This window comes from Aethalodelphis obliquidens, unplaced genomic scaffold, assembly GCF_003676395.1.
Source record: "Aethalodelphis obliquidens isolate GAN/ISIS:26980383/991018 unplaced genomic scaffold, ASM367639v1 scaffold7, whole genome shotgun sequence".
Lineage (NCBI taxonomy): Eukaryota > Metazoa > Chordata > Mammalia > Artiodactyla > Delphinidae > Aethalodelphis > Aethalodelphis obliquidens.
This window is the reverse complement of record NW_020837951.1, coordinates 12,204,045-12,274,958: the sequence shown is the minus strand read 5'-3', so window position 1 is coordinate 12,274,958 and position 70,914 is coordinate 12,204,045. Positions and strand designations below refer to the sequence as shown.

General features: G+C 46.8%; 1 protein-coding gene and 1 long non-coding RNA gene across 5 annotated transcripts; one reads left to right on the top strand and one right to left on the bottom strand.

The window, feature by feature from the left end:
* Positions 1 to 6,722: 6,722 nt before the first annotated feature.
* On the bottom strand, positions 6,723 to 9,012 carry LOC113619732 (uncharacterized). The gene is made up of 2 exons (XR_003432511.1): positions 7,663 to 9,012; positions 6,723 to 7,099 (listed from the first exon to the last, which is right to left on the bottom strand). It is a non-coding gene; the product is annotated as an uncharacterized LOC113619732 (long non-coding RNA).
* Positions 9,013 to 14,190: 5,178 nt separating this feature from the next.
* Positions 14,191 to 36,067, top strand: PTGS1 (prostaglandin-endoperoxide synthase 1). Of its 4 annotated transcripts, XM_027104943.1 has the most exons (11): positions 14,410 to 14,808; positions 14,901 to 14,990; positions 21,464 to 21,580; positions 22,013 to 22,153; positions 22,482 to 22,625; positions 23,986 to 24,167; positions 24,279 to 24,362; positions 26,100 to 26,346; positions 28,427 to 28,713; positions 33,303 to 33,450; positions 34,934 to 36,067. In XM_027104943.1, exons 1-11 carry the CDS (start codon positions 14,802 to 14,804, stop codon positions 35,287 to 35,289), a joined length of 1,803 nt encoding a protein of 600 aa, XP_026960744.1. In that variant the 5' UTR covers positions 14,410 to 14,801; the 3' UTR covers positions 35,290 to 36,067. The 4 variants fall into 4 exon arrangements, with proteins under 4 accessions (XP_026960746.1, XP_026960744.1, XP_026960745.1 ...); XM_027104945.1 differs by lacking the exon at positions 22,013 to 22,153 and having other exon boundaries at positions 14,191 to 14,808; XM_027104944.1 differs by lacking the exon at positions 21,464 to 21,580.
* The last annotated feature ends 34,847 nt before the right edge of the window (positions 36,068 to 70,914 follow it).

Genomic DNA, 70,914 nt, shown 5'->3' with positions numbered 1-70,914 from the left:
CCTTCCTGGGGATACGGTTACAGGGGGCCAGACTTCCTGCCCAGCCGGCCCAACTTGCAAGTGTGGATCTGCAGGCTCTCCAGGCCAGCAACTCCACAACTCCACCCCCTCACCCCAAGCAGGGGCACCGACAGGCCCCATCTCATTCAGAGCTCAGCTCAAATGTCACCTCCTCAAGGAGGCCCTCCCTGACCACCCTATATGAACTAGCCCACTTACTGGAAGTCTCCCCCTGTCACTCCGTTGAATTTTCTTCATATCACTTATCTCTAGCTGGTGGGGTCATATGTTTTCTTATAATAATGTTTGTTTCCTCCCCCGCCTCCCCCCCACCAGAATGTGAGCCCGGTGAAGGCAGGGACTTTCTCTGGTTCACTGTGGCATCCTGGGGCCGAGAACTCTGCCTGGGACATAGCAGGCGCTCAGTAAATAAAAGCAATGAATTGAACCCCTGCCGTTGGCCTCTGAGCTTGGAACTTGACCTTGAATCTCTGCTCTGAGCTGGTTTGTCTGTGTCTTAATCTCACTTCTCTGGTACAAAACTCCAGCTTCTGATGCTCACTCTCCTGCCTGCACTGACTGCCTCTACCTCCCATCTGGGAGCTCCCAGCTGACCTCTGACCTCACATCTCTGATCCCTCTTCTTTGCTCTCCCCTCCCCAGCCTCTGCTGTGTGACATGGGGCAAGTCTCTTGCCTTTCCTGAGCCAGCAGGATTCTTCTTCAAACAAAAGCTTACATAGGAGCCCAGAATGTGAGACATAAAAGGGTGAAAGGCAGGAAGGGGACCTGATCCCTGTGTTCCTGGCTTTTGTCATGTGCCCTCCTGTTGTCCCCAACACAACTTTGCAGTTCCCTACAGCTTTGAAGAACCCTGTAGTTTGAAAACCCCAGATCCAATGATCTCTCAGTCTCTTTTAGCTTCATAATTCCACAATGCTGTTACTTAGATGTCTGTCCAGTCTTCAGCGTTCACTTAGTCATTTATTTATCCATTCATCAGACATGAATGGGCCACAGTGGGTGCCCGGATTTGTACTCACCTCTGCTCTCCAGTGTCTTGTGTCCAACTTCTGGTCCCCTTCCCTCATTCAACAAGCAGTCTGGGAGCCCATTTCACGTGCCAGGGCCGTGACACCTTAGAGGATTTGGGCAGGGTGTCTGCCGACCAATACGATACCTTCATGTGACCTTGGAAAAGACACGCCCTCCTGGGCGCACGCAGCCTTGCTGGACCCCAGCTGGACAACAGAAAGTGCCCTTGAGTGAAGGAAAAGGTGACTGTCTTCTTGGCAGACAGAGCCCCGCATTTGGGCACAGGCTGGCTGGAGTTCAGACCCCTCTCATCACACACAAACTTCACAAGTGGCTCCATGGATGTGTGACCTGTGCCTGGTTTAATGCTCTACTCTAAGTGTTGTGAAATTTTAGAAAATTTTTGAACAAAGGGCCCACTATTTCATTTTGCACTGGGCCCTGCAAATTACATAGCTAACCTTGATCCTCCACACAGTAGGATCACACAGAATGGGGGAGGGGAGGGGAGGGGAGTGAAAGAAGGCACTGGAGAGAGAGGGAGTGAAGGGCCTCGAATGCCAGGTTGGGGGGCCTGGACTATCCTCTGTGTGGCTTGGGAGGGTCCCCAACCTCTACTCCAACTAGAGTAGGTCTGTATAAATCTGTTCTCTGTTTTGTACATGGGGTGGATGAGGAACGCTTAGGATTTTGTGTGTAAAGAGAAGATGTTGCCTCTACAGATATGTTTGGAAGCCATAGCTATTAGGGTTAGAAGCCAGAGGAGGAGTTAGAAGTCCCTCTGCCAGCTTCTGGATCCCTTGAAGGGCTTGCGCTCTTTACAGGCAAGAAACCTGAGCCTTAGAGAGGGGCAGGTGTGGGTCACAGGCAATATTAGAACCCAGGATTCCTGCCTCCTAGATCAGGGCTCTATTGATGCTGTACCTGCAGGAACTTGGGTTCAGAACCCCCTGGATGAGGCCCCTGGCCCATTTTGCCAGGTCTTGCCAGTGGGTCTGCATCCCCAGCAGAGAAGTTCCCTTTTTCCTCTGCTACACAGCCTTCCCGGAAAAAGGCGGCCTCTGCTACCACCTGGTGGCAACTCTGGGGTAGGGGCGGGTGTCCCTTTGGCTCTGGAGCTAGCCGCAGTCCTGGTCCAGACAAGGGACCCTGTGTTATGGGGAAGGGACGGCCCTGTTCTGGGTCATCAACCCCTTCAGGACTCTAGGACCATTAGTAGTGGTATGGCCCACCCCAGATCTGTTCTTCCTCTGTTCTCCCCTGTCTCGGGGACTTAGCACCCTAATTGTCTAATCCAGAAGCCTGGGAGTTACCCTCAGCTCTCCCTGCTCTATTACGCCCTAAATTCAGTCTGTCCCCAAATCCTGTCAAGTCTACCTTCTAGGTAGATCCGGAACATGTCCATTGCTCTCCATTCCCAGGCCCACGGCTCAGGTCCAGCCACCATCTTCCTCACCTGGTCTGTTGCAGTGGCCTCACGTATGTTTTCTTCTCTCACTCGGACCTGTCTGCATCCACTCTCCACGCTGCGTCCAGAGGGACCCTGCCAAAACCCACAGCTACACACGTCGCTCCCTGCTTAAAGCCAGCAATGGTTCCCCGTTGACCCCAGGACAAAGTTCAGCCTCTTTACCGGGGAACCCTCTCAGGGAACTGTCTCCTGTCAGCCCCCCTCTGATGCCCCTCTGGCTCTCCCAGTTGGGCCTGGCTGCCCGCTCTCAAATCTCACCTGCCTCTCATTTTCCAATGGTGCAACCTTTGTCAGGTGACTTAGTTTCCCAATCTGTAAAACAGCCTTGATGGTGACGGTCCCTACCTCAGAGGGTTATCGTGAGGAGTCAGTGAATGAAGCTGCAGTAAGTTGGGGCCAACTACAAGGTCAGAGGTCACAGTCTGCACACAAACTGCCTCACTTCTGACACCAACGCAAGTTCAGGAGGTGCCCGAGCTCGGGGTTCTGAGCACCAGGGCACTCCTGGGGTTGGGGCAATTCACGTGGGGACTGACCTGCCTGAATTTGGCCTCTTGTGCGGATGGGGTGAGCTAGGAGCCCATAACGAACTCCACCCCGAGAGCCTGCTGGGGAAGGAGCTGGGTCTCAGGACCAGGAGCCCCGGGTTCTGGCCGCTTCTCTGCCACGTGTCTTCGGGCAAACTGCTTCCCCCTCTGGGCCGCAGTCTCCTGATCTGTTCAGTGGAGGGTTGGGCCCTTTCTACAGAGAGGCAGGAAGTGGAGGCTTCAGGGAGGAGGGTGGAGGGTACCAGAGGTCAGGTCAGAGCCAGTCCTGGTGGTGTCTGTCCATGTGCCTAGAAACTCATTCCTCCCCCACGCCTCTCCTTCTCAGCTTCTCTCTGCCCACACAGACCACAGACTTCTCTTCTCCTTTCTATTTTCAGACAACCTAGAATTCTGAGGAAGACTGGCCAGTGCCTGCCCAGGAACTCTGAGCTGCTAAGGGAGCATCTCAGAGCAGTTAGAGGTACAGCCAGCCATGGCTGAGGAGGAGAGAACTGGGGCCTCGCTTCTGGGCTGGAGCAGGGCCGTCTGCCTGGCTGGGCCTCGCTTGCTTCCTGCTGGAGCCTGGACTGACCAGGAGGCTGATGGGGGGCGCGGCCAGAGAGGAATGCAGTCCTGGCGCTGGGCCTGTAGGCTCACCCTGACGGAGACCAGGACGGTCTTGGGGGGCTGTGCCTGGCTGGGCTGGGAGCCTGTGGCCAAGGGCCTAATGGCTGGATTCTGGATTCAGTCTGGCTAAAACCCCAGCCCTGACCCTCACAGGCTGTGGCTGTCTTGCAGGAGGCCAAAGCCTGGCTTCCTCCTCTCCCCTGGGCCCATGAAGCCTTCCCCGTTGTGCTCTCAGAATTGTGCTTTTGTGCCATGTTGGGTCCCGACCTCAAGAGGTGGGAAAGGTCGGGGTCAGTGGTGAATGACCCTCACTAGAGGGGCAACCCGGTTGCCTCTTGTCTCCTTTCTAGCCCTCCCTACCCCCCCAGGGAATACACTTTACTAAGAGAGAGACAGACAGACTGACAGACAGGGAGACACTGCTCTGAGATGCTGTGGGAAGGCACGTAATTCTCTTGGTCTTGGAGATGGCTTCTGGGGTAGGTGGTACTGTCCTCCCACCCACCTCCCAGCCAGTCTGGTCCCCCACCTTCCTCCTCTAGGTTCAGAGTCTGGGGTCTCCAGCTCAGGAGGGCCTCACTCTCACTCTGCTAACTCTGAATGATCTTGAGCAAGCCCCCTGCAGCCTCTGGGGCTCAGTTTCCCCATCCATAAAATGGGACGATTGGCCTAAATTCCCTTCTAACTCTAGGGTGTGTGGTTCTGATTTCTTTCCTTCTGAGGAAAGAAGTTTTACCTCATGCATGGGAAGCTTCAGGCCCGACTCAGCAGCCTGAGTGGTTCCCAGGCAGCCTGGGGTGACTATGGTTCGGGAAGAGGCAGAGGGGATGGAGGGAGAAACAACTCCCCAGCTACAGCTTAGTACATGAAGCAGCTTGTACCAGAAATACAAACAGAGACAGGAGAGTCAGCAAGAGGAAGGCTAGCAACACAAGATGGTAAAAGAGGAAGAGAGCGTCCAAGATAGAGATGATGAGACAGGGCCACCCACACAGAGAGATAATGACAGAGAGAGACAGAGATACAGAGACGAAGACTGAGCGATAAGGCAGGAAAAGGAAGGCAGGGCCATAAAGGAGTGGAAAGAGGGCTCGGTGGATGGGGCAGAAAGCCAGTGACAGAGCCTCTGCTCCCTGGGGGTCAAGCCAGATCCTACTTTTGCCTGCAAGGTGCCCAGGTCTGGTGGTCCCTCTTCTGCCCATCAAATTTCTTCTGGGGCCGGGACCCTCCCTGCTGCCCAATCTAAATGTCCTCACCTCCCTGGGGGCAGGGTGTGCAGGGCTGAGAGCCCACACAGGCTTGAGGTCTCTGAGGATTCATGGCCTCGGGGTTTCATGAAAGGGGAGGGGTAAGTGGTGGGGAGTCAGAAATGAAGGTTATTATCTGTAGGGGGATGTGGTTAGCACAGGGAGAAAAGCAAGGAGGTAGATAGTCCAAAGGAAACTTTTCCCATCTTCTTTTAGATCAGGTATTAATTCAGTGTCTCACTATTTAGGGAAGGATAGGGAATCTGCCAATGGGGGAGGATTGGGAAGCAAGTATTTAGTGTCAGACAGAAAGAGGAGATGCAAAAGGAGAAGAATCGAGCTGGGTAGGGAAGTTGAGTTGAGTTGTGTTGAGTTGGGTTGAGTGTGTTGAGTTTGGTTTGGGTGGAGTAGAGTTGTGTTATGTCACGCTGGGGTGGGTTGGGTTGAATAAAATTTAGTTTGGTTGGATTGAATAGAGCTGGATTTGGGTTTGGCTGAGTGGACCTGAGCTGAGCTGATGTTCCTTGAATTGAATTTAGTAGAGTTAAACCGAGTTGGGTTGTGTTGAGATGGGTTGGTTTGGGCTGAGTGGAGTGGAGCGGAGTTTGGTTGAATTGGGTTGGGTTGGATTTGGGTGGATTGGGTGGAAATAAGTTGAGCTGTGTTGAGTTGAATTTAGGAGAGTTGAGGTGGGTCGAGCTGAATTAGGTTGGGTTGGTCTGGATAAGAAAGTTAAAGGTTCCAAGTGGACAGGAGTAAGGAGGATTCCAGATCCAGCATAATGTAAGTTTTGCTGCCAGGGAAGAAAGGTGAAGTGAGAGACCAACAAGGAGAGGCCTGGTGAAGGGAAGTAACTGAGATGTGGTCCATCCCAGTGTTTCTCCAGCTTTCTACCGCTCTACGCTTCCACCGCTATGGAGGTTCACTAAAGTTGTGACTTGAATCTTGGCATGGAAAGAACGGAATCTCATTGCATATATGTATGTGCCCAAGTGTGTGTGTGTATCCCCAGCAGTACCCCATTCTCTGTCTTTTGTTCCTCTGAGGCTCACCCCATTATCTGAGACCTCCTTGAGAGCAGAAGTCTCCAGCAGCCCATCTGGAGGTTGGCCAAGATGCCATCTCATGAGTGTCTGTAGGATGGATGGAGTGAATTTGAAAGGAATCACAGAGCAGTGAGGTCACTCCTGTGTGCTGGGTGCTAGATACCCTGGGAGACACCCAGTTCCTGTCCTGAGGGTTTAGATTTGGGGCTTCTGGGGTGTCCTCAGAGCCAGTGTTCCTCTCCTCAGAGAGTGGGAGGCTGTGGGCAGGCAGTTGGCCAGTCCTCACTCACCACCTAATTCTTTCTTGTGGTCCTGCAGTCCTGGCTGCATGGCTGGGCCTCCTCGCTCCCCAACCCCTTGGTGAGTCACACACACACACCCCCACACACACACAGAGCATGGGCAGCCCCATGAGAGAGCCCCAGGTTGGATAGACGAGAAAGTGGTTCTTCACAGCTTCCGGGGCAGGTCGGCCCCTGCCTGTCCAGGCCCTCTGAGAGCCTTCACGTGTTCACTCATGGCTTAAAAGTGTGTATTTGCAGGGGGTGGAAAATACAGAGAAGCCAGAGTGTGAAATTCTGGAGCGACAACTGAACAACTGGAAGACCCTAGCCAAGTTGCCTCACCTCTTAAGTGAGTTTCCGCATCTGTAAAATGTGCATAACCTTCCTTTATAGAGTAAGGGAGACAGTCAAATGAGATAACAAGTATGAAAGTATTTGTAGACTGTATACTCCTGATTGGGTGTGTGTGTGTATAAGAGATAGTCATTCATTTATTAGCTCATTTATTTAAGAAACAGTGATATAGAGCTCATTAAGCCTCGGGCAATGTCCTAAGCATTTTATAAGAATTCACTTGTTGAATCCTTATAACAATCCTCTGAAGATGGTGCTGGTGTTCTCCCCATCTTACAGATGTGGAAACTGAGCACAGAAGGGTTAAGTGACTTGCTCGACACCATACAGCTAGTAAGTGGTAGAGCTGGGATTCGTACCTAGTCCTCTTTGACTCCAGAATGTTTCATTTGTTCATTCATCAAACACTTATTAAGTGCTTTCTCTGTGTCAGGCCCTGAGTCCACAGAAGAGCGCCAGGCTCGGTCAGCACGGTGTTCTGGTTCTCATCCAGAGGCAGATGTAGCCTCCTAGAGGGAGCGCAGGAGGTTAGAAATGCATGGAGCAATTTTTGGTTGATGCCGTGACTGAGCTTACCATTAGCCGGCTAAACTTCCTGCCCTGTGTGGGGAAATCTTACACAAAATGTCAATAGTGCCCTGTTGAGAAACACTCAAGAAAGCAGTACTGGCTGTGGAGTCATTCCAGACCTGGACTGAGTCCCAGCCCTGACATTCCAAGACTTTGTGACTTGGACAAGTCGCTTCACCTCTGCGAGCCTCAACTCTGAAAAACGTGGTCTGCGAAGTGCCCAGAGGTATCTGGCAAGCCTTGGTCGTTCAACAGACATGAACATCCTTTCCTGCTTAAGCAAACACCAGGAAGTAGGGGGAGAAGCAGCTTTGGATTCCAGCATCCCTCCAAACCCTTCTCCCTCCCTCTCCGGGCGGCTCTGAAGCCTGCCAGGCTCCGGAAAGGCAGGGGACCTCTCACCCCCATAGCCCTTTCCTCTTCTCTCCATCCAGGCTCACGGCCAAAGGCAAGAGAGCCTCCCTTCCTACCAGCCCTGAGGTTTCAGGCAAAAGTCATTTACCTCTCTGAGCCTTGGCTTCCTCGTTTGTCACATGGGGAAGCGGAATGCTGGTGGACGTCAGTTGCCTCTGCCTGGCCTGCATCCCTTCCCTCTTCCTTTGTATCCAGTTTGCTTTTGGGGGAACATCCCTCTCTCATTCTCAGTTCATGTGGGCGCATGGTCTAGGACTGGCCGGTTAGAATCAGGATGTTCCGTCCTCCTGCTCACAGCCTTTGGTTCAGGGATGGGCACGTGAGCTAAGCCAAAGCAATCAGAAGTGTCCAGGAAAGAGATCCTCTTCATATGGGATCAGAATGTTAGGACCGTGTAAGTTTGGAGCTGCCCGAGTGCGTGGGGAGCACCTGCCTGAGAGTGAAGCCAATAAGAAGGGAAAAAAAGATCAAAGAGAGAGAGACAGAGAGTCACACAGACAGAGACAGACGGAGACAGAGGGGGGGGGGGGAGCCTGACACCTGGATGCAGCCATACCTGTCCCCACTTTTTCAGCTTGGGAGCCAACTCTTCTCCTTCTTTTGCCAAAAGCAGTTGGAATCGATTTTGTTGTCAGGTTGTCATAGAGCCAACCCTGGCTTATTCAGGGGCTAAAACACCTACGTCAGAAGGTTTCTGTGTGGATCAAAAGAGAAGGTGATGTAAGTGAGAATGTTTTTCTAAGCTGTGTACGGCTGAATGATGGTAAGTTATTCCTGAGGTGCTAAAGCAGGAGCACACATGCCATGTGAGTGATGAGTCAGTCCAGTTCTATCCGAAAGGCTCCAGAAAATGGACTTCTAAGGCTCTTGCCTGGGAACTGAAGAGTTGGTTGGAAGTGGGAATTCTTGCCCCCTGCGTTTTCAGTTCATTGGGTGCAGAGCTTCAGAGGATGAGATGTCCTTGCGTTGGGGCACCACTGTTTCATGGGTGAATTGTTCCAAGGTTGGTCACGAGAGGCCATAGGACACAGAGGAAAGAGCCTGGCCGGTTTGGGCAAGCCCCTGCCCTGCTCTGACCCTCCGAGTCTGACACTGAGTGGTGCTGGGTTGGACCTTGTCTCAGGGAGTGCCTGTCTCTGACCTGCTGTGGTTCTGCAATTCTCAGACCCTCTTCTGGGCCAAGCAAGGTCTGCTCACCTCTGGAGTCAGCAGCACATACATGTTCTTGGGTTCTCTGGAGAAGCCACACATCAGAAACCACAGCCCACACCAGAAAGAGACTCTTCTGAGTCCGGCAGACACAGCTGGCCCCATCTCCATTCCCAAATCCCTATCCCTCCCTGCTTAATCTCCAAAACTCAATTTCCCAATCTCCTTTGCGGGCAGGCGAGGTCACATGACACAGTTCTGGTGAAAGAGATGCGGTTGGAACTCAGCTGGGGCTGCCTCTGCCCTTTCTATCCTTTCCTGCCTGGAACACAGGCTGGCGGACACAACGCATTCTGAGAGTGAACAGAAAGATGGAAAGAGCCTGGCCTCCTGACGGCATTCTCCAGCAGCCAAAGGGCCTGGGCGGTTTACCTCTGGCCTGTCATTCCAGAACAAGAATCCTCTTCCTTTTTTTTTTTTTTTGTTTAAGCTGCCATATTTGGGACTTTGCTATGGGCAGGCAAATGCATTCCTAGTACGCTAAGCTAGCACCTGCCTGCAACCATTCTCTCTTAACTTCTTTTTGGTGTCCAGAACAAGTTTTTTTCACATCTAGGACCACACTGACTGAATCAAATTAATTATTAATTAATATTAATTATTTAATACTACTACTAATAATAATTCCACCAGTAAGCATCATTTACCAAGTATCTCCCGAGTGCCAGAGATTGAGTTGAGTGGTTTTATCTTCATAATGGTCCCAGGGAATAGATATTATTATGGTCCTCATTTCCAGATGAGGAAACTTAACCTCAGAGATGACTATGACTGGCCGCAATATTGAATATGGAAGCTGGGCTCCAAATCCAGTGCCTCCTGACTCCGAGACCCCTGTTCCCCTCCTTCAGCACCCCTAATTCAACAGGCTTATTTAGTAAGTTGGGAAACTGAGGTCCAGGAGGGAGAAGAGTGACTTGCCCAAGGACCACACCTTCGGGGCCTCCATTCCAGGGCTCTTTCTATGACGTCCTGCTGCTCAGGGAAAGAGGAGACTTGAAGGCCAGGCTAAGGGCTGGGGACCGTGGGAGCTATTGATGGTTCTCAGCAGAGTTAGGAGAGTATTCCACTACCAAAGGAGGACCATAGAAACAGCTCCCCTTCAACTGTGGTGGAGGAGGAGGGGGACGCAGGGACTGATATTTTCTCGCCCCAGCAACCCCCGGAGCATTTATCTTCCCTTCACAAGACAGTGGTTCTTCCCCAGCTCCTCCAGCTCTTCAGTCACAGGCGTCTGGGCCCCCAGATCCCAGGAGCTGATGTCTGATCCTCAAAGATTACTCAGATGGCTTGGGATCCAAGAGAGCCAGGGATGGAGTGCAGCAGGGAGTTACGCTGTAGACTTGACATCAAACAGACCAGAGCTCTGATTCCAGCTCTGCCATCTGCTAGCCCGTGGCCTTTAGCGGTCAGTTTTCCTGTTTACAAAAACGGAGACAAGAAGAGAATCTATCTCATGGAGCTGTTATAAAGTATAAAGGAGACGTTGCACCAAAACCCCTTAGCATGTGCTCTTCACCGCACAGTCTAGGGAAATCTTTGTGTCTCAGTTTCCTCTTTTGCGTAATGGGGATAATGCTTAATACTTTCCTTTTGGAGCTGTTGTGAGGATTTCAATGTGAGATGTGAAAACATTTTGTGATTCTAGGTGCTTAGCTTCTCAGCTGAACTATGCTGCTTAAATTGGACCCCCTAGCCTCCCCCATCTCTGTCCCATCCAACGCCCCACACCGCCACCCCCAACAGTGCATTTCTGTTTCCTCCTTTTTTAAAAAAAAAAATTATTTATTTTGGCTGCATTGGGTCTTCATTGCTGCGCACGGGCTTTCTCTAGTTGCGGCGAGTGGGGGCTACTCTTCGTTGGGGTGCGCAGGCTTCTCACTGCGGTGGCTTCTCTTGTGGCTGAACACCGGCTCTAGGCGTGCGGGCTCGGTAGTTGTGGCTCGCGGGCTCTAGAGTGCAGGCTCAGTAGTTGTGGTGCACGGGCTTAGTTTGCTCCGCGGCATGTGGGATCTTCCCGGACCAGGGCTGAAACCCGTGTCCCCTGCATTAGCAGGCGGATTCTTAACCACCGCGCCACCAGGGAAGTCCCATTTCTTCTTAACTAACTCCAAACACTGGCTAGCTCTGTTGGGGCTTAGGTTATGTGGTACCTGGTATTTCAGAATAAAGGGACTGGGCCTTGAAACCTATCCCTTACTAGTTGTGCAACCTTGGATAAGTCATGTCAGCTCTCTGGGCCTCAGTTTCTTTCTCTGTAAAATGGAGGTGATAATACTGTGTAGGGCTGTTGAGAAAATTACATGTGATAGTGCATGTGAAATACACAGCACGCTGCCTGGCCCGCAGTAGGTACTCGAAATATTAACCATCATTATTATTACCACCAATGCCCAACCTCAGCCTGGCACTGAGGAGGTAAAGAAGAGGACGTGAACTTTGCATGAAACCCTCCTGCTCAGATAGGGAATGTTAGGGAGAGCAGATAAAGAATTAACATTGAGTTCCTACTGGAGGTTGGTCATGCCTATAATCTTGCTCAGAGTCATGCACGTAATCTTATTTTGTCCTCACAGTAACTCTTACGAGAATGGAATTATGAACTCCATTTTACAGATGGGGAAACTGAGACCCAAGAAGGGCAGTTGGCTACCTAAGGTCACACTGAAAACTGGTCAGAAATGGGGAGGGGAATTTGAAGAGATGTTGGGCTGATTCCAGAGCTTTCCTGTCTGGCTGTGAAGCTGCCTCCAGAGGTGGGGCTGGGTGGGGCTGGGCCCCCGAGTGATTCAGGTAAGAGTCATCTCCGGATTTCCAAATAGTGGGTGGGACACAGCAGGGGTGAGAGCATTCCAGGAGCTTTAAAATCCAACTCCCCGAGTAGAGTTGCCAGGAGAGCATGTGATTGGGGTGGAGCCCAGGGTGGGGGGGTGTGCAGAGGGAAACCCCACCCCATGTCAGGGGGATTGGGTGGGGGGAGCAGGGTGTAGGGAAGGGGGTCCTGGCCACCTTAGCTGGGAGGGGCTCAGGGCCTGGGGTGGAGCTGGGCCTGTGAGGGTGTTGAGGGTGCTGGCCAAGGGCCCAGCTGGGAAGGTCAGGGAAACTGAGGCAGAGTACTGACACTTTTTGTAGTTGTCACAGCAGATGGATGGGGGTGGCAGTCACCTTGATGAGGCTGGCCCTGGACCCTTACTCACTCATAGAAGGTCTATATTTTTTCACGAATTCAGTCACTCATACAGGTACTCATTCACTTCTTTATTCAATGAACCAACATTTGCTGGGTGCCTTCTATATGCCAGAGCTTGCACTCTGCCCTGGGGATATGTGACTGACCAAGATGCTTGCAGCCTAATTAAGGGAGAGAGGGACCACACAATCCAGCATGCTGCCCACTGTGACCAGGGGTGACATAGGAGTTTCCTCAGAGGACAGAAAGAGGAAGAGGTGTGCCAGAGGATGCTTCCCTGGGGACACAGAGCCGGGCCTTGAGCAATGAATGGACGTTCACCATTCTGAGGGTTAGGAAAACTCCCTGGATATGGAAGCTATAGGCTTTGGAGTAAACGGACAGGGAAAGTGACCCTATGCTATGGCCTTTCCCAGGGCTGGGGCAAGGGCTGGCCTGGACCCCTCTCTGTGTATCTAGCTGCATACAGACCCTGCCACTGAGAGAGACCAAACACAGTGAGTCCAAATTTTTTTTTTTTTTTTGCGGTACACAGGCCTGTCACTGTTGTGGCCTCTCCTGTTGCGAAGCACAGGCTCCGGACGCGCAGGCTCAGCGGCCATGGCTCGCGGGCCCAGCCGCTCCGCGGCATGTGGGATCTTCCCGAACCGGGGCACGAACCCATGTCCCCTGCATCGGCAGGCGGACTCTCAACCACTGCGCCACGAGGGAAGCTCGTGAGTCCAAATTCGAGTGCCGCCTACCCCAGCCTGCGCCCCATCCCTCGTTCCCTCCCTGCGTATTATTGCCAGCGTCAAGCCAGGAACCTAGGTGCCCTCCTGAACACCTCTTTTTCCCTGAAGCTCTAGTGCCAATCGGTCACCAGGCTCTTGCCACCATTTCTCTTGTCTTCCCCTCCCCCATGCCCCCTCTTGGTGCAGTCCTGTCCCTGGGGGGCTGCACAGGCACCCTGTCTACCATCTTGCCTCTGGCCTCTCCTTCACTGCATCCTTTGCGAGATCTCCAGCAGTGGTCACAGAGCCTGGCCACAGTGAGGGCTCAATCCCTCCATGCCTGTTCTCAGAAACCATCTGATTTGATCTTTACATTGTTCAAATGGGAAAGCAGAAGTCCAGAGAGGTGCAGACACTTGTCTGAGGTCAAACCGCGGGAGAGACTTGAACTTGGTCCTTCTGACTTGCAGGCTCTTTTTCTCAGTGCCAGGGCCACACAGGTGCTGTTCCTTTGAGTTCAGGAGAGTGGCTTGGGAGTGAGCAGTCAGCAGGAGGTACAGGCCTGGGAAATGCCTGGGCTCAGGGTCTGAAGGGAGGGAGGACCTGGGAGTGAAGATGGGGCCTCATCCAAACTCTTCTTTTTTCATCACCAGAAATCCCCCTTTAGTCTGGGTAACTGGACCCCCGAATCTCACCCTGCCCCCACCCCTCTGGCTGATATCCATGCCTTATGTCTCCTCGCCCTGCCTGGGTAGTCACCGGGGGCTCTGGATCTGGGTGGTGGGTCAGACTTCCCCAGCACCCCAGGGCCCCAGGCCCTCCACTTGCTCCACTCCCGCCCGCATCTGCCCTGGCTTGCTCTGTCTCCTTGGGGCAGCTGGCTTTTGTCCCAGTGGAGCATGTGAACAGCTAGGGTGGGGACATAGGAGGGGATCCCCTGTAGGCCTCACTTCTCCCAACTCACACGGTTCCCATTCTGTACCCAGGGATGTCTGGGAGCCCACATACGGACCTCTGAGCCCTCCTGCCTGCCCTTCCACTCTCTGGGGCCCACAGGATGGCTGGGTGTTGGGGGGAAACTGAGGGAGAAAATCTGTGGATGTGGGGACCAGGAGACCCTGTGTGACCCAGGGCGCATCCCCCTTCGAAGATCAGTTTCCCCAGCTACAAAAAAAGAGGAGCTGAGTGCTGGGATTCTATAAAGTAGGCAGATAGATGTGAGTCCAGCTGGAGCTTCCACCCTGGCCACCCTGGAACCTGAGTCAGGAGATCTTTGAAAAGAATGCCTCATGATGACAGATCACCTACTCTGTGCTAGGCACCGCCTCAGGGAGTTTGTGGGCATTACCTTACGGGATCTTACAACAGTTCTCTGGCATGGGTCTTATTAGCATCCACGTCTTATAGAAGAGAATACTGAGGACCAGAGAGGTTAAGTACCAGGTCCAAGGAGACACAGCTAGTAAGCTGTAGAGGCTGGATTTGAATTAGGTCTCCTGGACTTGGAGTCTATGCTCTTCATTCTGGCAGTAGAGGCTCAGGCAGAGACGCGGGACCTTAGAGGGCAGAGCCCAGCCCTTGGCGGAAGCCCATCCTCCCTGTTGGATCTGAGGGTAGTGGGTTTCCCATCCCGGAGACTGTGTGCAGGCCCGCCTGGACTGCTCCTTTTCCATCCTCCTTCCGCTTGGGGGTAGCGGTGGGGGTGGGGGGAGGCTATGTGGTTCTGAGCGGACGTTTCTAGGCTGAGATACCAGCCGTTCTGCCCTGAAGCCCTGGGGGCCCTCAGCATGGCACACCATATCCGGGCCTCAGTTTCTTATCAACCAAATGGACACACTTCTGGTGCTACTGGGTTTTAAAGGCTCCAGTGTCTCACGGATCTCGGGTGAAAAACCACCTTAGTGTCCGTCATAGAATAATTAATAAAATATCTTGGCTGGAGCGGGAGCAGAGGAAGTAAGTGGGCGGAGGCCGAGGTGACAGCTGGCTAGAGAGGTGGAGCCAGGGAATGGGTGGGGAGGGGCGGGCCAGGCGGGCCAGAGCTCCGGGGCACAGTTAGAGACGCACCCAAGGAGCAGGCAGTCCGCATCCCGCATCCATCAACCGCCCTGCACCATGAGCCGTAAGTCCGGCCCTGGTGGCCCCAGAATCCCCTTTGCCTCCTGGTGGAGCCTTGAATGCCAGGCTCAGCCCTTCATCTCTCTCCCTCTGCAGGGCGGAGTGTCTCGCTTCGGTTCCCGCTGCTTCTGCTGCTGCTGCCGCCATCCGCCGTCCTGCCTGCGGCCCCCGGGGCACCCGCGCCGGGTAGGCGGCCCCTTTCCTGCCCCCGAAGAGCCCCAGGTCCTGCGTCCCTGGCCTGGCCCCCACCCGCCTCTTCCCTCCGGCCGGCCCAACTTCCCCTTTTCGGCTCGCGGTGCCTGGGAGTGGGGAGGGGGCTGAGTCTGTCGGTGGGATGGGGGCTCTCTGCAGACCCCCGGGGGGTGTGGCTTTGGCTAGGACGCCACTGGGTTCTTTTCGGGGGGAAAGGGCAGACTGGGATCTCGGGCCGGCTTTGGGAAAAGGGACAGCCTCTCTCCAGGCCCTCACCTGTTCTGGGCCCCCAGCGGTCCAAGCTCATCCCCAACAATCCCGCTGTTTCCCCTGCGGGCCACTTTCGGAGGAAGCAGCAGGCTCCAGGGGAAGGCGGGCTGGCGGGTTCTCTTTCTCCAGCCTCTAACTTTCTGGTACCCTTCCGGATTCCCAGCCCCGGTGGAGAAGATCTCCCTCGGTGAGAACCCGGGGTACACCAGCCATTCCGGAGAGAGTGGAGGTGGAAATACACTTACGGGGCTGGGTTGCTTCCCCTGAGGTTTAAATCCTCACCTGTGAGGTCCCCACTGGGCGGATGAGTTAACTGAGGCTCAGGTGGGGGCTATAACCCTCTCAAGCTCACACAGTGCATGGTGGGCTCAGGGCTGGAAGCTGGATCTACCTGACTCCAGGCATTTTTCAGGGTCTTTCCTCAGAGTCCTCCCTGCCCTTCTCACCCCCTGCCAATGGACCCTGGTTTCATCACCCCAAAGAAGATGGGAAAAGTCAGGTCCTGTAAAATTCACACCTTCCTCCCCCTCCACCATGCATGTACCAGGTTCCAGGTGAAGGACTGCAGTTCCTCCTTCAGACGGCCTCCCTCCCCCAGCTTACTGCTTGTGTGTGTGCGTGCGTGTGTGTGCGTGCGTGTGTGTGTGTGTGTGTGTGTGTGTGTGTGTGTGTGTGCAGGGTCTGGACAGAGCTTCCTTCATCACATAGCTGTGTGAGCTCTGTGTCTCCATTTCCCATCTGCAAAATGGGGTCAACAGAGGATGGTGGGGAGGGGATCTGAGCCTTCTGTTGTGATGCTCAGAGGAGAGAGAAAGGGTACCTGTGTGAACTGGTAATCAGACCAGGTTTCCTGGAGGAGAGGGTTTGAGAGGATGGCATTTGGGGAGTCAAGGAAAGGATGGAGGATGCTGGGCACGAGCAAAGGTCTAGTTTGTGGGAAGAAGAGGAGGAAGACCCACGTGGCCAGCACTTTACAGTTTACAAAACCAGGCTGTGGGCACCTCTGTTGTTGGTGCTCACAACAGCCCTGCCAGGGAGATGTTAGTCCCATTCTACAGAAAGGAACTCTGAGGCCCAGAGGGGTGAGCCCATTTGTCTGACACCCCAGTAGCAGAGCCGAGGCTGACTAGGCTGACCCAGTGGCCCCTTTTGTTAGCCCCTGGATCAGCCCAGCACTTCCTCTGAAGCCCCATCCAGGCCCCCAGGGTACCCAGGGCTCACCCTGCCTGTCCTCCTGTGTCTGTTTACCAGTACTTAGTGAGCCATGGTCTGTGCCATTTTGCTTTTAGCCTTTTCTACTTATCTTTATATTGTGTTTAAACAGAATTGTTTTCTTCACTCCACAAACATCCCCAGGGGGTTGCTTTATGCCAGTCTTTGGCTGCAGCCTGGAGACAGAGCTGGGAGGAGCTCGCAGTCTGGTGGAGGAGATAGAAATGCCCACAGACTGTCATCCAAGGGGGTCAGGGCCATGACTGAGGGAAGCACAGGGGTGTGTGGGGCTCGGGGGTGGGGGGCAGTTATCTCTCGTCCCTTACATGTGAAGAATTTCGGGAGGCTTCTTGGAGGTGGTGACGTTTGACCGGGACCCCGAAGGAGGTGGTGAGTTGGTGGAAATCCTGTGAGGTTTTACTATGAAACTCTGGAAGGGGTCTTCCTGGCAGAAGCAAGGGCATGAGCTGAAGCCTAAAGGTCTGAACTGTGGGAGTGGAAGGGCGCACAGGGAGCAGTAGGACAGAGGCAGCTGCTGGTGGACATGGGCCTTTAGATGCAGAATGAGGAGAGGGACTGGGGCCTCAGGGTAACTGGGAACAGAAGAGTGAGATTGGGCGGATGACTTGGAGGTGAAGCTGGAGGCTGGGGAACCGTTAAGGAGGCCGCTGCAAGGGTCAGGGAAAGAGCGGAGGAGCAGTTGGGTTTTGGGGCAGAAGGTTTGGGCTGCCTTCCCATTTCCACGCCTCTGGGTGAACTGAGGTCCAAGATGCCTGGATATTCAGGGGAGGCGTCTGCCCTGGAAAGCCAAAGCCTGTGTTTTGTCCCCAGAGCAGCAGCAAAGGCTGATTCCCCCAGGAGACAAGGGCTGCAAGCTTACATGGGGGCAGGTGGCGGGAGGGAATGTTGCTTCTGCCTCTGTTGTGACGGACGAGGTGGAGTCCGGCTTGGAGGACAGGGATGTGCCAGGGCTTCCTTAATGCTCAAGTTCATCCCCTCCAGTTCCTGGACTGGGCTTAGTGCCCTCTCTTTGGCTAGGGATAGGGCATGACCTGGCAACCGGAGCTCCATGCCAGGCAGAGGGGCCTGAGGCCAGCTAACCCTGGAACGTGGGGCAGGAACCCCGCCTGTGCCAAACCTTCCTGCTGACTGCAGCCTCCTATCTGCAGCACCAGAGGAGTCTGTGGGCTGGGAGAGGACTTCCTCTTCCAGCCTTCGGGGCCCGCTGCGGTGGTGCCTGGCGGCTGGCCGCTGACCTGGTAGGGTGTAGGGCCTGGGGCCCAGGTCTGGCTGGTGAGGGCCCCCTTTTTTTTTTTTTTCTCTTTGGCTGCCAAGCTCCTGGAGCTTCTCTAAATATTATTCTTAGGGAATTTCAGTCCAGCCTCCTTCTTTAACGGGCCCTCTTGCTGCCTGGTGCTTCCAAGTCCTGACGACTTGGTGTTCCCTCACTGTGCCTGGAGCCCTGACTCCTGGGCTGGGGGACATTTCCTTGCCAGGTCCTCAGAAAGTTCTGGAGCCGGGAAATCCTAAACAGTTCCTCATCGGTGGGAATGTGTGCAGTGTGGGCTTGCTGGTCAACCCCACCTCTGGGCTGGCTTGAAGACGCAGTGAGAGCAAGCTGCAGGGTTCTCTGCTGATGGGGCTAGGGATTCCTATTGATGCAAATAACCCAGATATTTGGAGATAGATTGGCTCCGCCCAGAGTTGAGAAGAGAAGGGGAGGCAGAGAGGCAGGTTTTTCCTTAGAGCCTGTCTGTTCCCTCCCCTTCCTGGAAAACGCTGAAAAATAAGGCCCAGAGGGTACAGGGTACTTGCCCAAGGACACACAGCCAATAAAGAGTAGTCACTCTCCCATAAAGCTTCACCCAGCACCGACTTGGTGCCTCGCCCTGTGCTGGGTGTGGGAACTCCAGGCACTTTAGACTCTGTGTCTGCATCTCCCTAGTTCTCTTTCTTGATGTTTTATTATACAGGGTGTCCTCCGCTGGGCACATGAAAGCATGTGGGATTTAAGTTAGACTGAAGGAAGGCCTTCCTTTGTGAATAGTTCCCAGAGCTCTGGTCGAGGTAGGGGATGGCGCTCCCTCTGGGGTCCTGGTTTCAGGTCCACCTTGAAGGAAAGGTGACAAACCTATCTCACCTGGGGTCATCCCCAGCCTGTGGGACAAAGTGACTCTCCCTCTGCATCCCTTCCCCAAATCCAGGCCTGGGCACCTCCAGGAGGAGGAAGGGCAGGGAAGAGAAGGGAGTTCATCTTGGCTCTGCAGCTTTGAAGCAGTGGGGCCTGGGCACGCCTCCTCATCTGTGGCAGGGTTGGGGCGGGGGTGGGGGTGGCAGGGGTAGGGGGAGTCTCACCCACCCACCAGGGAGTGCTGAGCAGATAAACGAGGTAGATATGCAAGGTTGGAGGGTCAGCCAGAGCCCTGGCTTCCCGGCACATCGTGACCGTCCAGCTGTGGTTAGGCTCCCCTCCCCGGGGAAGCGGGGGAAGCAGCGCCTAGTCTCCTCTCTGCCCATCCTGACATCATGGGGCCGCCAGCGGCAGCTGCTATCCTTGCTGGGAAGAACTTTCCCTGCCGTGGGGCCGCCGGTGTTTATGGAAAGATCGCGGAAGAGGAGGGAGGGAAAGTTGGGCAGCAGGTCTGGGAGGGAGGGACCTCTGCCCGCGCCCGGCACACAGACTCTCCTGACAGGAGACGGAGAGGGATGCGGGCAGGAACTTCTGCGTCTGGGGACACAGTTCTGCTGCCTGCTGAAGCCCTCAAGCCAGACTTCAGAGCCAGCTGTGGGGGTGCTGGGGAGATCAGGGAGTCTCTCTGGCCAAGCCTGGGCTGGCTGGTCTCCTCGCTGCAGTTTAAATTCCGCAAACATTGAAGCTCTGGCCACCGCATCTGGATTCCCTGGGTGGCTGGATCTCTCCAGGACATGGGTTGAGCCCCAGCTGTGTGCATGGCCTCTGTGAGGGAGGAGAAAGTCAGGGAAAGCCCTTTTCCTTGGAGGCTCGTGGTGGAGCAGAGCAGGTCGAGCTGGAACGTGGAGCAGGGGCGAGAGAGCGCGGTGGAGTGTGGACACTTAGGGGGCAGCTTTCTGGTGCATGCGCAGTGGGCAGTGTCAGGTAGATCCGGAGGAAATTTACTAGGGCAGAGCCGCAGCCTGGGTCAAGGAGGGAGCAGAGCAGAGCTTTCGGCTTTGGGGTCGCGGGATCTGCTGCCGCAGAACAAACTGAGTTCCTTTTGGGATCCCTACTGGGGGAGGGATGGGGAGACAGCCCAGAGAAGGGCCGCGCCTCAGCCCCTGTGCCCGCTGAGTGGTAGGGCGACCCGTTTGTGACAGAGGGCCTGGTGCGCCAGGGTGGGGAGCTGGGCAGTGTGGCACCGCGGGAGCTCCTGGGCAGAACAGCAGAGTGTCCTGAGCAGGAGGGATCGATGAGATCCCAGGTCCCTGAACCCGCTGCACGGCTGAGCCTGAGCTCCCTGGCGTTTCTGGGCCTGTGGCCCCTGCCAGGCCCCTGCCCTGGGCCCCACCTGCCGGTCCGCCTGCGTTGGTCTGATAAGGCCTTTTTGTTCAGACTTCTTCCTGTGGGTTCCTTCTTTTTATACCCTGCAAGGGTCCCAGAGGTGTTATTGTGGGGCTGTTGGGAGTTGCCAGGGCCTAAGCAAGACTGTTTGCATGATTCTGCGATGTGAGGGGCCCTAAACCAGAGGGTCCTGCCCTGTAACCATGGCAGGTGGTCAGCCTGCGGCGGCGTCTCAGCCTCCCACCTCCTGTTGCTATCCTCTCGACCTCCTATAATCAGATGCACAAAGAATCAGAGTTCCCTGTAACATTGGCTCTGAGCCCAGTTAAGGAAGTGTGTTTGCAGGAGGGACCTGGTGTTTCTGTGGAAGGCCAGGGAAGGAGCTGCTGCCAGGAGCCAGGCGCCCTGGGTCTGCAGGAGGCCTGGCTCTGTTCCTTGGTCTTGGCCAAGTCGCCACCTCTTCCCAAGCCTCGGTGTCCCTCGCTGAGCTGTGAACGAGCAGAGGGAGCTCCAAGGAGACTCTGACCTTGCTGTTGGAGAATCATTGAAGCTGTGTTTGGGGAGATCTGGGTTAGACACAAGGAGGGACTTCCTGCGGGGGGGGTTCTCCAGGGGGTTGGTGGGGGTGATGCTAGAGCTCCACTCACCCTCTGCAGGGAGTTTTCCGGCCACATCTCTCCTGTTCTCGTGGTGCCTGACCTCCCTCAAGATCCTAGAGCCCATACTCCACCCTGATGTGAGCTGGGGCTGGGTCTGTCAGGACGGGAGCTGAGACTCCCCTCAAACCCATTCTCTGTCTTCTGGGTTCTGGGAAACGTCTTTCCTTGGACTTGACGGCTGAGTGTCTGGGGGTGGGGTGGAAGTGAAGGGATGAGCAGTTGGTCTGGTGCCACTTGCTGGGTGACCCATCTGGGTTTCCCCTTATTTGGCCTCAGTCACCTCACCCCATCTGCCTATAACTGGACGTTGTGATACCTGCTCTTCCTTCCCTTCTGCAAAAATAAAGGAATGGAAGGTCCTGATGCCCAGAGGTTGGGGGTTGGTCTGAGAACCCCTATCCTTTTCCCTTTACTGAACCCCACAAACTCTGCCCTTGGTGCTGAGCTCTGACTTGGCAGAAAGTGAATGCTCTAGAAAAGCCGGTGGCTGCAGTGTCTTATCAGCTGTTTCCTAGCCTTTGATGTCACAGCCTGGGGCCTGGACTCTTCTCCTGCCCCACTTTGGTGACAGCAGGGAGGGAGGGGGGGACTTCCCCTGGTGGCCTGATGTGGGGAAGACTGGAAACCCAGAGCAAGGTCTGGAAACGGAAGGGCCAGGGGCTTTCTGTTCATAGCTGTGGGGACAGAGAGGACCCTTGGGGAACACAGGAGTCCAGTAAGTTAGGAGAGAGCTGTGACTGGACTCCATGCCTCTGGTCCCAACGAGCGGTCGCCCTGGAGTGGTCTCTGATCTCTGTCTCTCCCCACAGTGAACCCCTGTTGTTACTATCCATGCCAGCACCAGGGTATCTGTGTCCGCTTCGGCTTTGACCGCTACCAGTGCGACTGCACCCGCACGGGCTATTCCGGCCCCAACTGCACCATCCGTGAGCTGGACCTCCAGCCCCAATCCTTCTCCCCTGGGCTCGTCCTCCAAGACCCCCATTTCTTACCCTCGCCTCCGCCCGTGGCCCTGTTCTCTTTTCTTGCCTGCCTTTGACCTCTGACACTGCCCCTGACCTGGCTCCAGCCCAAGCCCTCACTCCTGGCACAACCCACTCCCCGCTTCCGGGCTCTGTAGTGAGTTTTCACTGCCCAGCTCCGGCCTTACTGACCTCAGTCCCTGGTCCTGTCTCCTGTCCTCAGGTCTGGTTCTGGTTCTGTCACGTGCCATCACTCCCAAGGTTCCATCCTTACCCCTGCCCCAGAGGTTCTACCCTGTTCCATCCTGGCCCTCGTCCCCCGTCCCCATCTTCCACTCTGGCTGCTTCTGGTCCTGCCAGGAGGGCCTGACTGAACGGCTCCCACTGCCCTCACAGCTGAGCTATGGACCTGGCTCCGGACTACTTTGCGGCCCAGCCCCTCTTTCCTCCACTTCCTGCTGACGCATGGCCGCTGGTTCTGGGAGTTTGTCAATGCCACCTACATCCGGGACATGCTCATGCGTCTGGTACTCATAGGTGGGTGGGGGCGGGGCCCTCCTAATCTAGGGGAGCAAGAAATCCTGCCACTTCCTGGAATTCTTGGCATATGATAAGGGCAGTGGTTGGGGGTGGGGGGCTTCTAGGGTGCCAAATAAAAAAAGAACAACCCAAGGAATTCCCTGGCCGTCCAGTGGGTAGAACTCTGTGCTTTCACTGCTGAGGTGCGGGTTCAATCCCTGGTCGGGGAAGTAAGATTTTGGCCGCATGGGGGGACCAAAAATAGAACAACCCAAGAAGAGGCGGGGAAGGGGGTGTGTAACTGGGGGCAGGAACACCTTGTCACTATTATTTTTGCCCTCTGCAGTGCGTTCCAACCTCATCCCCAGCCCCCCCACCTACAATGCAGCGCATGACTACATCAGCTGGGAATCCTTCTCCAACGTGAGCTACTATACGCGTGTTCTGCCCTCTGTGCCCCAAGACTGTCCCACGCCCATGGGGACCAAAGGTAATGGCGATGGGGTGAGGGGGCTGGGCCTGGGCTGTGTCACAGGAGATGCTTAGTTCTTCTGTTTGGGAAAAAACAAGCAGAAGAGCAGTTACTGACCCATTTCACAGATGGGTGGACCAAGGCAAGACATATGCATATCCAGAACCAGGGATGAGGACAGGAAGAGGTTGTGGAGGGGTCTTGTCTGAGGTCAGCGGCAGAGTCAGACTAGTGCTTCCATATTTCCAGGGTGCCTCTTTGCCTGAACCTTGTCTACTAGATGGGTGGGATCCTGCTGGGCTGGGGGTGACTTTAAAGTTGAAATGGAGGAAGGCAAGAATAGTGAGCTATTTACTGGGTGCTAACTCTGAGTTCGGGTCTTTACTAATGTAAACAGTCTTAGGTGCTTCATCGGCGCAGTTTACACATAAAGTCAAATTTTTTCTTTAGTTGTTCAAGACGCCCACTTGGTCTCGTTGGCAGGGGTCTTCTTCCCAAGACCTTCTTCCTTATCCGCTCCTGTGATTGTCTTCAGACAGGGGGGTTTACTCAGTGTAGAGCCATCAATTCAGTTTCAAGTACACAAAGGACAATACAGTCACATTCCTTAGGTATCACCTAATAAACTATCTCACTGTGGCTGCTTTCCTGATGTATCAGCCAAGCTGAGCCGATGCGACAGAGACCACCTGTTGGCAGAGCCTAAGATATTGACTATCTGGACTTGTACAGAAAAAGTTTGCTGACCCTTGGTTTAAAAGATTCCATCTCACCAGTTTTCTGCCGGTTACATTGGCACTCCTCGAATCCACTGCATAAAATAGATGTCATTTGCCCTATATTATAGAAGAAGAAATTGAGGGTCAGAAAGATGGGATGACTTCTCCATGTTCACACAGTTAGTAAATGGCGTAACCCATTTCAGACACAGGCTGCCTTGCTCCACGGCTGGGGAGTCCAAGCTCTTCTGTTTGTGTGTTTTCTCTTTCTTTTTTAGGGGGAGGAGGGTTAACTTGTACAAAGTAGCAAACACACACAAAAGTTGAGAGAAAAGTATAAGGAAGTCCTCTGTATCCATCTCTGGGTTTCAAGATTTGTCCACAATTTGCCAATGTTATTTCATCTATCCCCTCTCACCTTACTTTTTATGGAGTTTTTAAAAACAGCTTCCAGATATCATGCCATTTCACCCATAAATACTTTTAGAGTCTTTTGGTAGAGAAGGTGTAAGGGGCCATCATGTGGGAGGGAGGTGGTCCTGCGGAGGCCACTCTGGGCTTCCTGCGTGGACCAGTTCGGTCTGGCGAGCCTGGAGGGCCCTGAGGCAGGAGGATCCAGACCGGAAGCAGCTACTGCTCTTTCCCACCTCCCCAACCAGGGAAGAAGCAGTTGCCCGATGCGGAGCTCCTGAGCCGTCACTTCCTGCTTAGGAGGAAGTTCATCCCTGACCCCCAAGGCAGCAACCTCATGTTTGCCTTCTTTGCGCAACACTTCACACATCAGTTCTTCAAAACTTCTGGCAAGATGGGTCCTGGCTTCACCAAGGCTTTGGGCCATGGGGTGAGTACCTGGGAGGGGCTCGGGACTTCTCTGGGCTGCACTTGGCACATGGAGGCTGTTACAGGTGGGGCAGGACCCAGAGGTCTGAGTGGACCCTCTCTCTGTCTTCAGGTCGACCTTGGCCACATTTATGGAGACAATCTGGAACGTCAGTATCACCTGCGGCTCTTTAAGGATGGGAAACTCAAGTACCAGGTAGCACTGGGTCTTGGGATGGGGCGTTGGGAAGAACCTTCCACAGTCTTCCCTGGCAGAAGCTGTTGGTGGGGGCCTCCAGGGTGTCCTGAGATGGCCAGCTGCAGAAGCTGGAGGTGTGTGGTCGGAGGAGAGACAGCAAACCCTGGGAAAGGGTGCCAGGCAAGAGATGCAGACAAGGAGCAGACGTAGCCTCTCACGGTCTCCTGGGAGGTGGGTTCTGGGGCTCCACAGGAGATGACCATTTCCAGCCTGCATTTATTCATTTAATTATTCTACAATATTCATTGGGCACTATGACGTGCCTGGCACAGGGGAGCAGTGGCCGTGAGAGTTATGGGCCCTACCCTCGAGCTCCTCAGGGACCACAGACACAAACAGTAGGGTGCTAGTTCCATGAGGACTTTCCGTCTGAACTCGCACTGTTCAGTGGTGCTAGGGCCACATAGGTAATTATCTCATGCACTTCTCCTATCCGCTGCATGAAATAGGTATCATGTGCCCTATTTCATGGCTGTGAGCCACATCTAGGTTATCTGGATTTTTCTAGTGGCCACATTAAAAAAAGGTAAAAAGCAACAGGCAACATTGATTTTAATAATATATTTTTAACTTAACCCAATATATCCAGAATCTTATCGTTTCAACATGTAATCAACACAAAAATTGTCAATAAACTATCTCACTGTCTGTGCCAAATCTTCATAAATCTGACCCGTATCTGACACTTACAGCACATCTCAATTTGGTGCCAGATTTTCGTTGGAGATTCTGATCTGCATGTAGATTTCCTAAAATTTACAGTTGAGAAAGTAGATTCACATGCCCAAGTTGTTCTAAGCATAACGACTTCCCAATGGCTGAGGTATCTGTTTTAAAATTTAAATCTAAAGAAAATAAAATTAAAAATCCAGTTCCTCATTCACACCGACCCCGTTTCTAGAGCTTAGTAGCTGCACGTAGCTAGTGGACCATGCAAATCTAAACAAACAAAAACCAAGACAGAAAGTTCATTGCTGAATCTTTGGGGCTAAGAACAGTATCTGGCATATGGTAGGTCCTCGGTGGACATTTATTGAGTGAATGACGACACTGCCATATAATTAATTACACTTGTGATAGCCGCCACCAGGGAGAAGCCACGAGAGTGTGCGGAGGTTGGGGAAGGCTTCCTTAGGAAGTACGAATAAACCAAGAGTTGCATGAATGATGATGAGAAGTTAGGGAGGCCAAGAAGGGCACAGGACAGGCCAGGGTATCAGGCATCAAGGCTGGAGAGGGCAAGTCAGCTTGAGTGAATTCAAGGGAGGAAAATGAGGGAGATGCTGCTGGACACCTGAGTGATTCCCAATGAGCGAGGGTTGCGTTAAGGATTTCTGATTTCTGCCAAGAGCAGAGAGAGGACTTGGAAGGGTTTTAAGCCAGGGTGTGATGCTCGATTTGGGTGTTTTAAAGGATTGCTCTGGCTGCAGAGCCGAGAACGGACTGTCTGGGGGGATGGAGTTACTTACGAGGGGAGTCAGGGTGGAAGATGAGGGTGGGTTGGAAGAGGGTGGCGGCAGAGGGGAGAGAGAAAGGGACTCACTTTAGGAGGTAGAATCCACAGGCCTTGGTCAGGGAGGCCGGGCGGCCACCCTGCGTGTTACGGGCAGCTGTCAGTAGGAGTGGAAGGCTGTCAGCTGCGCAGGTGCAGGCACCCGGCCCCTCCCCAGGTTACCAGGTGGCCCCATCCTGCAGGTGCTGGACGGAGAGATGTACCCGCCATCGGTGGAAGAGGCGCCCGTGCTGATGCACTACCCCCGGGGCATCCCGCCCCAGAGCCAGATGGCAGTGGGCCAGGAGGTGTTTGGGCTGCTTCCGGGGCTCATGCTCTACGCCACGCTCTGGTTGCGTGAGCACAACCGAGTGTGTGACCTGCTGAAGGCTGAGCACCCCACCTGGGGCGATGAGCAGCTCTTCCAGACGGCCCGCCTCATCCTCATCGGTGAGGACTCCAAGCCAGCCTTGTCCTGGAAGGTCACGCCCTCTGTCCTGAGAAGCGGAGTGGAGGGTTTGGGGACAGAGAGATTCGAATTCTGAACAGGGTCCTTCCCCTGTGTGAGCCTCACTTTCCAAATCTATACATTGGGAATAATGATGGTGGTAAGGATTTGTTGAGATGATGAATGGGAAAGCACTTCGCACACAGTAGGCCTTCAGAAAACGGAGGGCTGCGGTAGCTGATTAGTAGCTGGGTGACTAGCAGCAAATCTGATTAGCCACCTCAAATCTCAGTTTCCCCATCATCCCAGGAGCACTCAGGGACATCCTCAGCAAATACCCCAGCTTGCCTGGGCTTCGGGAATCCTTACGTTTCCTGCCCTGCATGCATCTGCCTTCCTGGAGGTTGGTAGCTTCTGGGTGCCTCAGGGACAAGCTATTTTTGTGTCCCCTACAGGGCTGAGCCTGCAGCCTAAAATGTCAGATGGTTTTTGGCCTGGGAGCTTGGCCCCCGACACCCCTGTCCAGACCATATTCACTCTGTGTCACCAGTGAGCCTCTGCCCCGTCTCAGCATCACTGGGCGTGACTGTTCCCACTTACAGTGCCTGATTCATTGGTGCCTGGAAGAGCCATGCACTGGGGTTAGGAACGGCCTAAAGAACGAGAAGGGGCTGGTTCAGAAGTCCCAGTATTTTTTTTTTTTTTCTTAACATCTTTATTGGAGTATAATTGCTTTACAGTGGAGAAGTCCCAGTATTATAGAGACTTTGATCAGAGAGGGCAAGTCTGTGTCTGCAGGCTGCCCAGCATACTGACTGGTGATGAAGCTGTGGCCAGAAGTGGGACTCCTAGGGCCCTGCACCTCCAGTGCTTCATTCAACCCTCCCCGACAGCCTTATGACCCAGATAGGATTACCCTTTGTTGTGAAGATTAAGAGGCAGAGAGGGTAAGTGAATTCTCCAAGGCCATTCAGTGCAGAGAGACTTGAACCAGGTCTGGCTGCCACCAGAGTTTATGCTGCTTCCACCACATCCTGGGGGAGTGCTTTCCTGAGTGGGGACGGGGTGTGAGCCTTAATCTACTCTCTTGTGACGTGTGCGTATGGGGAGGGGATTCTCCCCTCACACCTCCACGTAGTGTTCCCACTTCTGCACGTATTGACCCTCCGTGTTATGCCAGGCCCTGTATCAAGCGGTTCAGAGGCATTCCTTGTCTACTCCTCTCAGGAACCCTGTGAATATTGTTATACTGGTATGATTCTCGTACACATTTTACAGGTAAGGAGAGTGAGCTTCAGAGAGAGTAAGTAGCACAGCCCCAGCTCGGGTGGCTAGAAAGGGTGAAGCCGAGATTTAAACCCAGGTCTGCTGATTGCAGTTCCAGTGGCTCCAGGTCAATTTGCTACAAGTCAATTTGTCTAGTGGTTAGTTGGCCAAAATACCGGTTTCTTCTGATATCTCGCTGACCAGTTTTCATTGTGTTATGGAATGTTCCTTTTGTGTCTTCCCTGGCTCTTTGCTCTGTAGCTTGTTCCTGAGGGGGCAGAGGAATTTGACACATAGGAAGACAGGAGGGTTATATTTGGGACAAGATTCACTTATGTCTCCAGTGTCCCTTGTTGGCTGCTGCAGCTCTTAGAATGGTCTCTTGGGAGCTCCCCTCACCCCCGTCATCTTAGGCACGCTGAGATTCCCTCACTAAGTTCATCGCTACGTGCCCACCTTTTGTGGTGTCTCCAGCCTCTTTTAATGGGCTGTGGGAAGGTGGCCACCAGAGGGTCAGAAAACCCATCCTCAGATATTTCCTTTGCGTGTCCTGCTCAGCCCGGCCTGTGACCTCCCCAGGGAACATGGGACTAGCAGGTGGCTCCTGTCTTGGGACATCAGTGCGGCCTGAGACAGAAAGTTCCATTTTCACGCCCCGTGACAAAAAGGCAAAGTGAAAGCGGCCAAATAAAATCAAACAACCATTACAATGATAAAGAGACCAGACCAAGCCCTTCGCATGAACTGGCCCACTTCCCAAGCCTGGTGGCTAAGTCCCTGTGCTCTGTTGACCCCATTCCCCATCCTTCGTCCCAGGGGAGACCATCAAGATTGTGATCGAGGAGTACGTGCAGCAGCTGAGTGGCTACTTCCTGCAGCTCAAGTTTGACCCAGAGCTGCTGTTAGGCACCCAGTTCCAGTACCGTAACCGAATTGCCATGGAATTCAATCACCTCTACCACTGGCACCCGCTCATGCCCGACTCCTTCCGGGTGGGCCCCCAGAACTACAGCTATGAGCAGTTCCTGTTCAACACCTCCATGCTGGTGGACTACGGGGTCGAGGCCCTGGTGGACGCCTTCTCTCGCCAGCCCGCGGGCCAGGTGAGCCTCAGAGGAGCGCTGGGGAGGGCCGCTGGGCTCTGGGATCCAAACCCCAGTTTTCTGTGAAAGGGGGAGAGTGTCACCCCTACCGAGAGGTCGTGATCATTCCTTCATTCATTCTGTCGTTCTTTCATTCATTCAATGATACCAGGCGTTACTGCAGATGCTGGGGATACAGAGGTGAACCGGGTCAATGTGATTCTTGGGTCCTTGTATTTTTGGTGCGTACACCCTAGAAAGGAACGACAGTCGTGTGACAGCTAACATCGTTTGAGCACTTACTACATGTTAGGCACTGTACCAAGGGCTTTTCTGATGTTTTCAGAATTATAAGAGCATGTTAAGAACCACAATATAGAAAGCCCACCATGCTCTGGGAACTCAGAGAAGGGCTTCTGGCCCAGAGTTGCGGATTGTGGATAAGGAAGTGATGTTTGAGCAGAGATCCCAACAATGGATAGGGGTCTCCCAGGGCAAGAGGTAGCGTCCGTGGCCCGGGGTCTCTGTGTTCCAGATGGAGGGGACAGCATGGCAAGGGCCCAGAGGTCAGAGGGCATGGCAATTTGAGGACCAGGAAGACATTCAGGGTATGGCAATATATGCAAAAGTGCCTGCACATAGTAGGTCTTTATTACATTAGAGGCCTCTGTTATGGGCTGAATTGCCCCCTGCCCCAAATTCCCATGTTGAAGTCCTAACCTCCAATACCTCAGAATGTGACTGTATTTGGAGCTAGGGTCTTTAAAGAGTTCATTAAGGTAAATGGGGTCATTGGGTGAGCCCTACTATGACTGGCGTCCTTATAAGAAGAGGAGATTAGGATATAGATGTGCATAGAGGGAAAACCTAGGGGAAAGTTGGCCATCTCTAAGCCAGGGAGAGAGGCCTCAGAATGAAACCGACCCTGCCCACACCTTGATCTTGGACTTCCAGCCTTCAGAACTGTGAGGAAATAAATTTCTGCTGTTTAAGCCACCTAGGCACTTTGGTACGGCAGCCCTAGCAAAATAATACAGCCTTTCCCTCTGGAATTTCTAACTAATTTCCTCCGAAATCTTCCCTTCCCCATGTTTGGAGGCTCCCATCTCCTTCCCTAGCTCCCCTCAGCCCCACCATGAAGTTGTGGCACCATATGGATTTAGGTTTCCCCCTGGTAATTGACTGCACTTAGCATATGCTGCCGCCAACGGGCAGCTGCTGGCTGGTTTACGGCCTCTGTTCTTCGTGGGGACACAGACATGAACAGAGACAATAACTCGTGTGCGGGGCTTCATGGTTTCCAAAGAATTTTCAAGCAATGTCCCTGGTGACGTGTGTGAAAAGCCCTGGTGTTTCCCGGTACCAGGCAGAAGGGTCACAGAAGTGTGTGGATTCTCAGGATATCAAAGAGAGTGTGAGAAGTGATAAAACAGGGCCTCCCCCGATAACCCCACCCTGGTTCCATCTCGGGGTTACCGTGTGACCAGTGATAACTGCTTTGTGTTCTTTATCTCGATTATTTTACCACAGGCTTATTTTACAAGCATATCAGACTGATGCTTCTACCTTCCTCATTGCTGCTATGAAGAAACAGAGGATTAGCATAAGTTGTTTGCCTACAGTCCCTGTATTTGTTTCCTAGGGCTGCAAAAGGAACACAAACCAGGGGGTTTTCAGCAGCAGACATTTATTCTTTTTCTTTTTTCTTTTTTTGGAAGTTCAAAATATCACCTCTATTACTGATAAAGCTGATTCTAGAAAACCTAAAGCAGGCTTTTTAATAATAAACCCCCAAATCAACAAACTCGGCTACCAAGACGTGGAAGCATGGAAACAAGGAAGGTCTCTCCCAACATCCTCCTGTCCCCCCAGAACAAGGAGTATGAGAGAAAACATACTCCCTGGTGTCAACTGAATTCAAGAGCGGTAGAGAGGACAGCTTGAACACGCATGCCTAGTTACTGTGCTCAAACTCACCAATGATACTAAGTTACTCCTCGTCTTCTAATAAGGAGGGAGGGGGAGAGGTTGGCAAAAGGTGCTAGGAGTGTTAGGCTACTGGGGTTTCCTCCATAGACAAAGAAACATCCAGAAAAGGAAAGAAATATTCCCACCTTACACCTGAGAAGTATCACCTTTTATTCATTTATTCATTGATCCGTCCAAGCACCCATTAAACGTTTACTACACATTACTAACATCTAGGCCGTGAAAAAGATCGATCCTCAAACATTTCTCTAGAAAGCCCTTGTAGTTAACTCCCCCAGATGGTATTAATACCAATCAGAAATGTATTGTTGCACAGTTCTGGAGGCTAGAAGTCCAAAATCAAGGTGTCGGCAGGGCCGTACTCTTGCTGAAGCCTCCAGGGGAGAATCTGTTCCCTCCCTTTCTCTCATCTCTGGTGATGGCTGACAGTCCCTGGGGTACCTTGGCTTGTAGAAGCATCACTCCCACATGGTGCTCTCCCTGTGTCTCTCTTTCCTCTTTTTATCAGGACGCCAGTCATTGGATCTGGGGCCACCCTAGTGGAGTGTGACCTTGATTACATGTATTTGCAAATAAGGTCACATTCACAGGTGCTGGGGGTTAGGACTCCAACACGGATACAGGCAAGTCAATCCGCAATGGCCCCACAGCTTGTAAATGGTTCAGCTGAGATTGGCACCAGCATCCTCTGGCTTTGCCCCAGGGTGTACAACTTCACCCAACTATGCTTTTCCTCTTTCTCACCCAATTGTCCTTGTTCTGCCCAAACAGAACTCTTTCTTCAGCATTAGCATTAGCAGTTCACCCTGAGCAATAGATCTTTCTTTAGATGTATGCTCCTTTTTTTTTTTGACAATTCTTTTGCATTAAGAATATCTTTTTAAACTTTTTATTTTATATTGGAGTAGAGACGATTAACAATGTTGTGATAGTTTCAGGGGTACAGCACAGTGATTCAGTTATACATATACATGTATCTATTCTTTTTCAAATGCTTTTCCCATTCAGGTTGTTACATACTATTGAGCAGAGTTCCCTGTGCTGTACAGTAGTAGACCTGTGCTCCTTAACAGTTATGAATCCGATTTTTCTTTTTCTGGAGCCTTATTTTTTTTTTGGCTGTGCTGTGCGGCTTGTGAGATCTTAGTTCCCCGACCAGGGATTGAACCCGCGCCCTTGGCAGTGAAGGCTCAGAGTCCTAACCACTGGGCTACCAGGGAATTCCCTCTGGAGCCTTCGTCTCACCAGGTTACTTGGGCTTTGAACCCTATTTCCCTCCCTTCACAGGATATATTACGCCACCGCCTTGGTCTTAAAGTAAAACTACAAGTTTAGTTAAACTAAATGTGTTTATATATTACACTTTTCATGGCAAGATTTTAGTTCCCTCCCTGCTAGCTCACAACAATTCCTCTCCCAGGAGGCTTGGCAGAAAGAAAGAGAAACAGATATAATCACCTGTCTCTGTGTGTAGCTTTATCTGGTCTGAATGGAGTGACTTGATACTCTGTGTTCCTACCTTCTAGCTCAGTTTCTCTTTTCTAGTGGTGGCCGGTTACTAGGGGTTCACTTTTTTTTTTTAATTTGTTTATTTACTTACTTTTGGCTGTGTTGGGTCTTTGTTGCTGCGCGCGGGCTTTATCTAGTTGAGACGAGTGGGGGCTACTCTTCGTTGTGGTGCACAGGCTTCTTTTTGCGGTGGTTTCTCTTGTTGTGCAGCACGGGCTCTAGGCACACGGGCTTCAGTAGCTGTGGCACGTGGGCTCAGTAGTTGTGGCTTGCGGGCTCTAAAGCGCAGGCTCAGTAGTTGTGGCGCAAGGGTTTAGCTGCTCCGCGGCATGTGGGATCTTCCCGGACCAGGGCTCGAACCCACGTCCCCTGCATTGGCAGGCGGATTCTTAACCACTGTGCCACCAGGGAAGTCCCTGGGGTTCACTTTTTCATACTAGATGCTCAGTAAATTTTATTTAATCTCAATTCTGTGATATAGAGAATGGAAAGCAATAGAAATAGGTTCCTTAGCAGAATCCATTAAAAGATTAAACGTCTTTGTTCTATGATAAAAACTGATTTGGAGAGTGACAGACACATGTCAGTTCTGCCAGGTAGAGTTTAAAAAATATCCTAGGAAAGCCATAAAGTTTTGGCCCCTCAAACTAACATTTGTCCATCCGTCTGTCTCCATCACTTGAAAACTCAGAAACCTTTCTGCCTTTTATTTCCAGATCTGAAATGCCAGTCCCCTCTGCTTGAGTTCTGGACTGTGGCTGTGCTGGCCATCTCCTCTGCAGAGTCCTAGTTGCTGAACCTAATAGTTCCAGAACCTTCCTTAACAGAATGTTGTGGGTTCTCACCTAAATTCAAAGGGCTGGGGAACAGTGTGTCTGGTGAGTGACTAGAGAAGTCCTCCTGGCCCACTCCACACTCTAAAGATGAGGAAGCTGAGCCTCAGAGGGGGTCCCTGAGAAAGCATGGCAGCGCAGACCTAGGGCCGGGTTGCCAGCCTGGTGGCCGCTAGGCTGAGCCATCCTTTCTGCTCAGAAAGGACTCCTGACCTGAATTCCTTCTCCAGGACAATGTGGCCTGGCTCTCAGACCACAGCTGCGTTTATCTCTTGGCAGATCGGCGGGGGTAGGAACACAGACCACCATGTCCTATACGTGGCTGTGGAAGTCATCAAGGAATCGAGAGAGTTGCGGCTGCAGCCCTTCAATGAGTACCGCAAGAGGTTTGGCATGAAGCCCTACACCTCTTTCCAGGAGCTCACAGGTGAGCAGCTGTTTCCCGGCCACGGCTCCTGCCCTCGAGGGGCTTGAGCTGAAGTGAAGGAGACATTGAGGAAACAGAACGGGGTGATCCGTATGGCCAGCACTGTGACTGTGGGATTTGAGGGGTGTGGGAGCACGGTGCCAGGGGTGGCGAGGGATGACAGATGACTCTGCTTGGGGAGGGAAGGTGGCTTCTCAGCTGGGTTTGAAGGATAAAAAGGGATTTTCCATGACTTCCCTGGCAGTCCAGTGGTTAAGACTCTGCACTTCCACTGCAGGAGGCACAGACGTGGCACAGCCAGAAAAGAAAAAAAAAGGGATTTTCCAGGTGAAGGATAGAGGGAAGAACATTCTAGGTGGAGGAACAGAAAGTACAAAGGCACAGGGGTTAAAAAGAATGAGCCTAAAAAAAAAAGAAAAAAAAAAGTGAGCCTATTCAGGAGAACAGTCCTAGGTGTGGCTGGGTGGAGGTTAGTGATAGGAGGCTGGCTCAGATTGTGTGGAATCTTGGATTCTACGCTAAGATTTTGGGTTTTATTCTGTCTAGTGGTTCCTAAGTCCCATTTATGGGCCAGCTACCTGAGAATCACTTAGAAAACTAATTAAAAATACCAAATCTGAGATGGCTCTTCCAGAGATTCTGATTCAGTAGACCTAGGAGGTACCCAAGAATCTGTATGTATGTATGTATATATATATATGTATGTATATATATATCTCCATACATATATGTATGTGTATGTATATACATATGTATGTATATGTAAGTGTATATATATATATATATATATATAAAACACAAATTGTATGATATATATAATAAATATATGTAACATACATATATTTGTTGTTCAAGATCCCCAGTTGTTGGGCAGCCAAGTTTGGGGACCCCTGTCCCAGACAACGGGGGTGCCACTGAAAGGTTTTGACCAGGGTGTGACATGACACCTGACTGTGTACTGGTACCCTGTGGAGGGTGGACTTGAGGAGACAGGTAGGGACACTCCATGTCTGTCTCCCATGACAGGGCAGAGAGACAGAAAGAACATTGTCGCTAAGTCTCTATGTGATCTTGGACAAATGACATTGCATCTCTGAGCTCCGGTAGAGCGCAGGGTCTTGGGCCAGGATAAGGCCCCTTGAAACCTGCCTGTGAAGGAAACAAGATAGGTAGCTTCTGCCTGGTGTAATGATCAGGTAATTAGGGCACAGAGAAGTGGGGTGAGCTGCCCAAGGTCACACGCTGTGTGGTGGCAGATCCAGGCCCTTGACTCCATCTGCAGTAGCAAATTCCTTCCCTAGATGCAGCCCTGGAGCAGGGTCGGTGAGCCGGGCCAGATCTTAGGGCATGTGCTCATCTGCTCAAGGTGCTCTTCTGAAGTCCATTCTCCTCCCCAGAAAAAGGTGGGCCTAGAAGGTTCCCTGCCCAGATGAACCGTAATGGGTGGCATCATGATTCTGACTTTGGCTTCTCCCCCTTGTAGGAGAGAAGGAGATGGCAGCTGACTTGGAGGAGCTGTATGGGGACATCGATGCCTTGGAGTTCTACCCAGGGCTGCTTCTTGAGAAGTGCTCTCCAAACTCCATCTTTGGGGAGAGTATGATAGAAATTGGGGCTCCTTTTTCCCTTAAGGGCCTCTTAGGGAATCCTATCTGTTCTCCGGAGTACTGGAAGTCGAGCACATTTGGCGGTGAGATGGGTTTCAACCTTGTCAAGACGGCCACGCTGAGGAAGCTGGTTTGCCTCAACACCAAGACTTGTCCCTACGTCTCCTTCCACGTGCCGGACCCCCGCCAGGAGGACGGGCCTGGAGTGGGGCGGCCATCCACAGAGCTCTGAGGGGCCAGGGCGGCAGCATTCTGGAGGGTAGAGCTTACTGCTCATCATTCCAGAATGCTGAGGCCAGGGTTGATAATCTTCAATGTTGGGTTTCTGATTTGGTGTTGAGAGCATCAGGGTGGACGTTTAGAACTCTGGGTCTCTCACCACGATCTGGAACACTGTGGTCTTGTTTGTCGATCTAGAATGCTGAATTCCTGGTGAGCCATCTAGAAAGTGAGGAGTGGTTCTCCTTCGGAATGCCAGAACACTGGTTTCCGGTTGATCACCTAGAATGTGAGATTTCTGGCTGATCCAGAATACAGGCATTCTAAAATATGGGACTCCTGACGGAATCATCTAGAAAGTTAAGGGGTTCTTATTTTGCATTCTAGAATTCTGGGTGGTCCTCCGGAGTGTTGACTTTCTGATTGGTTATTCAGAATGTGGTGTTCCTGGTTGCTGATCCAGAACAGTAGCTGGTGTGCTATAGATCTGTCCTGTCCTGAATGTCTGGAGCATTGATGATTCATTTTCCTGTTCAGTGAGACATCCACAGAGCAGGGGAATCTAATGTCTAATGAGAATGCATTGCCTGAATCTGTGCCTGCACAGAGGAGGCAAGGAGGTGGGTTGTTCTGCTTGGGACCCCAACTGAGACCCTGGTCTGAGGCTATAGAGAGAACAGGTGGCTTTTTCCAGGCCATTGACTGGAAGCCACCAGAGCTCTGTCTTTGTCCAGATCTTGACTCACGGCAGCTGTTTTTCATGAAGTTAATAAAGTTCTTTTTCCAAATTGCCTGCTATGCTTTTGATACCATCCCCAGAAGCAGAGGTAACACGGAAGTGACCTTTCTCCTAGCCACAGGCTAGATGTGCTGGAGGTTTGCAGCAGGAGACTTTCCACTGGGATCCCTGGGCCTGTCATGGTCTAGATCTTTCACCGCTGATGTTTCATTCCCCCCTCCCCACCGCCGATCCTGTGGGTTAGGAATTGCTTTTTCCAGGCTGCTCTCCTAAAATGCACAACTCCCCAGCCCCAGGAAATGTAGTGTTCAGTTCCCACCATCTGATTAAAACAACTTCCTCCCTTACTGAGCATACAACAGAGATGAAAGGCATCTGGGGCGGAGAGCATTTACTCTGTGCCAATTTTACACATTTCATTCTCATTTATTTTCAACCCAACAGTGTGAAATAGGTGGTAAATCCACGTTTCAAAACCAAGGATACCGAGACTTGGGGCGGTTAAGTGACGTGCTCCACACGTGCCAGAGCCAGGTTAGGACCCAGGTCTGGCTGAATCTAGAGCTGTGCTCTTTCCTCCATCCAGCATCCTCTTGCTTCCTGGTTTCACTCACTTCCAGGCCTAATCTTGCTTGTCCGGCTCAGGGTCAAAGGCGGAGGTGGGCTGTAGCCTCTGCCTTCCTTGCAGGCTATTTGTTCAGTCACAAATATTTATATTCCTAGCTGCCTACTACATGCCAGTTACTGTCATATGCTTGGGGCTACAGCAGGGAGCGATCAAGACCGATAAGGCTGCACAACAGATCGTTGTAGTTTATTTCATACACTGTACAGCATGGGGAATGTAGCCAATATTTTATAATAACTTCAAATATAGTATAATCTATAAAATTATGAATCAGTATGTTGTACACCCGAAACGAATATTGTAAATCAACTATACCTCAATAAAAAAAAAATCTTCAATAGAGTTCAAACTCAAAAAAGACAGATGGGCTTCTGCTCACATGGAGCTCACATTCCAGTAGGGGTAGAGCAGACAATAAAGAAGAAAACAATGAAAGGAGAGAAACTCAGGTAAGTGTGATCTCCCTTCTAATTCATGCTGCTCTGTCCTCCCCTGCTTGACTGCAGAGCCCTGAAACACTTTGCTCAGCCACACAGATCCCAATAGCCAGCTACGAAAGAGGAGAGGACAGAGGGATAAGGTAAGAGATTGGGAAAGGTTCTTTATGCTCCCATAAAGAGTTCCTTAAGTGACTCTAGGCTTAGAGTTCCTTGTGAAGAACCATGGCACAGAAACAGCGGGGGAACTTGGGGTCCAGGCTGAGGGTCCCTGGCTGTGTCTACTGTCTTATGGTCCAGAAAGCCCTTGTTTCTCCTTAGTTGGCTGGAGACTACTTCCATCATTCCTTCCTGGCCCTGTTGAATTCAGAGAATGCAATCCCTTCTTGCTCCCCTAACTGCTGATGTGGAGGGATCCTTCCGGTGACAGAAGTGGGTATGGCGTGGCTGTGTCTTGTCCTTGCTGGACCAGTCTCTATTTCCTCTCTTCTGCTAATATGCCGACTTTGCTGAGAATCCTTCCCTCTCTTGTTAATTTTAGTCTTAGTGGTTCCATCAGCGGCCCTTTCCTGGCCAAAAGGTGGGCCTGTGAATCAATCCTGGCCAATTAAACAACCTCTTCTTTTTTTTTTTTTTTTTTTGGACAACTTTATTGGAGTATAATTGCTTTATAATGGTGTGTTAGTTTCTGCTGTCTAACAAAGTGAATCAGTTATACATATACATATATCCCCATATCTCTTCCCTCTTGCATCTCCCTCCCTCCGACCCTCCCTATCCCACCCCTCTAGGTGGTCACCAAGCACCGAGCTGATCCCTGTACTATGCGAATGCTTCCCACTACCTATCTGTTTTATGTTTGGTAGCGTATATATGTCCATGCCACTCTCTCACTTTGTCCCAGCTTACCCTTCCCCCTCCCCGTGTCCTCAAGTCCATTCTCTAGTGGTCTGCATCTTTATTCTCGTCTTGCCCCTAGGTTCTTCATGATCACTTTTTTTTTTTTTTAGATTCCATATATATGTGTTAGCATACAGTATTTGTTTTTCTCTTTCTGACTTACTTCACTCTGTATGACAGACTCTAGGTTTCTTTTTATGGCTGAGTAATATTCCATTGTATATATATGCCACATCTTCTTTATCCATTCATCTGTTGATGGACACTTAGGTTGCTTCCATGTCCTAGCTATTGTAAACAGAGCTGCAATGAACATTGTGGTACATGACTCGTTTTGAATTATGGTTTTCTCTGGGTACATGCCCAGTAGTGGGATTGCTGGATGTTATGCTAATTCTATTTTTGGTTTTCTAAGAAACCTCCATACTGTTCTCCATAGTGGCTGTATCAATTTACATTCCCACCAACAGTGCAAGAGGGTTCCCTTTTCTCCACACCCTCTCCAGCATTTGTTGTTTGTAGATTTTCTGATGATGCCCATTCTAACTGGTGTGAGGTGATACCTCACTGTAGTTTTGATTTGCATTTCTCTAATAATTAGTGATGTTGAGCAGCTTTTCATGTGTGTGTTGGCCATCTGTATATGTTCTTTCGAGAAATGTCTGTTTAGGCCTTCTGCCCATTTTTGGATTGGGTTGTTTGTTTTCTTGATATTGAGCTGCATGAGCTGCTTGCAAATTTTGGAGATTAACCCTTTGTCAATTGCTTCACTTGCTAATATTTTCTCCCATTCTGAGGGTTGTCTTTTCGTCTTGTTTATCGTTTCCTTTGCTGTGCAAAAGCTTTTAAGTTTCATTAGGTCCCATTTGTTTATTTTTGTTTTTATTTCCATTTCTCTAGGAGGTGGGTCAAAAAGGATCTTGCTGTGATTTATGTCATAGAGTGTTCTGCCTATGTTTTCCTCTAGGAGTTTTATAGTGTCTGACCTTACATTTAGGTCTTTAATCCATTTTGAGTTTATTTTTGTGTATGGTGTTAGGGAGTGTTCTAATTTCATTCTTTTACACGTAGCTGTCCAGTTTTCCCAGAACGACTTATTGAAGAGGCTGTCTTTTCTCCATTGTATATTCTTGCCTCCTTTATCAAAGATAAGGTGACCATATGTGCATGGGTTTATCTCTGGGCTTTCTATCCTGTTCCATTGATCTATAGTTCTGTTTTTGTGCCAGTACCATACTGTCTTGATTACTATAGCTTTGTAGTATAGTCAGAAGTCAGGGAGTCTGATTCCTCCAGCTCCGTTTTTCTTTCTCAAGATTGCTTTGGCTATTCGGGGTCTTCTGCCTTTCTATACAAATTGTGAAATTTTTTGTTCTAATTCTGTGAAAAATGCCAGTGGTAGTTTGATAGGGATTGCATTGAATCTGTAGATTGCTTTGGGTAGTAGAGTCACTTTAACAATGTTGATTCTTCCAATCCAATGGTATATCTCTCCATCTGTTGGTATGATCTTTAATTTCTTCCATCAGTGTCTTATAGTTTTCTGCATACAGGTCTTTTGTCTCCCTAGGTAGGTTTATTCCTAGGTATTTTATTCTTTTTGTTGCAATGGTAAATGGGAGTGTTTTCTTAATTTCACTTTCAGATTTTTCATCATTAGTGTATAGGAATGCCAGAGATTTCTGTGCATTAATTTTGCATCCTGCTACTTTACCACATTCATTGATTAGCTCTAGTAGTTTTCTGGTGGCATCTTTAGGATTCTCTATGTATGGTATCATGTCATCTGCGAACAGTGACAGTTTTACTTCTTCTTTTCTGATTTGGATTCCTTTTATTTCTTTTTCTTCTCTGATTGCTGTGGCTAAAACTTCCAAAACTATGTTGAGTAGTAGTGGTGAGAGTGGGCAACCTTGTCTTGTTCCTGATCTTAGTGGAAATGGTTTCAGTTTTTCACCATTGAGGACGATGTTGGCTGTGGGTTTGTCATATATGGCCTTTATTATGTTGAGGAAAGTTACCTCTATGCCTACTTTCTGGAGGGTTTTTATCATAAATGGATGTTGAATTTTGTCAAAAGCTTTCTCTGCATCTATTGAGATGATCATATGGTTTTTCTCCTTCAATTTGTTAATATGGTTAAACACCCTCTTCTTATACACTGCTCCCCGAGTAGAGTTGCATGGAGATTGAGATGACTGACTCTGATTTATCCCCACAGCTGGGCTCTGAAAACACTGTCCATTAGTTCTAGCTTCCAAGATCACCAGGGAAACCTGGATTCCTGACCTTCTTAATCAAGACTTTAACTCTTACTTCCATCCTGGAGGGATGCTCCATGAATTCCCCTGTCACTTAAATTGGTCAGACTTGGGGGTCTGCTGCTTGCCACCAAACCTTAACAGCAGCTGTCCTGGGGTGACAGACTCTGTAGGATGGCTCTGGAAGGAATTTGAATCGGCAGAGACACAATCAGTTTAGAGATTTAGAAAGAGTACCCTCGGGTAGGGTGGATGACAGAGTAGAGCAGGAAGATCTGGAGGGTGGCAGAACAGTGATGAGGCTGTGGCTGTGGTCCAGGTGAGAGAGGATAGCAGCTGGGTGCCAGGTGAAGGGCTGTGGGGATGGGATGGACTCTAGAGATAGTCTCCTCTTGAATGCAGGTTCCTAGATTAGGTGGACTTTGTTTTGTATGGACAACTGTGTGTGAAACTTTCGTACATAGAAACTATGTCAAATGTGCCATGAAGGCTTCTTCAGAGTGAAGCATCTTAACGCTCATTTCTGGAATTTGGTGGGTGTGATGGTTCATTTTCTGGGTCAGCTTGGCTGGGCTACAGTTATTTAATCAAACACTAATCTGGGTGTGGCTGTGAAGGTATTTTGCAAACATGGTTAACACTGCAGTCATTTGACTTTTAGAAAAGGAGATAACCCTTGATAATGTGGCTGTGCCTCATCTAATCAGTTGAAAGGCCTTAAGAACAAAGACTGAGGTTTCCGAGAGAAGAAGAAATTTTTTTTTTAATCTTAAAAATAGTAGTATAGTTGACTTGCAATGTTATGTTAGTTTCAGGTGTACAGCAAAGTGATTCAGTTATATATATACATACCTATATATATTCTTTTTCAGATTCTTTTCCATTATAGGTTATTACAAGATATTGAATATAGCTCCCCGTGCTATACAGTCGGCCCTAGCTGTTTATCTGTTTTATATATAGTAGTGTGTATCAGTTAATCCCAAACTCCTAAATTCTGCTTCAAGACCACAGTATCAACGCCTACCTGAGTTTCCAGCCTGCCGGCCAGCCCTATTAATTTCACACTCTCCAACCCTGACAATCGTGGGAGCGAACACCTAAAACTAAGGCTATTTATATCTTTATCTATATCTATCTCCCCCATATACATATGTGCGTACATAAACACGTGTCCTATTGTGCTAAGAGCCCTGAGTGGATCACCCACTGTATCAGTCAGCGTTCTCCAGAGAAACAGAATAGGTTCCTCTAGCCCATTTCAGCAAGAAGGAATTTATTAAAGGACATTGTGTAGCTCATGGAAACACTGGCTGGACCAGAGAATCAGGCTCAGAGGCTTCACGCCCAGGAACAGCAGCTATTGCTCCAGTGAGGTGTCTCTGCTGCAGCCATCAGACACAGGCGTCTCAGATTGCACCTCGGCTAACAAAACCCCATCACTGCTGCCCCTGAAAGCCGGCAGCTTCTACAGCCACGCTTGCCAGAAAATGGATTCATTCTGCATAGTGCCTGCTTGCCCAGTTTTCTCTACTTAGAAATTGAAGTCACTTTTTTTTTATTTATTTATTTTTGGCTGCATTGGGTCTTCATTGCTGCACGCGGGCTTTCTCTAGTTGCGGCGAACAGAGGCTACTCTTCTCTGGGGTGCTCAGGCTGCTCATTGCGGTGGCTTCTCTTGTTGCAGAGCACGGGCTCTAGGCGCGCGGACTTCAGTAGTTGTGGCATGCGGGCTTCAGTAGTTGTGGCTCGCAGGCTCTAGAGCGCAGGCTCAGTAGTTGTGGTACACGGGCTTAGTTGCTCAGCGGCATGTGGGATCTTCCCAGACCAGGGCTTGAACCCGTGTCCCCTGCATTGGCAGGTGGACTCTGAACCACTGCGCCACCAGGGAAGTCCTGAAGTCACTTTTATTCCATGTCTGATGCATAGAGCCTAGCTCACACGCCTGCACTCCAGCTCCAAGAGAGGGTGGGTAAGCTTTCTGGCTTGTACCTTGGGGAGGAGGGACCCATAATGTGTGGGATATTCTCTATACACGCATGGGAAGGGTGTTCAAAAGGGCTGGGAAGCAGGGACAGTCCACCTCGGTGGATCTGAGTTTTTAGTTCTGTTTTGCCCCTGAGGGCCCTAGCCCTAGAACTCTGCAAAGAGCATCACAATGGCACAACTGTTGACCTGGCAGCATCTCAATATAACTGCAAGCAAAGAACTTAACAAGTGAAATTATGGAAGTACAGAAGAGCAGAGATATGGCACACAGTATACAGAATACTGCTATGATACAGAATGTACTTTTTTGTGTGTGGCTTTTTTGTTCACCATGTCTGCTGACATCCATGTTGCTGTGTGTATCAGCTGTTTTATATTCTTTATTTCTGTGTAAATACTTAATGTATACCCCACTTGACTTATGTAGTCAATTGTCCGTGGACATTTGGGTTGTTTCTTTTCTTTTTTCTTCTTTTTTTTTGACTACTGTGAATAAAGCTGCCTCTAGGGCTGATTTTAACCCTTACACAAGGGCTCTCTTTAAAAAATGTCATTTTTTAAACACATATATTACAGGAAATGGTTCCTGTTCTCTATTTAAAATCCCCTGCTGTTCCTTCTTTTGCTTTATGGCCTGATGGAAAGAAAGAATGGATTCATGAGTGTGACTTGCACCATTAGAGAAGGGGAAAGGGAATAAATAAGTATTTATTAAGAGCTGACTCTGTGGCATGTACTTTACCTATTTCATGAACTCTTACCAACAGCCTATGCGTAGATTTTCCTGTTTCATCAACAAGGAAACTAAGATGCAGAAAAATCAGGTTACTTGTCCAGAGTGGTACAGCTAGAAAGTCATGGGAGGCAACAGTGAAATTCCAATGTGTGGTCAATTTCCATCACATGCCCCAAGGCTCAAGACCTCCATAACCAGGATCCCAGCAGGGAAGGTGGGGGGGATGGAGGGTGGAGGGTGCTGTGATGTGGTGGGCGTTGGTGATGGTAATATACTTCCAGATGATTCTGTTAATAAGCCTTGGATGGAGACCTGTGCACCCTATCGGCTGCCTCTTGGTCATTCATTTCCTCTTTAAATGAGTGACATTTTCTTTCTTCTCCCCGTGACTCACATTTCCCAGGATTGCTATCTCCTTTCTGATCTGTAACTTGCCCTCTGCACACCATGATAATATTCACTGAAAACTGGTTCCCTGAAGTCTGAAAAGCTGTGCCCACGTATCTCCCATCTGCTGCTGACTTCCCTCCTCCCCACCTCTGGCCACATTGGGTGAAGCTCCAACCCCTCCCTCCTCCCTCCCCCCACTACAGGGATACCCAAGTGCCTGCTCTTGTCTTGGTGCTCAGTCCTTGCCTCTGTAGGAGGGACTCAGGACAGATCCTGGTTTCTACTTCCTCCCCACTCACTCTATGAGGTGGAGAAGGGTGTCGGGGTGGGGGGGTGGTGTCGGGCAGTGGTTTTTTTTTTAAAACATTAAGCTGACCACTTTAACCGTTTCAAATTGTACTACTGAGTGGCATTTAGCACGTTCACAATGTTGTGCAATATTTACCTCCAGAACATTTTCATCTTTCAAAAGGAAACCCTGGACCCATTAAGTAGTCACTCTCCATTCCCTACTCTTCTGCCCCACCCCGCCCTGACAAATGTTAATCAGCTTCCTGTTTTGTTTTGTTTTTTTAAATACAGCAGGTTTTTATTAGTTATCTATTTCATACATATTAGTGTATACATGTCAATCCCAATCTCCCAATTCATCCCACCCCCACCCCCTCCGCTTTCCCTCCTTGGTGTCCGTACGTTTGTTCTCTACATCCGTGTCTCTATTTCTGCCTTGCAAATCTGCTCCCTGTTTGACAGTGTTTTGTGCACTCACTACATGCCTGGCATTGTGCTAATCCCATCATACACAATATCTTATTAATTATCATGAAAGCAGCTCTGTGAAATTGGGGTTCTTCCTTGCGTTTCCAGATGAAATGATGGAGGCTCAGAAAGAAGAGATTTCTGTGAGGTCAGAAAGCCTGTGAATGGCAGAACCAGGACCAGAACCCACAGCCAAGTGCTGTGTCCAACCCCTGCTAACCGATGACCAAGGTCTGAGGCCTTTCCTCTGACGAACGTGGCATAGGTTTGAGTGACGCCTAAACCCATATTCTTTGCATTCTGAAGGTCAGCGGTCACAAAAAATGCAGTAAGCACATGTTCAAATAAATGACTTGTGCTTTAGGAATTTTCCAGGATCTGGGTTGCTCGCTTAAGGGAAGTAGCTCGGTGGCAAGATCCCAAGTAATGTGACCCAAGACGTTATTGGTTGCCTTTGCAAATCTTGGGACAGCACACAAGGCAGCAGAATAAGAAGAAATGGAGGGACTCCAAATGTGCCCCAGGCTGAGGGGTTCCATGAAGGGAAAGGCTCTAACAAGTGCCTGATCCCTAGTTCTTGTCTGTTGGTCACTTAGGAATCTCTCTTCAAGAGCTTGGGCTCCTGGTTCCCAGGACAACGTAGATTGACTTCTCCTGTGGTTCCGGAAATGGAAGAAGAAATTGCAATCTCCTTGTGCACAGAAAGAATGGGGGTCTTTATTAGATTTAACAAAAAAGTTATAATTGACATGTAATCAACATTTTCCTGGCCTCTGTGCTGTTAAGGCAGATACTTTTTGGATACTCACACCTATATCCTACCAAACATATTAAAATGCATTCATATACCACATCTAATATAATTTACATAAGTATAGTTTTCATATATGGGTTTTAATTGACTGGTTAACATATTACGTTTTATAGACATTTAAGCATTTATAATTTCAATTTTACCATTTTATTTTAGCATTTTGGACAATACATTATTTTTTCTAAGTCGCAACTAAAATTCCATAAGCCCTTCAAGTCAGGCACTGTGCCCACGGGTTTACTGACTACCCTGGTTTGTGGGCCTCTCTGGATAATCCTGCATCAACATTGTCGGGTAACATTCTTCCCACTGGTCTGAATCTGACCATCCTTATCATTCAGCCAGGCAGAGGGGTCCCTTTTCTCCACATCCTTGATGATACTTGTTTGTCTTTTTGATCATAGGTATTCTGACAGGCATGAGGTGATATCTCTTTGTGGTTTTGATTTGCACTTCCCTGCTGATTAGTGATGTTGAGCGATCTTTTCATATGCCTGTTGGCCATCTGTATGCCTTCTTTGGAAAAATGTCTATTCATGTCCTTTGCCCATTTTTCTGAACTTCATATGAATGGCATCATATTATATGTACTCTTTTGTTTCTTGTTTTCTTTGCTCAGTGTAATGTCTTGTAAGATTCCCCATGTTGTTGTGTTTATCAGTAGCTTGTTCTTTTAAAATCCTGGGTAGCATTCCACTATGTAAATACACAGCAGTTTGTTTTTCCTTTTATTTGTTGATGAACATTCAGATTGTTTTTAGTTTGGGCTATTATGAACACAACTATTATGAACATTTGATACAAGTCATTTGTGGATATATGGCTTCATTCCTTTTAGATAAATATTTGGAATAGAATTTCTGAATCATATGATAAATACATGTTCACCTTTATAAGAAACGGCTAAATAGTTTTCCAAAGTGGTTGTACTTTGTTGCACTCCCATCAGCAAAGTATGAGAGCTCTCGTGGCTGTACATTTCTGGCAACACTTGGTTATTATAAGTCATCTTAATTCCAGCCATTCTGGGGACTTCACTGGTGGTGCAGTTGTTAGGAATTCACCTGCCAGTGCAGGGGACACGGGTTCGAGAAGATCCCACATGCCACGGAGCAATTAAGCCCATGTGCCACGACTACTGAGCCCACTAGCCACAGCTGATGAAGCCTGTGCACTCTAGAGCCTGTGCTGCACCATAAGAGAAGCCACCGCAATGAAAAGCCTGCAAACCTCAACGAAGAGTAGCTCCCACTCACCACAACTAGAGAACACCCGTGCGCAACAATGAACACCCAGTGCAGCCAAAAGTAAAAATGAATAAATAAATAAAATAAATTCTAGCCAATCTCCTGGTGGGTATTAATTAAAACTGTGGTTTTAATTTTCATTTTCCTGATGACTAATGATGTTGAGGATGGTTGGTCATTTGCATATCTTCTTTTACGATGCGTCTGGCCAAATCTTTTACCCACTTTTTATTAGGTTGTTTGTCTTCTAATGACAAGCTATAGGTGTTGCAAATATTTTCCCCTCATCTGTGGTTTGCCTTTTCATTTTCTTAATATAATTTTGAAGCACATATTTTAAAACATTTGGATAAAATCCAACTTACCATTTTTTCCCCTTATGGTTAGTGTTTATTTTTTTCCTAGCCAAGAAATTTTGCTTACTGCAAAGTCACAAAGATATTCTCCAATTTTTTTTCTAGAAGCCTTATAGATTTTGTCAAAATTCCATTTTAACTAATTTTTGTGTATCATGTGAGGGTCAAGGTTTATTTTTTGCATTTAGACATATGGTTGCTCCAGCAACATTTGTTGAATAAACTGTTCTTTCCCCTACTGAATTGCACTAGTTAAGCCACTGCATGTGTGTGGGTCTATTTCTGGACTCTGCTATGTTTCACTGATTTATTTAACCTTATGACAAGACCACACTGGCTTGTAGCTTTTAATAAGTCTTGAAATTGTTTAGTGCAAATTCTCCAACTTTGTTTTTCTTTTTAAGATTATTTTTTGCTTTTTCTAGGTCCCTTCCATTTCCATCCGAATCTTAGAATCACCTTGTCCACGTCTATAAAAACACCTGCTAGGCTTTTGACAGGGACGGTGTTGAATCTACAGATCAAGTTGGGAAGAACTGACATCTTAGTGTTGAGCCTTGCAATTCAGGATCTTGCTGGAACTCTTCATTTATTTTGATCTTCTTTAATTTCTCTCTCACTGTTTTGTAGTTTTCAGTGTGCAGGTCTTGCATGATTTTGTTAAATTCATTCAGAAGTATTTAAAGGTTTTGGATGTTCTAGTAAATAGAATTGTTTTTTTAATTTGGCTTGGATTTTTTTCCTATGCATATATGTTTTATTCATGATAAAGGTGATACTACAGAGTAGTGGTAAGAAGACAGTATTTTTTATAAGTGATACTGGGGCAAATATACAATTGTATATTCATATGGAAAAAAATGAAACTTTTCCCCTACCTTACACCACATACAAACAATAAACCCAGGTAGATTGTAGACCTAACCAGGACAGGTAAATCAATACAGCTTTGAATTAGAAAAGCTATCTTAAATATAATATCAAAAACATCAACCACAATACACATATACAATGGAATATTACTCAGCCATATAAAGGAATGAAATTGGGTCATTTGTAGAGACGTGGATGGACCTAGAGACTGTCATACAGAGTGAAGTAAGTCAGAAAGAGAAAAACAAATATTGTATGTTAACGCATATATGGGGAATCTAGAAAAATGGTACAGATCAACCGGTTTGCATGGCAGAAACAGAGACACAGATGTAGAGAACAGACGTATGGACACCAAAGGGGTAAAGCCGGGCAGTGGGGGTGGTGGTGGTGGGATGAATTGGGAGATTGGGATTGACATGTATACACTAATATGTATAAAATAGATAAGTAATAAGAACCTGCTGTATAAAAAATAAATAAATAAATAAACATTAACCACAAAATAAGGATTGATGAATTGGACTGCATTAAAATTCAGAATTTCTGTCTGTCAAACGACACCATTAAGAGAATGAAAAGGTATGGCTTGATTTTTTTTTCCTAGTATATAGCAATACAATTGATTTTTGGATCCTATAATCTTGCTAAATTCACATATTGGTTTTAGGAGATATTTTTGCAGATTCCTTAGGCCTTTCCACGTAGCTAATAGTGTTATCCTCACAGAGAAACAATTTTACTTCTTCCTTTTCAATATATTTGCCTTTTACTTCTAGAACTTCTAGTTCTAGAAGTTTACTAGAACTAGAAGTTCTAGTACAATATTTACTAGAACTTCTAGTACAATATTTAGTAGAGTTGGCAAATGATGGCATCCTTCCCTTGTTCCCATCTTAGAGTGATGGCATTTAGTCTTTTACCTTTTTTTTAAAATTTTTTTTGCAGTACGCGGGCCTCTCACTGTTGCGGCCTCTCCCGTTGCGGAGCACAGGCTCCGGACGTGCAGGCTCAGCGGCCATGGCTCACGGGCCCAGCCGCTCCGCGGCATGTGGGATCCTCCCGGACCGGGGCACGAACCTGCGTCCCCTGCATCGGCAGGCGGACTCTCAACCATTGCGCCACCAGGGAAGCCCAGGGATTTCACATTCTTCTTTTTTTTTTTTTTTTTTTTTTTTTTTGCGCCACTCCGTGGCATGTGGGATCTTCCCAGACCGGGGCACGAACCCGTGTCCCCTGCATCGGCAGGCAGACTCTCAACCACTGCGCCACCAGGGAAGCCCCAGATTTCACATTCTTAATCATGCAACTTCCATAACAGGATCTCTGCTGATAGTTTATGGTTGTATCTTATTTTTAGATTTCTCCTTTTACCTTTTTGTGAAATTATTCTTTACTCCTATTATGTTGCCATATATAATATCTTGAGTGAAATGACTATTGCAACGTTAGCTTTCTTTTGTTTATAATTTGATTAAATGCTGTTATTGGATAGGCCTTCACTAACTAACTTAATAAAACAGTATTCCCAGTTTAAAAAAAAAAAAGGAAATTGAAGTTAGATGTGTTAAGTGCTTTCGTCAAGATCACGCAGCCCAGAAGGGCCAGAGCCTGGATCCCAATCAGGATGGTTTGAAACACAAAATGCTTTCGTAAAGCTTCAAAAGTTTATGCCAGAAAGAAATGTGCAGGGGTGTTGTTTTTCACTGTGGAATTTTCCACCGTAACATCTTTATTCCAGTGATGACAGGCTTGCAAAATCAATGTTACATGTAGCCTCTTACCAGAAGTGCTAGACATAGGACCTCTCTCAAGCCTTGCGTGGACTGGAAGATGTGTATCTGTGGAGCTGTGTATCTGTGGCAGGGCAGAGGGAAATATTCAGGATATAGAGACAGAAGATGTGGGTTCAAATCTTGGCTCCACTAACTGTTCACAATGTGTCTTTGGCAAAATCCCTTCACAGCTCTGAGTTTCACTTTCCACATCCATAGGACAAAATAAAACCTGCTCTCAAGAGAAAAGCAAGGAACATGGGTGTGAAGCCCGTTTGGAAACCACAAACACAAGACGTCAGCAGGATGACTGGGAAATGTTTGATAAAGAAGAAACTAGCAGCAGGGGAGGGAGAGGCGGAGCTAGACTCAATGCAGGGAAGGGAAAGGACTTTGGCTATGAAAACAGAGGAGGCTAAAGCTAGAAGCATGGTGGGTAGGTGTTGCTGGAATCAATGATTTTCCCATTTTATATAGATTTTCCATTCTATATAGTACCCATCATGTGGGCTTTGTGTCTTCAAGGATCTCCATGGGTTTTCCTCCTAAATATCTCTTGAATCCTGAAATTCTTTTCCTCTCCCCCGCCAGCACGCTGTTGAAAGCCATCATTTCCCACCTAGATTATTGCCGTGTCATCAAAATGATATACATGGTTCCTATGTCTCCTCTTGATGCACTCCCCTCCACCATCATTCTCTGCCCTGCAGCCACAATGATCTTTTAACAATAAAAATTTGATCACCTAACTTTTTAGGTTAAAGTCTGTGTTTGTCTCCTAGGGCTGATGTAACAAAGTACCACGAACCGGTGGCTTAAAACAATGAAAATGCATTTTCTCACAGTGCTGGAGGCTAGAAATTCAAAATCGAGTGGTTGGCAGGGTTGGTTCCTTCTGGAGACTCTGAGGGAGCTTTTGCTCCAGATCTCTTGCCTCGCTTCTGGTGGCTGCGGGCAATCCCTGGTGCTCCTTGGCTTGAAGATGCATCACGTCAGTCTCTGTCTTTGTCTTCATAGGGCCATCTTTCCTCCGTGTCTTCACACAGCCTTCTCCTCTCTGTGTCTGTGTCCAAATTTCTCTCTTTTTAGAAAGGTACCAGCCTTTGGGTGCCTGACTCCAGTATAACCTCATCTTAACTCGATTACAAAGACCCTACTGTCAAATTAGGTCATGTTCTGAAGTTTTGGGTGAATATAAATTTGGGGGAGAGGCTACTCAATCCAGCACAAAGCCTCCCTTCATTTAATATGTATTGCGTTCCTATTCCCCTCCAGCCTCATCTCACGCCTCTTTACCCCAAGGGCTTCCTCCTATTCCTCAAATGTGTTAAGATCCTTCCTACATTGGCCTTTTATGGTCCTTGCCCAGCACGCTTTTCCTCTCTATCTTCCTTTGGATAGCAGCTCAGCCAATACACCCTGTTTTATGCTCCCATGGCATTCCTTTCCCTCCCTCTGTGGCACTTATCACAGTCTGTAATTATTCATCTATTAACGTGATTGATGTTTGCCTTCTTCTTGACCTAATACACAGGAAGCTGTTTCCTTTCCCTCACCATTCTATCCCCAGAGCTTAGTGCGGTGTCTGGCACATCGTGAGTGGTCAAGAAATGTTTGTGGGGACTTCTGTGGTGGCGCAGTGCTTAAGAATCCGCCTGCCCCTACAGGGAACACGGGTTCGAGCCCTGGTCCGGGAAGATCCCACATGCCGCGGAGCAACTAAGACCGTGCGCCACAGCTACTGAGCCTGAGCTCTAGAGCTCTCGAGCCACAACTACTGAGCCCACGTGCCACACCTACTGAGGCCCGCGCGCCTAGAGGCTGTGCTCCGCAACAAGAGAAGCCACCGCAGTGAGAAGCCCGCGCACCACAATAAAGAGTAGCCCCCACTCGCCGCAGCTAGAGAAAGCGCGCGTGCAGCAACGAAGACCCCAACGCAGCCAAAAAAAAAAAGAAATGTTTGTGGAGGAAATGAAGTCATTCCTGGCATTGATGAGGCTGGGGGTACCTCAAGATAAAAGTCAGAATTGGGTGTTAAGATGATGGAGGTGACGATGATATGTATCCCCAAGTTGCCTGTCTGTGTAGAACTTGTGCCTGTGATTCTTGAAGGGGTGGTTGACTAGACTTGGCTCTGGCCACGTGTTTACCTGAGCTACAAACCTGGACCAGACACTGCCCTTGATTCCTCATTTTCTCTCGTTTCCCACATGCAACCTATGATCACATCCTGGGGATGCTGCCTGTCAGCGTCTCTGGGTCTCTGCCGTCACTGCCCAGACGGAGAGCTTTATCATCTCCTGCCTCCAAGATAGCCTCCTTGCAGCCATTCTTGTCCCCTTTCAATTTCTTCTCAACACTGTAAGCAGATCAATTATTCTAAAATGCAAATTTAGATAAGTCGCTATATTAGTTTGCTGGGGCTACTGTAACAAAGTACCACGCCTTGAGTGGCATAAACAATGGAAGTTTATTTTCTCCCGGTTCTGGAGGCTAGAAGTCAGCGATCAAAGTGTCGGCAGGGTTAGTTCCTTCTGAGGGCTGTGAGGGAAGGGTCTGCTCCATGCCTCTCTACTTGGCTTGTAGATGGTGGTCTTTTCCCTGTGTCCCTTCCCATCCTCTTCCATTTTGCACGTGTGTTTGTGTCCAAATTTCCCCTTTTAATGAGGATGCCAGTCATGTTGGATTAGGACCCACCCTGACGACCTCATTTTAACTTGATTACCTCTGTAAAGACCCTATCTCCGAATAAGGTCACATTCTGAGGCCTGGGCACAAGGGCTCCAATATATCTTTTTTTGGGGGGACACAGTTCAACCCATTAACAGTCACTTTCTGCTGCATAAGCCTCCCCATTACCCACAAACTAAAGGGCAGCTCCTTCCTAAGCTTACTGAGCATCCTATGGCTTGGCTCCTGCTGGGCTGTGCATCTCATCTCCTGCTTCCCTCCCTGTTCTCTTTCATGCCAGCATTTTTTCCTTCTTCTTGCCTTGGGGACTTACTGTTTCATCTGTTTGAAATGCTCATTCCCCCTGTTTGTTAGCTCTGGTGGTTGGCGGTCACTCAGAATAGACACGCCATCCTTTCAGAAGCCTGGCCTGTCCTTTCTCCACCAGTTCCGGATCAGGCACCCCTTTGGCACACATAACACAGAACTGAATCTCAGTACTTGCAAGGCTGTCTTCCCCACTTGAGCTGTGCAAGGATGTGGACTGCGTCTGGATCTTTCCTACACCACCCAACCTGGCACGATGCCTGGAACAGAAAAGTCCCCTGATAAATATTTGAAAAAGGGAAGAATGCCTGGATGATTTTGAACAGATGTAAGGAAGAATTGCAGTGGACATCAAGGCGCTGTCTTAAGAGCAGCATCCCATGTCATTCACCACGTGTGGGTGGGGCAGAGTCCACGCAGGAAGAGCACGAGCCTTCTCTCCTGGAAGGCGCTTTTTGATTTCTCATTGCTTCAACTTTAAAACAGACACAGAGGGGCTCTGAGCTGAAGAAACCCTTAGAGATCATGTAGTCGAATTCCCTCATCTTAAAGGAGGGGGAAATTGAGGCCTGGTGGGTGGAAGGACCTTATTATCATGGCATTTTTATTGTTTGAGCCAAGACTGGAACCCAGGCATCTTGGCCTCTCACTGAAGCGAGGTTATGCCTTGCCTGTTGCAGAGGCTGAGAACATGGTCTCTGGCCCACTTTCTAGGTACGGGGTCCTGTCTTCACCAGGGAAGTGGTCAAGGCCAAGTTACTTAACCTCTTGGGGACACCGTTTCTCCACCCATAAAGTGGGCTAACAAGCCAAAGTGTTGATAGTGATAAAGGACAACTCTACATTATGTAGAGGTGAGATTGCTTCATGCAGGAAGTGTTTCCTCTTTATCTAGTTTCTCTCCAAAACGAGAATGAGGAAGTTCAATGGAGGGTCCCTTTGCTGATCTGACCTCCTTTATATCACCTCTTTCTTATCATGACATGATATTATTGCCGTTTAAACAAAACTCAGTGATGGTGAGTTTTGATGAACACCAGAGCAATAGATTTTATTACACTTTTCTTAGTGATTAGTGTTTTAATAATACAAAAATGTATGTCCCCTTTTAAAAAATTCAGATATTACAAATATGCACAAACTGAAAAGCACACATTATTTCCTTCTTCTCCAGTCCATTGTTCTTTCCTAGAATTAACTATTTTAAATGGGAGGTTTTCTTTCTGGGTATGTAATCTCACCAGATTCACAAACATATATACTTGTCTATATACACATTCATATATATATATATATGTTTACCTTAACAGGCTTACTCCTAAACATTTTGCCCTTTATTCATAATGGCTTTTCAGGTCAGTGATAGAGATATAGAGATATACCTCATTATTTGTAACTATTACATGTTATTTCTTTCTATGGAAAAATTGCACCATTATTTATCTAATTCCCTATTGATGGACATTTAGATTGTTTCTAATTTTTCTAATTTTTTACTATTACAAACAATGCTGCAATCAGTGAGTGTCTGTATACAGGTAGCTTTATACAGCTCATATAGTATTACTATAGGCATGAATCCAAGAAATACAAACAATGGGACATAAGGAGTGATCAGAAATTTTCAATCATGCAGCTTCTCACATAAAGACCAGGTTGGTTTTCTCTAGGGGGTGCTTATTAAAATGCAGATTCACCGGCCTCACATAAGACCTACTGAGTAACACCTCCAGAAATAATGTAGGAGAATAGTAAATGATAAAATATTAATATATAAAATAAAGTCTAAAATCACGGAGTGAATAATAGAGAATAAAGGATGAAACAAAAGTAACGGAATAAAGTCCTTGTCTGGAGCACAGGATGACACTTTACTTCCCAGAGCAGCCCAATATGTCTCTGTCTGGTTCTGGAAGCTCCTAGTTATATCTGCCTTCAATGTTCACATATGAGTTTTAACTCTCTCCTCAAAAGCTACCGAGAATAGTTCTAAGTACATACAATAAATCTTTCCCTGGGAAGCAGACAGATCTGAATGGTGACAACCGGGGAATCCCTAAGGGGAATTGAAGCTAAGCGAGGGGACAAGAGGAGCCAGTGCCTGTGAGGCACACATACCAGATGACCAGGGTAGAGACCCAGAGGCAACTCAGCCCCGTGCACACTGGACTGATCATCGGGGCAGTTGTGTGCTGAGCTACTAGGTCACTTGGCTAAGCAGGGCTAAGCCTTGGGCTTTTATTCACTACAGAGCCCGGAACATTCTGCTGTCAAAGATATGGAAGAAGGAAGAGGCATGATCCCCGCATAACTGTTGGACCAGACATATTCCTCGTTTGGTGGAAGTTTCAGTTTTATAAGAGTCTCATCTTGTCACTGTCTCTGTCTCTCTGCTTCTCTCTTTTTCTAAATCATTGCAGTGACTTTCAAAAAGCCAGTTCATCACAGAAATTTCATTGAAATCAGAAGGATATTAAGGGAATCAAAAGTCACCACTCAGGGCTTCCCTGGTGGTGCAGTGGTTGAGGGTCCACCTGCCGATGCAAGGGACGCGGGTTCGTGCCCCGATCCGGGAGGATCCCACGTGCCGCGGAGCGGCTGGGCCCGTGAGCCATGGCCGCTGAGCCTGCGCGTCAGGAGCCTGTGCTCCGCAGCGGGAGAGGCCGCAGCGGTGAGAGGCCCGCGTACCGTAAAAAAAAAAGAAAAAAAAAATCAACCAGAGAGAAAGGAAAGATTACGAACAAAGGAAAGATAATTAGGCTCTCTGACAGAAGATTTCTCAGCAACAAAAGACTCTAGAAAAGAAGAAAATATCTTCTAAGTGCTGGGAGAAAATACTGAACCCAAATTTTATAGCCCTTTAAACTATCCAAAAATAAAAACGTTTTGACATAGGCAATTCTCTCTTCCAATCCTCTCATCACCTCAGGGCCCAAATTCAACCCCACAAGCTAACTGGTGAAAGGCTACTCATCTTGAGGGCTCAGTCAAGTTTCATTTCTGTTTCAAGTTTTCATTGAATCCCTGCACAGTTTACCACTAGACAACTTTTCACTCTTCAATTCACTTTGTAACTGCTGTTTTTACCTGTCTCTCAAAGTAGACTGTTAGGACACTTGAACATGTATGTTTACGTGTATACACACACAGATGTATATATCCATACACACGTATGTACGTATATACACATATATACATATACTAATCATTGGCTTCTTTATACCTAGCATAGAGCCTGGCAATTAGCGAGTAGATACTATTTGTTAAATAAATGAAACAGATTTTCTATTAAAGGGCAATAGGCCTTTAAGTTAATAGCAAAGCTTTTGGGGTCAGACTTACATGGAATGTAACTCCATTTCTGCCACTTATTAACTATGTGATATTAGACAAGTTATGTTTTCTCATCTGTCAAATAGTAATAAAATAGTATCTACCTCAAAAGGTAGTGAAGATTTAAGGAGAAACATCTCCTGCCAAAACAGTGATTTTGGAAGAAACTCAACCTTGTGGAAGCAAAGCAGGAAGCAACTTTTTTCATGTCACTGCTTTGAAAAATCTGTATTAAGTCCTAAAAACCCCAATTCAATTGAATATCAAAACTTTACATCTCAAGTAATTTAAACTTTTCTTCCTTTCCCAAGACGAATACTCTTATTTATAAACCTGTATTAGGGAAGGAGGGATGTGGCTGACTTCATTACTGCAGCATCTTATCCATCCTACCTCTAAGTTGTCTCTGGCTACTGCAGTGTCAAAGAAAAAAGGAAAGGAAAGGTAAGGTCTCATTGAGTGGTACCATTGGTACAGATTGCAAATACAGCATCTTTCCCTCGGAGCATCACATGAGCCCACAGGTGATGATCGCCGCATTCTTCCCAGATTCCCAGACAAGACTAATTCAAACACTGGCTGATCACTTAGATCCCTCCTTCAGGACTGGCATCTGACTGTACCCCTCTAGACTTCGTCTTCTAAGATTGCCTCACCCTAACAAGAAGACTTCTTGGGTGGGGTGCCTTTCAAGATGACACAGCTCATGCACCCTCCTTGGATCCAGTTAGCCCAAGGAAAAACCCATACATCTTGTTCCAACAAATTCTGGAAATACAGCCTTCTCAAACTGTTCTCCATGCACTGGCGAGAACTGCACCTGGACCCTCCTCAAATGTTCATTAAGGCCTTAAATAATGTTTTTAGATGCATTTTAGTTTCCAAACTTGTTTCTTAAACTATTTTTTCATTATTGATTTCTAAGGTAATAACATTGTGGCCAGATAATTACATCTCTATGAGATTAGTTCTCTGAAGCTTTCTGAGACTCACTTTGTGGCCTAACATGTGGCTGAATGGACCTGTGGAATACAGAAAGTGACAGCCCCAAAGCAAACTGACAATTTTTAGAATTGAGATGGCATTCTTGGTGAATGAGGATGTATTATTCACTTAAATATTGTACCATAACTATATACAGATATTTTAACTTGTGATATACTCATATTACAAAGTAGTTGAAAGCAGAACCCCATGCATCAATAAGCTTAAGTCTTCAAGACATCATGTTAACTGAAAACTGCCGGTTCAGGATGTTAGAAAAGTACGACAGATGAAATTTTAAGACATGAAAATACTGTATTATTTTTGTAAAGCAGATATAATATATATTATGACTACTTTATTTAGGACAGTGGGTACCTTCTTTGGGGAAGGAGGAAGGATAAAGAATAGGCTAGAGAAGTAGTTTGGATTTTAATTGTATGAGTAGCAGTTTATTTTTCCAAAATAAGAATTGAAACAAAAAGGGCAAATGTTAAGTTTTGTTAAAGTTGACTATTACATATATGTGTTTCATTGTCTTGGTCTCTATATCTACATTATGCAAATTTCCTATTAAAAACATAAACAGTAAAGGCAAGGGTAACTACTGAAATATAAGAGCATTTTCTTATATTTTCTTTATTCTTTCATAAGGCTAAGCACACCTTTCTAGCTCAAATAGTTAATTCAATCACACACTCAGCATCAGGACATTCAAGCCATTATATCATGGAGAATCCAAAATTAGGTCACATTTACCTTAGAATGGGGAGAACCAGAGATTTAGCTTCAAAACAATTTTCCAAAACCTTATGGAAAAAAGAAAGATGTCACAATACATGTGCACTATAACTGTCAGACCTACAAGAAACCAATGAGCCAAGAAGTTTCCCTAAATTGTTTTTCCCTAATCTCAGGTATATCCCATGTTTCCAATTACTGTTCCTATTTCTCTCTCACTCTAGTAAGTTCTATAGTGAGTTTCTGATGGAAGCTCTTTCTTTGGGGGCTAATTCTAGAGATCTAGAGCCAGAAAAATATTTTAGACAGGACTCTGGAAGAGGAGGGAGAAATCTTCAGCAAGACTGTAAAAGACAAAGGTGGAGGATCCATAATTGCCTGTATTCCTCCAGCCTCAGGAGCCCGGGACCGGATTAATCATAATCCTTGGTTTACGCTACATTTTCTTCGTTGGTCTGAGCATCACCTTCTTGCTTGCTCCTTTGGCTTTGAATATGATTATAAACAATCATTAACTTACTGTTCAACACAGAAACTAGAACTTTGATTATAATTCATACCTACCTCTATGAACATTCTCCATCACCTCTCCCCGTCACTCCTTGCCTAAGGTAACCAACCTTCTGAATCTCGGGGTAGTCATTCTCTTTCCTTTGTTAATATATATTAATATTTGATATGTATCTGCTATTGGTATTCCAAGAAGAATATTAAGTTGAAGATGACACGAAATTTATAAAAGGATAACAAATTTTAAGTAATTTGTGGTGACCTGATTTTATGCCTCAGTATTATATTACTTAGATGCACTGATACTATTGGTGATAGCTGTTGTTCATTTATTTTTCATTGCTATATAATAGCCTTTTGTGTGGATACGCCACAATGTATTTATCCACTCTCTGTAATGCGTCTTTGGGCTGTCTACTTATGTCTGCTCCACAGAGTATGGACATAAGTTTATATTTCTGTGCTCCAAGTTACTCTTTTACATGGGCAAGTGTCTTGACTTGTCTGAGCCTCAGATTCCTCCACCACAGAATAGACTTAGAAACTACTTTTGCAGAGTTGTTAGAAGAATACAATAAAATGCCAATTAGTGTTTTAAAAAATATAATTCATATCTTATACTCTATCAACTATTTGCTCCACTTCATACACTTAGTATAATTAAATATAGTTTACTTATAAAATAATCAATTCAAAGTTTTGCTTCCAAGGTTACCAACGAACAGTCTTCACCATTTGCAGTGGTATGTAACAATGTTGGTAGTTTTAACAATAGTAGTAGTAATAAGTAACATCTTTGGAGCCCTTGCTATAGGCCAAACACAGTACAAAGCACTCTGCATGCGTGATTTTATTAAACCTGTATTTTATTAAATACTATTTTATTCTCATTTTACAGATGAGGAAACTGAGGCACAGAGAAATTAAGAAACTTGCTTTAATACTGCACAGCTAGTCAATGGCAGAGCTAGAATTCTAACACAGAGACTTGGCCATCGTTATGACTTTCTCTCAACCCTTCTTAATTTTCCTTCTCTAATGACAGCATTATTAACCACTATCCCCCACATTCTTGACATTTGGTTTTTTTCTAATCTCCTTAATGCTGCAAAATTATGAATTTCTTCTTCCTTCTCTCAGTGGTTAGCTCTTTTCTATCTACAGTTTTTCTCTTCTTCTCCCTTCTCCTTCACCATGCAAGGTCCCCAAGAGCAAACCTGAAAAACCTATTTAGTTCTAGAGCCTCACTGACCAACTTAATACTGATTATTCATAAATCCATATCTCCAAACCTTGCTGACCTCACTGCTACAATAAAGGGCTGAAGGATCCATGCTATAGTTCTGGTAAAAAATGAAGTACATAGTGAAGCAGAGTATATAGGGAGGGTTAATAATATAGACGAAGGACCCAGAAAGAATAATGAGGATTGGAAGAGAAAAAGAGACACAAGGACCATCAACCGAAAAGCAGGAAAGGCGGTGGAGTATGGAGCAGGGAAGAAAATGTAGATCTAATTACTACAAATCAGTCACAATGGAGATTTTTGATAATTTATAAAAGCAACTGCAAAGACTACTTTTCTCACAAAGCACAACTGTTACTTTGAATAGTGATGGGCAACTGTAATCTGTGCCTCTGGAAATATACGAGAGGAGAGAGAAGAGAAGGGTTAGGTTTTAAAAAATTTATCTGAATACCTGAATCTGCCTATGGTTCCCAGGAAATAATTTTGGCTAGATCAAGGGCAGAAGGTAATCACATGATCCAGAAGATCGTTTATTTATCGTCTGCTTATTGATTTATCTGTTCTACAAATATTTCTTTTCTATAATGGGACATTAAGACACACTACACAAAGACTCTGCCATGAAGAAACCACAGTATGGAAAGAAAGGAAGATCAACATTGGATGAAAAGCAGCATGATAAGTGATGCAACAAATATAAGCAAAGGGGCTGGTGGAACTTATTTGGAGCAGGTCCCATCTCAGCCTTAGGTGAGGTCAAGGATGGGCTGAGGTCATGAAGAGATTTCCAGGTGATAACAAAATCACAGCAGGGTGTAACACGTAAAAACTCTTCTAGTTGATACCAAAACTGCCCTCTGTTTTACTTAGAGAACAGCTGGCATTCTGAATGAAGTGAATGTGATGTAACTGTCTGTGTGCCTGTGTATGTGTGTGTGTGTGTGTGTGTGTGTGTGCATATGTGTGTATGTTGATTATAAGCTGCATGTATGTGACAAAAATTCAGAAAATAATTACTGGAAAGCAGAATTTACTCTCAAATGGGAGTTTCTTCTAAACTTTCGTTCTGGACGTTCCATATTTCTAAAAATAATTGTGTGGTTTCCATGTAGAGATGATTGAATGGAACACTGAGCAGAGACATAGAAATGAAGACACAGTGGAGAAAAGAATAAATGGGAAGGGAAAACAAAGAAAGAATGCAAAGTGGTGGGAATGAGAGAATGGAAATGTAGGATGGAAAGAGAGTACAGAGTGAATGGATGAATGGAAAGAAAATAAGGAGATAAGAGGAAGAACTTTTGAAATGAGAAGAGGAGCATAATTGAAGATGGAAAACTTAATGACTGGGGCAGAGATAATGAGCAGAAATAAAGATTTGGGGGAGAAAGGAGGAAGGCATGTGAATGATGACTAGGAGAAAGGTGGGAATGTAGAAAGGGAAGAAGGGGGGGCTTCCCTGGTGGCCCAGTGGTTGAGAGTCCGCCTGCCGATGCAGGGGACACGGGTTCGTGCCCCGGTCCGGGAAGATCCCACATGCCGCGGAGAGGCTGGGCCCGTGAGCCATGGCCGCCGAGCCTGCGCACCCGGAGCCTGTGCTCTGCAACGGGAGAGGCCACAACAGTGAGAGGCCCACGTACTGCAAAAAAAAAAAAAAAAAATGGGAAAGGGAAGAAGGAGAGCAGAATGGGGGGTCATGATATGGTGTAAATGAAAAATAACTGGTCAGGTGTGAATAATGGAACATCAGAGTAGGAACAGAAAGGAGGGCTGGTGAAAGAGATTGTTAGGGTGAGGAAAGAGAGGGGAATGGCTGTGAGGACCTAAAGGAGAAAGGATGATGTTAAACAGGATGGATCCAGAGTGAGAGACAGGTTATTGATCAAGAAAGATAAAAATTGGTCAGGGGGAAACAAGATGTAGAATGAAGTCTAGTTTCCCTACCCACACACTCACCTGGCAAGAAAGGACTTCTCTGACCCTGGACTTTGTGGCTCCAGCCTTCTGTCAGATTTCAGGGATCTGGCCATGGTGCTGAAGGACAAATCAGTGCATGGGGCTGGAAGTCAGGACTAGGGAGTCGAGGTGAGATTTAGAGATTGTGGGGTCCCTGAGATCTTTCCTCTAGAGCCACATGGGGGAAGTCAGGTACAATGCCTGCCATTGCAGGGGCAAGAAAGTATGGACATACTCTCAAGGGAAGTTTAAATGCACCTCAAGTCCCTGGCAACAACTTCATGCCACTGATACTGATAGGATGGGAGACTACCTCATCAATGCCCAGACCTCACAAGCGGCAGACACTTCTGTCTCATTACCCAAATCATTCACTCGGTCATCACTTTATTTTCTTCCTGTGGAATAATAAGCATGATATAATGGCCCAACATATAGCTCTGGAGCCAAATAAAAGTAAATATAATGCTGAGATCTACCACTTACAAATTCTGTGAATTTGGCATTTAACATCTCTGAGCTCTAGTCTATTTTTTTCTAGTCTGTTTATGTATAAAGTGCTAATAACACCGAATTTTTAAATAAATGATTGCTTTAAGGATTAGAATGTTATATATAAAGTTCTGATTATAGTGACTGGAGAAGAGCTGGTTGATGACGTTGTTCATTGACCAAGATGAAAAGGGGACACATTTCTCCAGGACGGAAATGGCTGTGAGGTATATGCGAGGGTAGTGATGACAAAATACTAGTTAATATATGTTGTGTGTTGACTGTGTGACAGACACCATGCTAAGTATTACATGCTTTGTTCATTCTCTGCTCACAATAGCACTTTGGGGTTAGTACTTTGAAAGGCAGAATAGCTTAGTGTTTAGGCTAATAGACTGGGAAGTTATAACCCCACCTCCACCGCTCACCAACTATGTGATCTTGGGCAAAAATCTTAACCTATATGCACCTCAGTTTTCTCATTGGTAAATGGGGGTAATAACAGTTCGTACCTATAAATGAGATTTGTAAAATGCTTAAAACAGGCCTTATACGTAGGAAAAAGCACACAAGAATTGCTATTCCTGTTGAAATATTTCAAAAGTAGATCACTGAGGTTCTCCACAGTCTTAATTTAACAAAGATTCAGAGCTGGACTTGAATTTAAAATCCCCAATATTAATGCCACCACTAAATGATTTAGTTTCATTTAAACACATCATATGTCTTTTAATTAGTGTTCTTATTTGAAATGTGTCTACAACACTGGCTAAGTATTACATGCTTATAGGGATGCCATGTAGTAAAAGGCTCAAATAATAATTGTTCTTGTTGCTGCCACCATTACTGCTACAATCACTGTGGGTATTACACAACCAAAGTGAATTCAGGTTTTTCAGATGTTGGTAGGATGCACTTTGAAAAGCTCAATTCCTCTATTTGACGATGTGCTCCTGGAGGGAAGAGGCTGTGGTTAATTAACCTCTGTATCCAGTGCCTAGCATGGTGTCTGGCACAAAGCAAGCACTCAAGAAAGAGTGGCTGGATAAATGGCCAATGAGTGACAATCCTTCTCTCATTCAGCCTAATTCCTTACCCAATGAAATGTCCTAGCTTGCATATCATTCTCCAACCGAGTGTTTACCAAGAGTACATATTGATGGGATTAAGGGGGTTTTTTTCCTCATTATTTCCTTTGTTTTCACAATCAATTAGCTAACCCATTCTCCAATCTTATCACTAGGAAGGATAATTAAACACTCATAATCCATAAAAAAATAGGGATCAATGTGTTATTATCTTTTATAATAATAAAATATGCTTTCACACAATTTTATGGTGCTTTAATCCTATTCATGTAAGTGAGACAGAACAAACACAGTGATCAGCTGATTAAATCATGGGAGGCAGGGACTCAGGCCTATGTTTGATCTTTGGCAGCAAGTAATGTAATGGACTCTGGAGGCCTCTTTTTAGAAGCCTAATTCATGAAATTCCAGAGCTTGTACTCGTATATTTATTTACCATGGCAATTGCAACAAAATAACATAAAAATGAGATCACCCAATTTTCATGTTGTTAAGGAGTTCTACATACCATCAAAATGGCTTGTCCCGAAGCAAGCATGAAATAATTGCCCAACATCTTTAATATGTCTATTGAACAATTTACGTTTAAAGGCTAAACTCTTCGAACTGAAACATATGTTATAAAATAAGTCCTTAGTGTCAACTTTTTTTAAGTCATTGAAACTTTGATACAGCATGAAGAAAACAATTTAGTGTGACAGAAATTAATTCACAACTTTTACTCTTCTGAATGTATTAGCTTATTAGCAAGAAAAGGTCTTTCCTAGTTTGTACATTCCAATTTAAAGAAAAATGGAAACAATTATAAGAACTTTGATTTGTTATGAGTTCACTTTTTTTTTTTTTTTTCCTTCGGTACGTGGGCCTCTCATTGCTGTGGCCTCTCCCATTGCGGAGCACAGGCTCCGGACGCGCAGGCTCAGCAGCCATGGCCCACGGGCCCAGCCGCTCCGCGGCATGCGGGATCCTCCCAGACTGGGGCACGAACCCACGTCCCCTGCATTGGCAGGCGGACTCCCAACCACTGCCACCAGGGAAGCCCCACTTTTTTTTTTTTAACGAGAGAAAAACAAATTCATTTACATGTGCATTGAGCATAAACAAGGGAGAACTCAGAGATGAATACCTCAAAGGGATGGTTGGAATTTGGGGTCTATAGACCTAATTCACTAGGGGAAGGGGAAGGGGAGAAAGGGCATTTATAGAAAAACAAATGACATCTTGGAAAGATCAAAGGGACCTTAGAAGAACCAATGGGGGATATGTCAGTCTTGTGACAAAGTCTGTTTGGGTGTGTGATGAGAAGATTACAGTTGCTTTGCAGAAGAAGATTTAGTGACTTTTGAGATCTTTGGGGAGGCTCTGCTTTTAGGCAGATATGGGATTTCAGAAACTAAATGCATTCAGCTCAAAATCATTTTGATGCCCAATACCAAAGTATTGACATATACACACTACTATATGTAAAATAGATCATTAATAAGAACCTGCTGTACAGCACAGGGAACTCTACTCAATACTCTGTAATGGCCTATATGGGAAAAGAATCTAAAAAAACAAAAAAAAGAGTGGATATCTGTATATGTATAACTGACTCACTTTGCTGTACACCTGAAACTAACACAACACTGTAAATCAACCACACTCCAATCAAAAAAACTTTTTTTAACATCTTTATTGGAGTATAATTGCTTTACAATGGTGTGTTAGTTTCTGCTTTATAACAAAGTAAATCAGTTATACATATATATGTGTTCCCATGTCTCTTCCCTCTTGCGTCTCCCTCCCTCCCACCCTCCCTATCCCACCCCTCTAGGTGGTCACAAACCATCGAGCTGATCTCCCTGTGCTATGTGGCTGCTTCCCACTAGCTATCTATTTTACGTTTGGTAGTATATATATGTCCATGCCACTCTCTCACTTTGTAACAGCTTACCCTTCCCCCTCCCCATATCCTCAAGTCCATTCTCTAGTAGGTCTGTGTCTTTATTCCCATCTTACCCCTAGGTTCTTCATGACCTTTTTTTTTTTCCCTTAGATTCCATATATATGTGTTAGCATACGGTATTTGTTTTTCTCTTTCTGACTTACTTCACTCTGTATGACAGACTCTAGGTCTATCCACCTCATTATAAATAGCTCAATTTCGTTTCCTTTTATGGCTGAGTAATATTCCATTGTATATATGTGCCACATCTTCTTTATCCATTCATCTGTTGATGGACACTTAGGTTGCTTCCGTGTCCTGGCTATTGTAAATAGAGCTGCAATGAACATTTTGGTACATGACTCTTTTTGAATTATGGTTTTCTCAGGGTATACGCCCAGTAGTGGGGTTGCTGGGTCGTATGGTAGTTCTATTTTTAGTTTTTTAAGTAACCTCAATACTGTTCTCCATAGTGGGTGTATCAATTTACATTCCCACCAACAGTGCAAGAGGGTTCCCTTTTCTCCACACCCTCTCCAGCATTTATTGTTTCTAGATTTTTTGATGATGGCCATTCTGACCGGTGTGAGATGGTATCTCATTGTAGTTTTGATTTGCATTTCTCTAATGATTAAAGATGTTGAGGATTCTTTCATGTGTTTGTTTGCAATCTGTATATCTTCTTTGGAGAAATGTCTATTTAGGTCTTCTGCCAATTTTTGGATGGGTTGTTTTCTTGATATTGAGCTGCATGAGCTGCTTGTAAATTTTGGAGATTAACCCTTTGTCAGTTGCTTCATTTGCAAATAGTTTCTCCCATTCTGAGGGTTGTCTTTTTGTCTTGTTTATGGTTTCCTTTGCTGTGCAAAACATGCATGCCTTTTCTCTCCCTAGGTAGGTTTATTCCTAGATATTTTATTCTTTTTGTTGCAATGGTAAATGGGAGTGTTTCCTTAATTTCTCTTTCAGATTTTTCATCATTAGTGTATAGGAATGCAAGAGATTTCTGTGCATTAATTTTGTATCCTGCAACTTTACCAAATTCATTGATTAGCTCTAGTAGTTTTCTGGTGGCATCTTTAGGATTCTCTATGTATAGTATCATGTCATCTGCAAACAGTGACAATTTTACTTCTCCTTTTCCAATTTGTATTCCTTTTATTTCTTTTTCTTGTCTGATTGCCGTGGCTAGGACTTCCAAAACTATGTTGAATAATAGTGGTGAGAGTGGACATCCTTGTCTTGTTCCTGATTTTAGAGGAAATGTTTTCAGTTTTTCACCATTGAGAATGATGCTTGCTGTGGGTTTGTTGTATATGGCCTTTATTATGTTGAGGTAGGTTCCCTCAATGCCCACTTTCTGGAGAGTTTTTTAAACAATAAATGGGTGTTGAATTTTGTCAAAAGCTTTTTCTGCATCTACTGAGATGATCATATGGTTTTTATTCTTCAATTTGTTAATATGATGAATCACATTGATTGATTTCCATATGTTGAAGAATCCTTGCATCCCTGGTATAACTCCCACTTGATCATGGTGTACGATCCTTTGAATGCGTTGTTGGATTCTGTTTGCTAGTACTTTGTTGAGGATTTTTGCATATATATTCATCAGTCATATGGGTCTGTAATTTTCTTTTTTTGTAGTATCTTTGTCTGGTTTTGGTATCAAGGTGATGGTGGTCTCATAGAATGAGTTTGGGAGTGTTCCTTCCTCTGCAATTTTTTGGAAGAGTTTGAGAAGGATGGATGTTAGCTCTTCCCTAAATGTTTGATAGAATTCACCTGTGAATCCACCTGGTCCTTGACTTTTGTTTGTTGGAAGATTTTTAATCACAGTTTCAATTTCATTACTTGTGATTGGTCTGTTCATATTTTCTATTTCTTCCTGGTTCAGTCTTGGAAGGTTATACCTGTCTAAGAATTTGCCCATTTCTTCCAGGTTGTCCATTTTATTGGCATAGAGTTGCTTGTAGTAGTCTCTTAGGATGCTTTGTATTTCTGCGGTGTCTGTTGTAACTTTTCCTTTTTCATTTCTAATTTTATTGACTTGAGTCCTCTCCCTCTTTTTCTTGATGAGTCTGGCTAACGGTTATCAGTTTTGTTTATATTCTCAGAGAACCAGCTTTTAGTTTTATTGATCTTTGCTATTGTTTTCTTTGCTTCTATTTCATTTATTTCTGCTCTGATCTTTATGATTTCTTTCCTTCTGCTAACTTTGGGTTTTGTTTGTTCTTCTTTCTCTAGTTCCTTTAGGTGTAAGGTTAGATTGTTTATTTGAGATTTTTCTTGTTTCCTGAGGTAGGCTTGTATATCTGTAAACTTCCCTCTTAGAACGGCTTTTGCTGCATCCCATAGGTTTTGGATCATCGTGTTTTCATTGTCATTTGTCTCTAGGTATTTTTTGATTTCCTCTTTTATTTCTTCAGTGATCTCTTGGCTATTTAATAACGTATTGTTTAGCTTCCATGTGTTTGTGTTTTTTACATTTTTTTCCCTGTAATTCATTTCTAATCTCATAGCGTGGTGGTCAGAAAAGGTGCTTGATATGATTTCAATTTTCTGAAATTTACTGAGGGTTTATTTGTGACCCAAGATGTGATCTATCCTGGAGAATGTTCCCTGTGCACTTGAGAAGAAAGTGTAATCTGCTGTTTTTGGATGGAATGTCCTATAAATATCAATTAAATCTATCTGGTCTATTGTGTCATTTAAAGCTTGTATTTCCTTATTAATTTTCTGTTTGGATGATCTGTCCATTGGTGTAAGTGAGGTGTTAAAGTCTCCCACTATTATTGTGTTACTGTTGATTTCTTCTTTTATAGCTGTTAGCAGTTGCCTTATGTATTGGGGTGCTCCTAGATTTAGTGCATATATATTTATAATTGTTATATCTTCTTCTTGGATTGATCCCTTGATTATTATGTAGTTTCCTTCCTTGTCTCTTGTAACATTCTTTATTTTAAAGAAGTCTATTTTATCTGACATGATTATTGCTACTCCAGCTTTCTTTTGATTTCCATTTGCATGGACTATCTTTTTCCATCCCCTCACTTTCAGTCTGTATGTGTCCCTAGGTCTGAAGTGGGTCTCTTGTAGACAGCATATAGATGTGTCTTGTTTTTGTATCCATTCAGCAAGCCCATGTCTTTTGGTTGGAGCATTTAATCCATTCACCTTTAAGGTAATTATCGATATGTATGTTCCTATTGCCATTTTCTTATTTGCTTTGGTTTTTTTTTTTTTTTGTAGGTCCTTTTCTTGTCTTGTGTTTCCCACTTAGAGAAGTTCCTTTAGCATTTGTTGTAGAGCTGGTTTTGTGGTGCTGAATTCTCTTGGCTTTTGCTTGTCTGTAAAGCTTTTGATTTCTCCATCGAATCTGAATGAGATCCTTGCCGCGTAGAGTAATCTTGGTTGTAGGTTCTTCCCTTTCATCACTTTAAGTATATCATGCCACTCCCTTCTGGCCTGTAGAGTTTCTGCTGAGAAATCAGCTGTTAACCTTATGGGAGTTCCCTTGTATGTTATTTGTCGTTTTTCCTTTGCTGTTTTCAATAATTTTTCTTTGTCTTTAATTTTTGCCAATTTGATTACTATGTGTCTTGGCGTGTTTCTCCTTGGGTTTATCCTGTATGGGACTCTCTGCGCTTCCTGGACTTTGGTGGTTATTTCCTTTCCCATGTTAGGGAAGTTTTCGACTATAATCTCTTCTGATATTTTCTCTGGTCCTTTCCCTCCCTCTCTTCTCCTTCTGGGACCCCTATAATGCTAATGTTGTTGCGTTTAATGTTGTCCCAGAGGTCTCTTAGGCTGTCTTCATTTCTTTTCATTTTTTTTTTTCTTTATTCTGTCCCGCAGCAGTGAATTCCACCATTCTGTCTTCCAGGTCACTTATCTGTTCTTCTGCCTCAGTTATTCTGCTCTCAATTCCTTCTAGTGTATTTTTCATTTTAGTTATTGTATTGTTCATCTCTGTTTGTTTGTTCTTTAATTCTTCTAGGTCTTTGTTAAACATTTCTTGCATCTTCTCTATCTTTGCCTCCATTCTTTTTACGAGATCCTGCATCACCTTCACTATCATTCTTCTAAATTCTTTTTCTGGAAGGTTGACCATCTCCACTTCATTTAGTTGTTTTTCTGGGGTTTTATCTTGTTCCTTCATCTGGTACATAGTCCTCTGCCTTTTCATCTTGTCTAACTTTCTGTCAATGTGGTTTTTGTTCCACAGGCTGCAGGATTGTAGTTCTTCTTGCTTCTGCTGTCTGCCCTCTGGTGGATGAGGCTATCTAAGAGGCTTGTGCAAGTTTCCTGATGGGAGGGACTGGTGGTGGGTAGAGCTGACTGTTGCTCTGGTGGGCAGAGCTCAGTAAAACTTTAATCTGGTTGAGTGCTGATGGGTGGGGCTGGGTTCCCTCCCTGATGGTTGTTTGGCCTGAGGCAACCCAACACTGGAGCCTAGCTGAGATCTTTGGTGAGGCTAATTGCAGACTCTGGGAGGGCTCACGCCAAGGAGTACTTTCCGGAACTTCTGTTGGCAGTGTCCTTGTCCCCACGGTATGTCACAGCCACCCCCCACCTCTGCAGGAGACCCTCCAATACTAGCAGGTATGTCTGGTTCAGTCTCCCCTGGGGTCACTGCTCCTTCCCCCGGGTCCTGATGTGCACGCTACTTTGTGTGTACCCTCCAAGAGTGCAGTCTCTGTTCCCCCCAGTCCTGTCGAAGTCCTGCAATCAAATCCCACTAGCCTTCAAAGTCTGATTCTCTAGGAATTCCTCCTCCCGTTGCCGGACCCCCAGGTTGGGAGGCTTGATGTGGGGCTCAGAACCTTCACTCCAGTGGGTGGACTTCTGTGGTATAAGTGTTCTCCAGTCTGTGAGTCACCCACCCAGCAGTTATGGGATTTGATTTTACTGTGATTGCGCCCCCTCCTACCATCTCATTGTGGCTTCTCCTTTGTCTTTGGATGTGTGGTATCTTTTTTGGTGAGTTTCAGTGTCTTCCTGTTGATGATTGTCCAGCAGCTAGTTGTGATTCTGGTGTTCTCACAGGAGGGAGTGAGAGCACATCCGTCTACTCCGCCATCTTGGTTCAGGGCCTGGGAGAATCTATTCTTATTCTATTTCCTTTGAGCCATCTAGTCCGTTGTAGGAATTTATCAGATACCTCACAGAATTTTTACTCCATGACACCTTAATCAATTCAGAGGGTTCAGTAATTGGTACACCTGTAATTTAACTTTCCCACATATATGAATGTTAATTGGCCTTTGTTTCACCAAGACTTCCTTAGTTATATGTTTCACTGTTTGATGTTGAAAGCATTTGTCTCATCCATCCCTATCAAGCCTCTGAATTCATCCATTATTTCTATCCCTTTCCAGACCTATTTACAAATTGGCCAAATCTTTTCTGACTTCAACTCTTTCTTATAATACCTTTTCAAAAGCAGCCGATATCCACCAACATATGCTAGTAACATTCAGATGCCTGAGTTTTTCTTCTAGAGCTCCAAATTCATTAGTAATATGATCTGCTTCTCAAGTTGTCAATGGCAAAAGTTTTACCAAATATTCCACTATAATCTGTATTGACATATTTCCACTCTCCAATAACAACTTCCCTACATCCCCTACCCTGCCCCTAAACCTTACTTTTTAGGTTTTGGTTATGTGTACTACTCCCATTCTAGACACAAATTCTACATCAATAAAGATCAGCTTGGTGCTTTGTGACCACCTAGAGGGATGGGATAGGGAGGGTGGGAGGGAGAGTCAAGAAGGAGGAGATATGGGGATATATGTATATGTTTAGCTGATTCACTTTGTTATACAGCAGCAACTAACAAACCATTGTAAAGCAATTATACTCCAATAAAGATGTTAAAAAAAAAGAGATAGACTAGATCATTCTGCATTAACAAACAGACCCAAAGTAGAAATGAATTAAAACTATAGAGTTTGTTTTCCAGTGACTCTGTAAATTCCCTGAAGTTTGATAAAGGGACTCTGCTTTGCATCAGCCTTGATTGGAAGTACAGGCTGACAATGCCTCCATGCAGAGTGTTGCTTGTTACAAGGACAGGAAAGAAGGAGTATGGCAAATTGCATCCTAGATCTTAAACTCCCACCTATAAGCGAAACACATAATTTCCACTTTAACTTCATTGCCAAAGTAAGTCTCATGGCCACATCTAATTTCAAAGGAATGGACAAGTACAATCCTGCCATGTGCCTGGAAAGAGAGGGAACTGAAATGTTTGTGAACAGCCAAAAACAAAAATACCACATTTATTAGTTAAGAGTTTGGTACTGGGTAATGAATAGAGAGATATGAGAAGGCAAAAAATAGAAAGTCTAAACATAGTCACAAATGAATGTGAGAATTCAGCATATAATCAAGGTGCACTTCAAATCAATTAGGAAAAGATGAATTATACAAGGAATGGTGTTTTCATAAC

Coding starts and splice junctions, on each gene's coding strand:
- PTGS1 (XM_027104943.1), top strand. Junction 28,714..33,302: donor CTCGCCAGCCCGCGGGCCAG/GTGAGCCTCAGA, acceptor ATCTCTTGGCAG/ATCGGCGGGGGTAGGAACAC. Junction 33,451..34,933: donor CTCTTTCCAGGAGCTCACAG/GTGAGCAGCTGT, acceptor TCCCCCTTGTAG/GAGAGAAGGAGATGGCAGCT.